This window comes from Aristolochia californica, unplaced genomic scaffold (genome assembly GCF_029961685.1).
Source record: "Aristolochia californica isolate CCGP_79_NKW_82.1479 unplaced genomic scaffold, dmAriCali1.0.hap1 SCAF_6, whole genome shotgun sequence".
Classification (NCBI taxonomy): domain Eukaryota; kingdom Viridiplantae; phylum Streptophyta; class Magnoliopsida; order Piperales; family Aristolochiaceae; genus Aristolochia; species Aristolochia californica.
The window spans coordinates 23,830,728-23,902,816 of NW_027182257.1; positions in this window are offsets into that span (position 1 = coordinate 23,830,728).

Genomic DNA, 72,089 nt, shown 5'->3' on the forward strand with positions numbered 1-72,089 from the left:
TGCATCTTAAACATGTTTCAGGCATACATATCCACATTTAAAACATGTTAGGATCAATTATAAATCTCTTTCTTATAAAATTCCACCAAGCTTTTAGGGGTTGTACTACTGAAATTTTCCGAACATGGATAACAAAACACTCGTGTTCATTTTTAGTCCGTGAAATAATTTTCATCACTCACATTTATTGTGGTTTCAATTTTTTGCATACATAAACTCATTCATTTTGTTCTGATCTATTTGGCTTATCTTTTTGTTGACGAGAAAAATGGAAGAGTGAAAACTCAATTTGGACTTGAAAAAAAATTGAACATCCAAAATGGAAATGCACAAATGCTGAGAGAGATAATTCCGAAAAGTATCTATGATTTTTAAGGATTGCAAACTCTTTTAATTTTTTATATATTAGGTTTTGCAATAAATAGAAAAGAGGGGGGGGAGGATGTGGTAACTCCCAAACCGTAAGTCATTTGTACCAAAAATTATAGCCTTTACACATCATTAATCAATCAAAACATTTAAGATGATTTGTGATTGTTAGGTTCGTTTTTTTTATAATAGGCAAAAAGTGGGTTGTTTTGCTTTGGTAAATATCCCTCCGCACGTTAACTTGAGAATTTAAATTTTTCTACTCCTTGAAATTTTTGGATCATTAGGTCATTTTCATGTTCAACATGTTTCAAGCATGCATATCCACCACATTTAAAATCTGTTAGGATCCATTAGAAATATCTTTCTTATAAAATTCAACCAAGCTATTAGGGGTTGTTCTAGTGGAATTTCCCCAAACATGGATAACAAAAATTTGGTGTTCATTTTTAGTGCGTGAAATAATTTTGTTCACTTATTTTCAATTTTAAGCAAATATAAACCCAAAAAAATTTCATTTTGTTGTGAGCTATTCACTTTTTCTTTTTGTTTACGAGAAAAATGGGATAGTGAAAACTCAAGTTTGGATTTGAAAAAAAAAATTGAGCATCCAAAATGGAATTGCACAAATGCTAAGAGAGATAATTTCAACAATTATGTGTCATTTTTAAGGACTATATACTCTTTTAGTTTTTTATATATTAGGTTTTGCAATCTTCTGAAAAAGGGGGGGGCGCAAGGCATTTTTAAATGAGTCTTGACTCCTAAACCATAAGTCATTTCTAAAAAAAATTATATGTGTTACACAACAATCAAAACATTTACCATGATCAATGATTTTTCGGTCTGCTTTTTGAAAAATAGGCAAAAAGTTGGATGTTTGGCTCTGGTAAATATCCCACCGCACATTAACTTCAGAATTTAATTTTTTCTACTCCTTGAAATTTTTGGATCATTAAGTCATTTGCATCTTCAACATGTTTCAGGCATGCAAATCCACATTTAAAACATGTTAGGATCAATTAGAAATCTCTTTCTTATAAACTTTCACCAAGCTATTAGGGGTTGTACTAGTGGAATTTCCCAAACATGGATAAAAAAACATTCGTGTTCATTTTTAGTTCGTGAAATAATTTTTTTCACTTACATGTATTATAGTTTTCAATTTTTTTCATACCTAAACTCTAACAATTTCATTTTGTTGTGATCTATTTGCCTTATCTTTTTGTTGACGAGAAAAATTGGAGAGTGAAAACTCAATTTTGGATTTGAAAAAAATTGAACATCAAAAATGAAAATGCACAAATACTGAGAGAGATAATTCCAAAAAGTATCTATGATTTTTAAGGATTGCAAACTTTTTTAGTTTTTTTATATTAGGTTTTGCAATCATCTGAAATGGGGCAAGGCATTTTTAACTGAGTGTTGACTCCCAAACCATAGGTCATTTCTAACCAAAATTATAGCCATTACACATCATTAATCGATCAAAACATTTACGATGATCTATGATTGTTAGGCCCACTTTTTGTAAAATAAGAAAAAAGTTGGTTGTTTGGTTCTTGTAAATATCCCACCGCACGTTAACTTAGAATTTAATTTTTTCTACTCCATGAAATTTTAGGATCATTAGGTCATTTGCATCTTTAACATGTTTCAGGCATGCATATCCACATTTAAAACATGTTAGGACCAAATAAACATCTCTTTCTTATAAAATTCCACCAAGCAATTAGGGGATGTACTAGTAGAATTTCCTCAAAAGAGAACGACAAAACTTTGGGGTTTATTTTTAGTGCCTGAAATAATTCTCTTCACTTACATTTATGATAGTTTTCAATTTTTTTGCATACATAAACTCTAAAATTTTCATTTTTTTGTGATCTATTTGCCTTATCTTTTTGTTTACGAGAAAAATGGAAAAGTGAAAACTCGAGTTTGGAATTGAAAAAAAATAGTGTTAACTCCCAAACTATAAGTCATTTGTACCAAAAATTATAGCCTATACACATCATTAATCAATCAAAACATTTAAGATGATTTGTGATTGTTAGGTTCGCTTTTTTTATAATAGGCAAAAAGTGGGTTGTTTTGCTTTGGTAAATATCCCTCCGCACATTAACTTGAGAATTAAAATTTTTCTACTCCTTGAAATTTTTGGATCATTAGGTCATTTGCATGTTCAACATGTTTCAAGCATGCATATCCACCACATTTAAAATCTATTAGGATCAATTAGAAATATCTTTCTTATAAAATTCAACCAAGCTATTAGGGGTTGTTCTAGTGGAATTTCCCCAAACATGGATAACAAAAATTTGGTGTTCATTTTTAGTGCGTGAAATAATTTTGTTCACTTATTTTCAATTTTAAGTAAATATAAACCCAAAAAAATTTCATTTTGTTGTGAGCTATTCACTTTTTCTTTTTGTTTACGAGAAAAATGGGATAGTGAAAACTCAAAGTTTGGATTTGAAAGAAAATTGAGCATCCAAAATGGAATTGCACAAATGCTAAGAGAGATCATTTCAACAATTATGTGTCATTTTTAAGGACTATATACTCTTTTAGTTTTTTATATATTAGGTTTTGCAATCTTCTGAGAAGGGGGGGGGGGGGGGGGGGGGGGGGGGGGGGAGGCGCTAGGCATTTTTAAATGAGTCTTGACTCCAAAACCATAAGTCATTTCTAAAAAAAATTATATGTGTTACACATAAATCAAAACATTTACCATGATCAATGATTTTTCGGTCTGCTTTATGAAAAATACGTAAAAAGTTGGATGTTTGGCTCTGGTAAATATCCCACTGCACATTTACTTCATAATTTAATTTTTTCTACTCCTTGAAATTTTTGGATCATTAGGTCATTTGCATCTTCAACATGTTTCAGGCATGCATATCCACATTTAAAACATGTTAGGATCAATTAGAAATCTCTTTCTTATAAACTTTCACCAAGCTATTCGGGGTTGTACTAGTGGAATTTCCCAAACATGGATAACAATACATTCGTGTTCATTTTAGTTCGTGAAATAATTTTCTTCACTTACATTTATTATAGTTTTCAATTTTTTTCATACCTAAACTCTAACAATTTCATTTTGTTGTGATCTATTTGCCTTATCTTTTTGTTGACGAGAAAAATTGGAGAGTGAAAACTCAATTTTGGATTTGAAAAAAATTGAACATCAAAAATGAAAATGCACAAATACTGAGAGAGATAATTCCAAAAAGTATCTATGAATTTTAAGGATTGAAAACTTTTTTAGTTTTTTTATATTAGGTTTTGCAATCATCTGAAATGGGGGGGCAAGGCATTTTTAACTGAGTGTTGACTCCCAAACCATAGGTCATTTCTAACCAAAATTATAGCCATTACACATCTTTAATCGATCAAAACATTTACGATGATCTATGATTGTTAGGTCCACTTTTTGTAAAATAAGAAAAATGTTGGTTGTTTGGTTCTTGTAAATATCCCACCGCACGTTAACTTAGAATTTAATTTTTTCTACTCAAAATTTTAGGATCATTAGGTCATTTGCATCTTTAACTTGTTTCAGGCATGCATATCCACATTTAAAACATGTTAGGGCCAAATAAACATCTCTTTCTTATAAAATTCCACCAAGCAATTAGGGGATGTTCTAGTAGAATTTCCTCAAAAGAGAACGACAAAACTTTGGGGTTTATTTTTAGTACCTGAAATAATTCTCTTCACTTACATTTATGATAGTTTTCAATTTTTTTGCATACATCAACTCTAAAATTTTCATTTTTTTGTGATCTATTTGCCTTATCTTTTTGTTTGCGAGAAAAATAGAAAAGTGAAAACTCGAGTTTGGAATTGAAAAAAAATAGTACATCCAAATTGGAAATGCACAAATGCAGAAACAGATAATTCCAAAAAGTATCTGTGATTTTTAAGGATTGTAAGCTTTTTTAGTTTTTTATATATTAGGTTTTGCAATCATTGGAAAAACGGGGGGCGAGACATTTTTAACTGAGAAAAAATATAGCTGTTACACCTCATTAATCAATCAAAATATTTACAATGATCTATGATTGTTAGGTCCTCTTTTTGTAAAATAGGCAAAAAGTGGGTTGTTTGGCTCTGTTAAATATCCCACTGCACGTTAACTTGAGAATTTAATTTTTTTTTCTCCATGAAATATTTGGATCATTAGGCCATTTGCATCTTCTTCATGTTTCAAGCATGCATATCCACCACATTTAAAACAAGTTAGGATCAATTATAAATCTCTTTCTTCCAAAATTCAACCAAGCTATTAGCTCCAAACATGGATAACAAAACTTTGGTGTTCATTTTTAGTGCGTGAAATAATTTTCTTCACTTAGTTATCAATTTTTAGGAAACACAAACTCACAAATTTTCATTTTGTTGTGATTGATTTGCCTGATTTTTTTTTGTTTACGAGAAAAATGGATAGCAAAAACTCAACTTTTGATTTGAAAAAAAATTGAACATTCAAATTGGAAACACAAATGTTGAGAGAGATAATTCCAAAAAGTATCTATGATTTTTAAGGATTCTAAACCCTTTTAGTTTTTTGTATACAAGGTTTTGCAATCATAAGAAAAGGGGAAGAGGGGGGAGGCATTTTTAAATGATTGTTGATTCCCAAACCATAAGTCATTTCTAACCAAAATTATAGGAGTTACACATCATTAATCGATCAAAACATTTACCACGATCTATGATTTTTAGGTTCGCTTTTTGTAAAATAGGTAAAAAATGGGTTGTTTGGCTCTGGTAAATATCCCACCGCATGTTAACTTGAGAATTTAATTTGCATCTTCAACATTTTTCAGGCATGCATATCCACATTTAAAACATGTTAGAATCAATTAGATACCTCTTTCTTAAAAAATTCCAGCAAGCTATTAGCGGTTGTACTAGTGGAATTTCCCAAATAGGGATAACAAAACTGTGGTATTCATTTTTAGTGTGTGAAATAATTTTTTCACTTACATTTATTATAGTTTTCAGTTTTTTTCATACATAAACTCTAACATTTCATTTTGTAGTGATCTATTTGCCTTATCTTTTTGTTTACAAGAAAAATGGGACAATAAAACTCAAGTTTGGATTTGAAAAAAAATTGAACCTCCAAAATGGAAAAGCACAAAGGCTGAGAGAGATAATTCCAAAAATTATATGTGATTTTTAAGGATTGTAAACTCTTTTAATTTTTTATATATTAGGTTTTACAATCATCGAAAAAGGGGGGCCGAGGCATTTTTAACTGAGTGTTGACTCCCAAACCATAAGTCATTTCTAACAAAAATTATAGCCGTTACACATAATTAATCAATCAAAACATTTATGATGATATATGATTGTTAGGTCCACTTTTTGTAAAAAAGTGGTTTGTTTGGCTCTGGTAAATATCCCACCGCACGTTAACTTGAGAATTTATTTTTTTGTACAATCAATAGGTCATTTGCATGTTCAATTTTTTCATGCATATATATCCACATTTAAAACATTATAGGATCAATTAGAAATATCTTTCTTATAAAATTCCACAAATCAATTAGTGGTAATACTACTGGAATTTCCAAAACATGGATACCAAAAATTTGGTGTTGATTTTTAGTGCGTGAAATAATTTTTTTCACTTAATTTCAATTTTTTTGCATACTTAAAATCTAAAATTTTCATTTTATTGTGATCTATTTTCCTTATATTTTTGTTTACGAGAAAAATGGGAGAGTTAAAACAAAAGTTTGGATTTAGAAAAAAAATAGAACATCCAAAATGGAAATGCACAAATGCTGAGAGAGATAATTCCAAAAAGTTTCTGTGATTTTTAAGGATTGAAAATTCTTTTAGTTATTTATATATTAGGTTTTGCAATCATCAGAATAGGAGGTGGGGGTGGGGCGAGGAGTTTTTAACTGAGTGTTGACTCCCAAAGCATAAGTCATTTCTAACAAAAATTATAGCCGTTACACATCATTAATCGATCAAAATATTTATGATGATCTATGATTGTGTTGTTCAGTTTTTATAAAATAGGCAAAATGTGGGTTGTTTAGCTCTTTTAAATATCCAACCAGACGTTAACTTGAGAATTTAATTTTTTCTACTCCTTGAAATTTTTAGATCATTAGGTCATTTTCATCTTCAACATGTTTCAGGCATGCATATCCACATTTAAAACATGTTACGATCAATTCAGAATCTCTTTGTTATAAATTTTCTCCAAGCTATTAGGGGTTGTACTACTGGAATTTCCCAAACATGGATATAGAAACTTTGGTGTTAATTTTAGTGCGTGAAATAATTTTCATCACATACATTTATTATAGTTTACAATTTTTTGCATACATAAACTCTAAAATTTTGTGATCTATAAGCCTTTTATTTTTGTTTACAAGAAAAATAGGAGAGTGAAAACACAAGTTTGGATTTGAAAAAAAATTGAACATCCAAAATGGAAATGCACAAATTCTGAGAGAGATAATTCCAAAAAGTTCTAGCCGTTATCAATAAAAACATTTACGATGATCTATGATTGTTAGGTCTGCTATTTTAAAAATAGGAAAAAAGTGGGTTATTTGGCTCTGGTAAATATCCCATTGCACGTTAACTTGAGAATTTAATTTTTTCTACTCCTTGAAATTTTTGGATCATTAGGTCATTTGCATCTTCAACATGTTTTAGGGATGCATATTCACATTTAAAACATGTTGGGATCAATTTGAAATATCTTTCTTATAAAATTCCTGAAAGCTATTAGGGGTTGTACTAGTGGAATTCCCCAAACATGGATAACAAAACTTTAGTGTTCATTTTCAGTGCGTGAAATAATTTTCTTCACTTAGTTGTTAATTCTTGCATATATAAACTCTAAAATTTTCATTTTTTTCTGATCTATTTGCCTTATCTTTTTGTTTAAGAGAAAAATGGGAGGGTGAAGACTCAAGTTTGCATTTGAAAAAAAATTGAACATCCAAAATGCAAACGCACAAATGCTGAGAGAGATAATTCCAAAAAGTATTTGTGATTTTTAAGGATTGTAAACTCTTTAGGTTTTTTATACATTAGGTTTTGAAATCATCAGAAAAGGGAGGGAGAGCGGGGAGGGGGGGGGGGAGGGGGGGGGGGAGAGATGGGGATGGGGGAGAGGCATTTTTTACTGAGTGTTGAGTCCCAAACCATTATTAGTCATTTCTAACAAAAATTATAGTCATTACACATCATTAATTGATCAAAACATTTATGATGATCTATGATTGTTAGGTTCGCTTTTCATAAAATAGCCAAAAAGTGGGTTGTTTGGCTTTGGTAAAAATCCCTCTGCACGTTTACTTCAGAATTTAATATTTTCAACACCTTGAAATTTTTGGATCATTAGGTCATTTGCATCTTCAACATGTTTCAGGCATGCATATCATCATTTAAAACATGTTAGGATGAATTAGAAATCTCTTTCTTTAAAATTCCACCAAGCTATTAGGGGTTGTACTATTGGAATTTCGCAAACATGGATAACAAAACTTTGGTGTTCATTTTTAGTGCATGAAATAATTTTCTTCACTTACATTTCTTATAGTTTTCAATTTTTTGCATACATAAACTTTAAAATTTTTATTTTCTTGTTATGTTTTTGCCATGTCTTTTTGTTTACGAGAAAAATGGGAGAGTGAAAACTCAAGTTTGGATATGAAAAAAAATTGAAGATCAAAAATGGAATTGTACAAATACTAAGAGAGATAATTCCAAAAAGTTTCTGTCATTTTTAAGGATTGTAAACTCTTTTAGTTTTTTATATATTAGGTTTTGCAATGAATGGAAAAGGCGGGGTAAGGCATTTTTAACTGAGTGTTGACACTCAAACCATAAGTCATTTCTAACAAAAATTATAGCCATTACACATCATTAATAGATCAAAACATTTACGATGATCTATGATTGTTAGGTCCACGTTTTGTAAAATATATAAAACGTGGGTTGCTTGGCTCTGGTAAATTTCCCACAACACGTCAACTTGAGAATTTAATTTTTTGTAATCCTTGAAATTTTAGGATCAATAGGTCATTTGCATCTGCAACATGTTCCAGGCATGCATATCCACATTTAAAACTTGTTAGGATCAATTCAGAAATCTCTTTCTTATAAAATTCCACCAAGCTATTAGGGGTTGTTCTTGTGGAATTTCCCAAACATGGAGAACAAATATTTGGAGTTAATTTTTATGTGCGTGAAATAATTTTCTTCACTTAGTTTTCAATTTTATGCTTACATAAACTCTAAACTTTCATTTCGTTGTGATCTATTTGCCTTATCTTTTTTTTTTATGGCAAAAATGGGAGAGTGAAAACTCAAGAATGGATTTGAAAAAAAATTGAACATCCAAAATGGCAACGCACAAATGCAGAGAGAGATAATTCTAAAAAGTATCACTGGTTTTTAAAGATTGTAAACTCTTTTAGTTATTTATACATTAGGTTTTGCAATCATCAAAAAAGGAGGGGGAAGGCATATTTAACTGAGTGTTGACTCCCAAACCATAAGTCATCTCTAACAAAAATTATAGCTGTTGCACATCATTAATCAATCAAAACATTTATGATGATCTATGACTGTTAGGTCCTCTTTTTGTAAAATAGTAAAAAAGTGGTTTACTTGCTTAGGTGAATATCGCACCGCAAGTTAACTTGAGAATTTAATTTTTTATACTCCTTGAAGTTCTTGGATCATTAGGTCATTCGCTTCTTCATCATGTTTCAAACATGCATATCCACATTTAAAACATGTTAGGATCAATTAGAAATCTCTTTCTTATAAAATTCCACCAAGCTATTAGGGGTTGTACTAGTGGATTTTCCCATACAAGGATAATAAAACTTTGGTGTTGATTTGTAGTGCGTGAAATAATTTTCTTCCCTTAGTTTTCAATTTTTTGCATACATCAACTCTAAAATTTTCATTTTGTTGTGATTTATTTGCCTTATCTTTTTGTTTATGAGAAAAAAGGGAGAGAGAAAACTGAACTTTGGATTTGAAAAAGAATTGAACATCCAAAATGGAAACGTACAAATGCTGAGAGAGATAATTCCAAAAGGTATCTGTGAATTTTAAGGATTGTAAACTCTTTCAGTTATTTATATATCAAGTGTTGCAATCATAAAAAAAGGGGGAGCAAGACATTTTTAACTGAGTGTTGACTCCCAAACCAAAAGTCATTTCTAACAAAAAATATAATCATTACTCATCATTCATCGATGAAAAAATTTAGGATGATCTATGATTGTTAGGTCCGCTTTTTGTAAAAATGGCAAAATTTTGGTTGTTTGGCTTTGGTATATCCCACCGCACATTAACTTGAGAATTTAATTTTTTACACTCCTTGAAATTTTTGGATCATTAGGTCATTTTCATCTTCAACATGTTTCAGGCATGCATATCCACATTTAAAACATGTGAGGATAAATAAGAAATTTGATTCTTAAAAACATCCAGCAAGATATTAGAGGTTGTACTAGTGCAATTTCCCAAACATGGATAACAAAACCTTGGTGTTCATTTTTAGTGCGTAAAATAATTTTCTTCACTTACATTTATTATAGTTTTCAATTTTTTGCATACATATAGTCTAAAATTTTCATTGTGTGTTGCTGTATTTGCCTTATCTTTTTGTTTACGAGAAAAATGGGAGAGTGAAAACTCAGGTTTAGATTTGAAAAAAAATTGTACATCCAAAATGGAAATGCACAAATGATGGGAGAGATAATTCCAAAAAGTATATGTAATTTTTAAAGATTGTAAACTCTTTTAGTTTTTTTATATATTAGATTTTTCAATCTTGGGAAAAGGATGGGTGAGGCATTTTTAACTGAGTGTTGACTCCCGAACCATAAGTCAATTCTAGAAAAACTTATAGCCGTTAAACATCATTAATCGATCAAAACATTTACGATGATCTATGATTGTTAGGTCCGCTTTTTGTAAAATAGGCAAAAAAGTGGGTTGTTTGGCGAGTGTAAATATCCCACCGCACGTTAACTTGAGAATTTAATTTTTTTCTACTCCTTGAAATTTTAGGATCATTAGGTCATTTCCATCTTCAACATATTTCAGGCATGCATATCCACATTTGAAACATGTTTGGATCAATTAGAAATTTCTTTCTGATAAAATTCCACCAAACTATTAGGGGTTGTACTACTGAAATTTCACAAACATGGATAACAAAACTTTGGAGTTCATTTTTAGTGCGTGAAATAATTTTATTCACTTACAATAATTATAGTTTTCAATTTTTTTTTGCATACATGAACTCTAAAATTTTTCATTTTATTGTGATATTTTTGTTTATGAGAAAAGTGGGAGAGTGAAAACTGAAGTTTGGATTTGAAAAAATATTAAGCATACAAAATAGAAATGCACAAATTCTAAGAGAGATAATTCCAAAAAGTATCTGTGATTTTTAAGGATTGTAAACTCTTTCAATTTTTTATATATTAGGTTTTGCAATCATCGAAAAAGGGTGGACGTGGCATTTTTAACTGAGTGTTGACTCCCTAACCATATGTCATTTCGAACAAAAACTATAGCCACTACACATCATTAATGGATCAAAACATTTACGATGATCTATGATTGTTCGGTCTGCTTTTTGTAAAAGATGCAAAAAGTGAGTTGTTTGGCTCTAGTAAATATCCCACCGCACGTTAACTTGCGAATTTAATTTTTTCCACACCTTGAAATTTTTGGATCATTAGGTCATTTGCATCTTCAACATGTTTCAGGCATGCATATCATCATTTCAAACATGTTAAGATCAATTAGAAATCGCTTTCTTATAAAATTCCACCAAGCTATTAGGGGTTGTACTAGTGGAATTTCTCAAACGTGGATAACAAAACTTTGGTGTTCATTTTTAGTGCGTGAAATAATTTTCTTCACTTACATTTATTATACATTTCAATTTTTGGCATACGTAAACTCTAAAATTTTCATTTTGTTATGATCTATTTCCCTTATCTTTTTCTTTAGGAGAAAAATGGGAAAGTGAGAACTCAAGATTGGATTTGAAAAAAAATTGAACATCCAAAATGGAAATGCACAAATTCTAAGAGAGATAATTCCAAAAAGTATCTATGATTTTTAAGGATTGTAAACTCTTTTGATTTTTTATATATTAGCTTTAGAAATCATCGAAAAAGGGTGGACGTGGCATTTTTAACTAAGTGTTGACTCCCAAACCATATGTCGTTTTGAACAAAAATTATAGCCGTTACACATCACTAATCGATCAAAAAATTTACGATGATCTATGATTGTTAGGTCCGCTTTTTTTATAATAGTCAAAAAGTGGGTTGTTTGGCTCTAGTAAAAATCCCACCGCACGTTAACTTGAGAATTTAATTTTTTCTACTCCTTGAAAATTTTGGATCATTAGGTGATTTGCATCTTCAACATGTTTCAGGCATGCATATCCAAATTTAAAACATGTTAGGATCAATTAGAAATCTATTTCTTATAAAATTTCACCAAGCTATTACGGGTTGTACTAGTGGAATTTCCCCAATCATGGATAACAAAACTTTGGTGTTCATTTTTAGTGAGTGAAATAATTTTCTTTTTCATAAATTTATTGCACACATAAATTCTAAAATTTTCATATTTGTTGTGATCTATTTGCCTTTTCTTTTTGTTTACGAGGAAAATGGGAGAGTGAAAACTCAAGTTTGGATTTGAAAAAAAATTGAACATCCAAAATGGAAATGGACAATGCTGAGGGAGATAATTCCAAAAATTTATTGGTGATTTTTAAGGATTGTAAACTCTTTTAGTTTTTTATATATTAGATTTTTCAATCATCGGAAAAAGGGGAGCGAGGGATTTTTAACTGAGTGTTGACTCCCAATTCATAAGTCATTTCTAACAAAAATTATTGACGTTAGACATCATTAATCGATAAAAACATTTACGATGATCTATGATTGTTAGGTCCGCTTTTTGTAAAATAGGCTAAAAATGGGTTGTTTGGGTCTAGTAAATATCCCACCGCAAGTTAACTTGAGAATTTAATATTTACTACTTCTTGAAAATTTTGGATCAGTACGTCAATTGCATCTTCAACATGTTTCAGGCATGCATATCCAAATTTAAAACTTGTTAGGATCAATTAGGGGTTGTACTATTGGAATTTCCCCAAACATGATAACAAGACTTCGGTGTTCATTTTTAGTGCGTGAAATAATTTTCTTCACTTAGTTTTCCATTTTTTGCATACAAACTCAAAAATTTTAATTTTTTTGTGATCTTTTTGCCTTATCTTTTTGTTTATGAGAAAAATAGGAGAGTGAAAACTCAAGTTTGGATTTGAAAAAAACTTGAACATCCAAAATGGAAATGCATAAATCCTGAGAGAGATAATTCCAATATGTGTCTATGATTTTTATGGATTATAAACTCTTTTAATTTTTTATATATTAAGTTTTGCAATCATCTAAAAAGGGGGGGCGAGGCATTTTTAAATGAGTGTTGACTCCCAAACCATAAGCATTTTCTAACAAAAATTGTGGGGGTTACACATCGTTAATCGATAAAAACATTTACCATGATCAATGATTTTTAAGACTTCGTTTTGTAAAAAAATCAAAAAGTGGGTTGTTTGGCTCTGGTAAATATCCCACCGCACATAAACTTGAGAATTTAATTTTTTCTACTCGAAATTTTGGATCGTTAGGTGATTTGCATCTTCAACATGTGTCAACCATGCATATCCACATTTAAATCATGTTAGGATCAATTAGACATCTCTTTCTTATAAATTCCACCTAGCTATTAAGGGTTGCACTAGTGGAATTTCCCAAACAAGGATAACAAAAATTTTGTGTTCATTTTTAGTGCATGAAATACTTTTCTTCACTTACATTTAATATGGTTTTCAATTTTTTGTATACATAAACTCTAACATTTTCATTTTGTTGTCATCTATTTGCCTTATCTTTTTGTTGACGAGAAAAATAGGAGAGTGAAAAGTCAAGTTTGGATTTGAAAAAAAAAATGTAACATCCAAAATGGAAATTCACAAATGTTGAGAGAGAAAATTCCAAAAAGTATCTATGATTTTTTAGGATCGTAAACTCTTTTCGATTTTTCAATATTAGGTTTTGCAATCATCGGAAAAGGGGGAGCGAGGTATTTTTACCTAAGTGTTGACTCCCAAACCATAAGTCATTTCTAAAAAAAATATAGTCATTACACATCATTAATCGATCAAAATATTTACGATCATCTATGATTGTTAGGTCCGCTTTTTGTAAAATAGGCAAAAAGTGGGTTGTTTGGTTCTTGTAAATATCCCCATGCACGTTAACTTGAGAATTTAATTTTTTCTACTCCTTGAAATTTTAGGATCATTAAGTCATTTGCATCTTCAACATATTTCAGGCATGCATATCCACATTTAAAATATGATAGGATAAATTAGAAATGTCATTCTTAAATAATTCCACCAAGCTATTATGGGTTGTACTAGTGGAATTTCCCCAAACTTGGATAACAAAACTTTTGTGTTCATTTTGAGTGCATGAAATAATTCTCTTCACTTAAATTTTTTATATTTTTCAATTTTTTGCATACATAAACTCTAAAATTTTCATCAGTAGTGGACGAGTTATGTCTCATGAGGGTTAGCATGGAATTTACCCACAAAATTCATCTAAATCAATAATATAAAAAGAAAAACTGAAGAAAATTTACTCCTCATTAGCATATGACTAACACTTAGTATCGTAAAATATCTGAAAATATATGAGATCTTGCGAAATTTGAAAACCTGTGTAAAATATAGCCTATTATCAATCCAAATACACTCATTGTTACTCCACCTGAACCAATGTGACCCATAAGCAATTACTTCAACAGAACAAAGAGGCAACAAATAACAATAAAATCCTGGTCACATCACAATTAAGAGAAAATAGTAGAGTAAGCCTGTTGTCTGACAATCTCACAAAAGAAATATACCAATTTCAATCTTGACTTGCAACTTCTTTCAAAGTACAATTCATCATCAAAGTTAAGAAACTCATTGCTTCCAGATTTAAAACCATTTTACGCTATTACCAACGCACTTTTGCTATTACCAGCGTAATTTTTGTTTCACTGAATACTTTTGGTATTACCACCATTTTGTATTCGTCTTCACTGCACATGCACTTATTTTTAAGTAACCGACTGTTCCGGTGCATGTCCCTGGGTTTGGCCAGGCTGTTTATGAAGTTATCTGTCTTTTGCAAGCAAGAGCATTTCCATTTGCATTCATACGTTACAACAAGGAATTTCACTGAGGTATAAAAAAGATTGAGTTCAAACAGGCATATAAGACTATTCAGACTAACATAGATCAACACTAGATTTACATGTTCTCTTTTGAAACTAAGTTCCAAGTCTAATGCAATAGTAAGCTATCCCACTGAATTCTCATGAATCACAACAAATGATATCAGATTTCTAATAGGCATATTCTACACAGTTTTACGAAAAGTTTTGAAACACATTTGAGCAACTTATTTTAACTCTACTAACATTAACCACATACTAAGAGGAGTAATTTGAAAACCATGAAAAAAAAATCAAAAGAAAATCATTGTTAAGTTATAAAAGAGTTGTGTTTGGTGGGGAAAAGTTAAAACACTAGAACAACTACAAAAAGAAAGGGTTAAGCTCCCTCAGGGCTCCTAAATCCATAGGTGGCACCATATGTGTTTGGTCATCAACAATAATACCAAAGAGTCAATAAAGACCCCCAGGAATGATACATAGTCTCCCTCGAAGAAGGTTTACTCGTATCAGCCGTACCCGTAGGTAATCATCCGTAGATGAAACCGCTATCCCACATCACAGTTTGAAGAAATCTCCGTGTGACTGGCCACTGAAGGCAGCAGGAATCACGCACTGAACACAAGTCCTTGAGTTACTCACCATAAGGTTTTCATTCAATACTTCAAGAACGAACTGGTCAATCCCAGAATGGTTGTTTGAGTACAGACCTCTCAAACTAGGGACCAAAAGTCTGGTCATCTACTACCGGAGCCATTTATGCTCTCAGCCGGCAAGAGAGTACCCTGAGTCCATGACGGGGCCGGCTTTGCCGGGGGACCTCCAATCAATCAAGACCAGAGTACACCAAAGGTTATCCCAATAAGAATGAATAAACAAAAAATAAAAACTGTAATGTAAAAAATGATAGAAACGTGGGGATTGCCCACAATGTGCTAAGTTTATAGTCGTAAGCAAGACTCTGATGCAGTCAAGATGAATGGACAGGTTCCTCTAGGAAAATCACCATCACCTCCTCCGGTGTGGGAACATTCTCAAGATACGATTTGAGCGTCTGACCGTTAACTTTGAAGGCCGACCCATCTCCGTGATTGCGGATCTCAACAGCGCCATGAGGAAACACCTGTGTAACCTCAAATGGACCGGACCACCTAGATCTCAGCTTCCCTGGAAACAAATGCAATCGTGAGTTATAAAGTAAAATATTCTGCCCAACAGTAAAAGACTTGCGAAAAATAGATTTATCATGTAAAACCTTTGTTCGCTCCTTGTACAATTTGGCATTCTCATAAGCATCATGACGTATCTCCTCCAACTCATTCAATTGCAATTTCCTCTCCTCACCCACTTGAGCCAAATCAATATGCAAAGCCTTAATGACCCAATAAGCTCTATGCTCAAGCTCAACAGGTAGATGACATGCTTTGCCGAACACTAGGCGAAATGGAGACATCCCAATAGGAGTCTTAAGCACGTTATTTATTTATTTATTTATTATTATTATTATTATTTTTTTATCTTAACCTAAGACCATGGAGAACAAAGAAATACACTTTTGATGTAGAATTTAATTACATCAGCTTTAATACCTCGCAAGCATACAAATCGTTCATGTAATCTAGCAATAAGCAAGGGTCATATCCATAGGGAGGAATGAATTTTGTGTATTCTTCAGTCAACTAGTCTAACCAAATATGATCAATTAATCTGAACTAAACACTAATTATATCCTAAATTATCAAGCAATAATGTAATTAACTACTTGCACAACAGGAACCGTCAACTCTGGATTTTATCGTGATTCGTGCCTCTCTCTCTCGAGCGCCACGTAACCACGAATCCGGATTCTCAATCCTTGCGTCTAGCCCCTCTCGGGCGCCTAGAGTTAATGACAAAGAGCGGATTACAATAGAATGCAGAGAATCAATTTCCTATTGTGATGATGCTAAAATTATCAACTCTGGATTTTACTGTGATTCATGCCTCTCTCGAGCGCCACGTAATCACGAATCCGATTTCTCAATCCTTGCGTCTAGCCCCTCTCGGGCGCATAGAGTGAAAGACAGAAATCGGATTAAAATACCAAAATCCAACCTAAATTATAATCCTACCCTAACTAGCCAATTTAATAAAATATCTGGAAAACAAATATTCAATAAACATTAATTATCAAATCACATTTAATAAACATTCAAAACCTAAGTTCAAACTATAGAAAAAATTAAATTCAAAAATGATGAATTACTCCCCTTCTCCTTCCTCTCGCTCGGGCAGCAACTCGTTCTCATGGGTGCTACAATTTCCCGAAATCAATGGCTTCGGGTTGGCAAGAGTGAGTGACCGGAGGTAGAAACAACGTCGGCGACGGACGGAGGTAACGTCCGGCGAAGAACGAAACAGAGCTTACGTTCTCTAACCGGCTCTCTCGAGTCTCGATCGGAGTCGGGATAGCTCAGGGAATGGTTGGAAATATGTGATAGACGCCGGAGGATGGTCGGAAATATGTGATAGACACCGGAGGATGGTCGGAAAGCGGAATTGGCACTGGAGAAGCCCTCTCAGATCCCCTTTGGGCCTGGCGAGCGACGACTGTTGAACTCACCTTGACAAGGACTCTCTTGAGCTCTCCTCGGGTTTGTTCTCGGTTTCTGGACGGCGGTGGACGACGGTGGCGTGACGAAAGGTAGTGGCCCGATGAACGATGGTGGGGAAATCCTCTCGGATCCTCCCCTTTTTCCGGTCCAAGGTCCTCTGTTTTGGTCTCTATTTTCTCTTGACGCTCCTCTCTCGGGTCTCCCCCCGTTTCCCGTTCGACGCTTCCCTCTCTCCTGTAATACCATCTTATTTATTTTAAAATGATTTGACCTAAAAATCACCTCCATTTCACTAAGGGCATTTTGGTAAATATCTCCTTCTCCACCAAAATTCTCCTAAAATTCCATAATTAAATCTATAAAAAACATTTCAGGAAGAAATAAACCTTAAAAACAATGAAATATAATTCAGGAGAGAAAAATATGCAATATCGACAGTGATTAATGCCAAATTCAATAAATGCTCATTTCATTTGAAAACCGATAAATAACCACCTATAACACAATTATAAAGGTTATTCTATTATAATTAAGTTAGTTCTCATGTCAGAATATGGCGTCTATCACCTTATCTTTTTGTTTACCAGAAAAAAGGGAGAGTGAAAACTCAAGTTTGGATTTGAAAAAAAAAAGTACATCCAAAATGGAAATGCACAAATGCTGAGAGAGATAATTCCGAAAAGTATCTGAGATTTTTAAGGATTGTAAACTGTTTTAGTTTTTTATATATTAGGTTTTGCAGTCATCGGAAAAGGGGGGGGGGGGGGGGGGGGGGGGGGGGGGGGGGGGGTGGGGGGGGGGGGTTTGAACTGAGTATTGACTCCCAAACCATAAGTCATTTCTAACAAAATTATAGCCGTTACAGATGATTAATTGATCAAAACATTTACAATGATCTATGATTGTTGGGTTCATTTTTTGTAAAATAGGCAAAAAGTGTGTTGTTTGGCTCAGGTAAATATCCCACCGCACGTTTACTTGAGAATTTAATTTTTCTACTCCATGAAATTTTAGAATCATTAGGTCATTTGCATCTTCTACTTGTTTCAGGCATACATATCCAACACATTTAAAACATGTTAGGATCAATTAGAAATTTCTTTCTTATCAAATTCAACAAAGCTATTAGAGGTAGTAGTAGTGGAATTTATCCAAACATGGATAACAAAATTTTGGTGTTCATTTTTAGTGCAAGAAATAATTTTCTTCACTTAGTTTCAATTTTTTGCAAACATAGAATCAAAAATTTTCATTTTGTTTTGATCTATTTACCATATCTTTATTTTTACAAGAAAAATAGGAGAGTGAAAACTCAAGTTTGGATTTGAAAAAAAAAAGTACATCCAAAATGGAAATGCACAAATGTTGAGAGAGATAATTCCAAAAAGTATCTGTGATTTTTAAGGATTGTAAACTCTTTTAGTTTTTTATATATTAGGTTTTGCAATCATCTGAAAAGGAGGGGCGAGGCATTTTAAACGAGTGTTGACTCCAAAACCATAAGCCAATTCTAACAAAAATTGTAGGGGTTACACATCGTTAATCGATAAAAACATTTACCATGATCTATGATTTTAAAGACTTCTTTTTGTAAAAAAGCAAAAAGTGGGTTGTTTGGCTCTCGAAAATATCCCACCGCATGTTAACTTGAGAATTTAGTCTTTTCTACACCTTGAAATTTTTGGATCATTAGGTCAGTTGCATCTTCAACATGTTTCATGCATGCATGTCCACATTTAAAACATGTTAGGTTCAATTAGAAATCTCTTTCCTATAAATTCCACCTAGCTATTAAGGGTTGCACTAGTGGAATTTCCCAAACATGGATAACAAAACTTTGGTGTTCATTTTTAGTGCATGAAATAATTTTCTGCACTTATATTTAATATCGTTTTTAATTTTTTGTACACATAAACTCTAACATTTTCATTTTGTTGTGATCTATTTGCCTTATCTCTTTGTTGACGAGAAAAATGGGAGAGTGAAAACTCAAGTTTGGATTTGAAAAAAAATGTAACATCCAAAATGGAAATTCACAAATGCTGCGAGAGAAAATTCCAAAAAGTATCTATGAATTTTTAGGATTGTAAACTTTTTTCGTTTTTTCAATATTAGGTTTTGCAATCATCGGAAAAGGGGCAGTGAGGCACTTTTAACTAAGTGTTGACTCCCAAACCATAAGTCATTTCTAAAAAAATTATAGCTATTAAACATCATTAATCGATCAAAACATTTACGATCATTTATGATTGTTAGGTCCGCGTTTTGTAAAATAGGCAAAAAGTGGGTTGTTTGGTTCTTGTAAATATCCCACCGCATGTTAACTTGAAAATTTAATTTTTTCTACTCCTTGAAATTTTGGGATCATTAAGTCATTTGCATCTTCAACATGTTTCAGGCATGCAAATCCACATTTAAAACATGTTCGGATAAATTAGAAATTTCTTTCTTATAGAATTCCACCGAGCTATTATGGGTTGTACTAGTGGAATTTCCCCAAACATGGATAAAAAAACTTTGGTGTTCATTTTTAGTGCATGAAATAATTCTCTTCACTTAAAGTTTTTCTATTTTTCAATTTTTTGCATACATAAACTCTAAAATTTTCATTTTTTTAATCTATTTGCCTTATCTTTTTGTTTACGAGAAAAAAGGGAGAGTGAAAACTCAAGTTTGGATTTGAAAAAAAAACAGTACATCCAAAATGGAAATGCACAAATACTGAGAGAGATAATTCCAAAAATTATCTGAGATTTTTAAGGATTGTAAACTCTTTTAGTTTTTTATGTATTAGGTTTTGCAGTCATCAGAAAAGGGAGGGGGGGGGGGAGTCTTTTTTAACTTAGTGTTGACTCCCAAACCATAAGTAATTCTAACAAAAATTACAGCCTTTACACTTGGTTAATCGATAAAAAAAATTATGATGATCTATGATTGTTAGTTCTGCTTTTTGTAAAAGAGGTAAATAGTGTATTGTTTGGCACAGGTAAATATCCCACCTCAAATTTACTTGAGAATTTAATTTTTTCTACTCCATGAAATTTTTGAATCAATAGGTCATTTGCATCTTCTACTTGTTTCAGGCATACATATCTACCACATTTAAAACATGTTAGGATCAATTAGAAATTTCTTTCTTATCAAATTCAACGAAGCTATTAGAGGTAGTAGTAGTGGAATTTATCCAAACATGGATAACAAAATTTTGGTGTTCATTTTTAGTGCGAGAAATAATTTTCTTCACTTAGTTTTCAATTTTTTACAAACATAGAATCAAAAATTTTCATTTTGTTGTGATCTATTTGCCTTATCTTTTTTTTACGAGAAAAATGGGAGAGTGAAAACTCAAGTTTGAATCTGAAAAAAAAATTGAACATCCAAAATGGAAATGCACAAATATTGAGAGAGATAATTCCAAAAAGTATCTGTGATTTTTAAGCATTGTAAACTCTTTGTTTTTTATATATTAGGTTTTGCAATCAACGGAAAAGGGGGAACGAGGCGTTTTTAACTGAGTGTTGACTAACAAACCGTAAGTCATTTCTAACAAAAATTATAGCCATTACACATTATTAATCGATCAAAAAATTTACGATGATCTATGATTGTTAGGTCCTCTTTTTGTCAAATAGGCAAAAAGTGGGTTGTTTGGCTCTGGTAAATATTTCACCGCACGTTTACTTGAGAATTTAATTTTTTCTACTCCTTGAAATTTTTGGATCATTAGGTCATTTGCATCTGCAACATGTTTCAGGCAAGCATATCCGCATTTAAACATGTTAGGATCAATTAGTAATCTCTTTCTTTTAAAATTCCACCAAGCTATTAGGGGTTGGACAAGTGGAATTTCCCAAACATGGATAACAAAACTTTGGTGTAAATTTTTAGTACATGAAATAATTTCTTCACTTAGTTTTCAAGTTTTTGCATACATAAACTAAAAAATTTTCATTTTGTTGAGATCGATTTGCCTTATATTTTTGTTTACGAGAAAAATGAGACTGCGAAAACTCAAGTTTGGATTTGAAAAAAAAATTGAACATCCAAAATTGAAACACACAATTGCTGAGAGAAATAATTCCAAAAAGGATCTGTGATGTTAAAGGATTCTAAACTCTTTTACTTTTTTATAAATTAGGTTTTGCAAACATCGGAAAAGGGGAGCGAGGAGTTTTTAACTAAGTGTTGTCTCCCAAACCATAAGTCATTTCTAATTAAAATTATAGCCATTACACATCATTAATCAATTAAAACATTAACGATGATCTATGATTGTTAGGTCCTCTTTTTGTAAAATAGGCAAAAAGTGGGTTGTTTGGCTCTGTTAAATATCCCACTACATGTTAACATGAGAATTTAATTTTTTTACTCTTAGAAATTTTGGTATCATTAGGTCATTCGCATCTTCAACATGTTTCAGGCATGCATATCCACATTTAAAACAGGTTAGGATCAATAAGAAATCTCTTTCTTATAAAATTGCACCAAGCTATTAGGGGTTGTACTTGTGGAATTACCCAAACATGGATAAAAAAACTTTGGAGTTCATTTTTAGTGCGTGAAATAATTTAGTTCACTTACATTTATAATAGTTTTCAAATTTTTTCATACATAAACTCTAACATTTTCATTTTGTTGTAATCTATTTGCCTTATGTTTTTGTTTATGTGAAAAATCACAGAGTGAAAACTCAAGTTTCGATTTGGAAAAAAATTGAACTTCCAAAATGGAAATGCACAAATGCTGAGAGAGATAATTCCAAAAAATATTTGGGATTTTTAAAGATTTTAAACTCTTTTAGTTTTTTATATATTAGGTTTTGCAATCATAGAAAAAGGGGGGACGAAGCATTTTTAACTGAGTGTTAACTCCCAAACCATAAGTCATTTCTAACAAAACTTATAGCAGTTACACATCATTAATCGATCAAAACATTTATGATGATCTATGATTGTTAGGTCCACTTTTGGTAAAATATACAAAAACTTAGTTGTTTCGCTCCTGTAAATATCCCACCGCACGTTAACTTGAGAATTTAATTTTTTCTACACCTTGAAATTTTAGGATCATTAGGTCCTTTACATCTTCAACATGTTTCATGCATGCATATCAACATATAAAACATGTTAGGATCAATTAGAAATCTCTTTCTTATAAAATTCCACCAAGCTATCAGGGTTTGTAATAGTGGAATTTCCGAAACAAAGATAACAAAACTTTGGAGTTGATTTTTAATGTGTGAAATAATTTTCTTCACTTAGTTTTCAAATTTTGTCATACATAAACTCTAAAATTTTCATTTTGTTGTGATCTATTTGCCTTATCTTTTTATTTATGAGAAAAATGGGAGAGTGAAAACTCAAGTTTGGATTTTAAAAAAAATTGAACATCAAAAATGGCGGACAAACGCTGAGAGAGATAATTCCAAAAAGTATCAATGATTTTTAAGGATTGTAAACTCTTTTAGTTATTTATATATTAAGTTTTGCAATCAACAGAAAAGGAGTAGACATTTTTAACTGAGTGTTGACTCCCATACCAGAAGTCATTTCTAACAAAAATTATAGCCGTTCTACATCATTAATAAATCTTAACATTTATGATGATCTATGATTGTTAGGTCCACTTTTTGTAAAATAGGCAAAAAGTGGGTTGTTTGGCTGTGGTAAATATCCAATGACACGTTAACATGAGAATTTAATTTTTTCTACTTCTTGAAATTTTTGGATCAATATGTCATTTGCTTCTTCAATATGTTTCAGCCATGCTTATCTACATTTAAAAGATGTAGGATCAATCAGAAATCTCTTTCTTATAAAATTCCACAAAGCTGTAAGGGGTTGTACTAGTGGAATTTCTCAAACATGGATAACAAAAATTTGGTGTTGATTTTTAGTGCATGAAATAATTTTCTTCACTTAGTTTTCATTGGAATAAAGGGGCGAGGCATTTTCAACTGTGTGTTGTCTCCCAAACCATATGTCTATTCTGATAAAAAGTATAGCCGTTACACATCATTAATAGATCAAAACATTTATGATGATCTACGATTGTTTGGTCCACGTTTTGTAAAATAGGCAAAAAGTGGGTTGTTTGGCTCTGGTAAGTATCGCACTGCATGTTAACTTGAGAATTTAATTTTGTTTACTCCTTGAAAATTTTGGATCATTAGGTCATTTGCATCTTGAACATGTTTTAGACACACATATCCACATCTAAAACATGTTACGATCAATTAGGAATCCCTTTATTATAAAATTCCTCCAATCTATTAGGGGTTGTACTAGTGGAATTTCCCAAACATGGATAACAAAACATTCGTGTTCATTTTAGTGAGTAAAATAATTTTCTTCACTTAGATTTATTATAGTTTCAATTTTTTGCATACATAAGCTCTAAAATTTTCCTTTTTGTGATCTATTTGCCTTATCTATTTGTTTACAAGAAAAATGGGAGAGTGAAAACACATGTTTGGATTTGAAAAAAAATTGAACATCCAAAATAGAAATGCACAAATGCTGTGAGAGATAATTCCAAAAAGTATCTATGATTTTTTAGGATTGTAAACTCTTTTAGTTTTTTATATATTAGGATTGGAAATCATTGGAAGAGGGGGGCCAAGCATTTTTAACTGAGTGTTCACTCCCAAACCATAAGTCATTTCTATCAAAAAGTTTAGCCGTTACACATCATTAATCAATAAAAACATTTACGATGATTTGTTGATATTAGTTCTGCTTTTTGTAAAATAGGAAAAAAGTGGGTTTTTTGGCTCTGGCAAATATCCCACAGCACATTAACTTGAGAATTTAATTTTTTCTACTCCTTGAAAATTTTGGATCATTAGGTCTTTTGCATCTTCAACATGCTTCAGGCATGCATATCCATATTTTAAACATGTGACGATCAATTTGAAATCTCTTTCTTATAAAATTCCGCCAAGCTATTAGGGGTTGTACTAGTGGAATTCCTCAAACATAGATAACAAAACTTTGGTGTTCATTTTCAGTGCGTGAAATAATTTTGCTTCACTTAGTTTTCAATTTTTTGCATACATAAACTCTAAAATTTTAATTTTGTTGTGATTTATTTGCCTTATATTTTTGTTTAAAAGAAAAATGGAAGAGTGAAAACCCAAGTTTGGATTTGAAAAAAAATTGACCATCCAAAATGGAAATGTACAAAAGCTGAGAGTGATAATTCCAAAAATATCTGTGATTTTTAAGGATTGTCGACTCCTTTTGTTTTTTATATATTAGGTTTTGCAATCAGCAGAAAAGGGGGGCGAGGCATTTTTAACTAAGTGTTGACTCCCAAACCAAATGTCATTTCTAACAAAAATTATATTTGTTACACGTCATTAATCGATCAAAACATTTACGATGATCTATGATTGTTAGGTCCACTTTTCGTAAAATTTGCAAAAAGTGGGTTGTTTGGCTTTGAAAAATATCCCTCCGCACGTTTACTTGAGAATTTAATTTTTTATACACCTTGAAATTTTTGGATCATTGGGTCATTTGCATCTTCAACATGTTTCAGGCATGCATATCATCATTTAAAACAGGTTAGGATCAATTAGAAATCTCTTTCTTTTAAAATTCCACCTAGCTCTTAGGGGTTGTACTATTGGAATTTCGCAAACATGGATAAAAAAACTTTTGCGTTCATTTTTAGTGCAAGAAATAATTTACTTCACTTACATTTCTTATAGTTTTCAATTTTTTGCATGCATAAACTCTAAAATTTTCATTTTGTTGAGATCTATTTTCGTTGTCTTTTTGTTTACAAGAAAAATGGGAAAGTGAAAACTCAATTTTGGATTTGAAAAAAAATTGAACATCCAAAATGGAATTGTACAAATACTGAGAGTGATAATTCCAAAAAGTATCTAGCATCTTTAAGGATTGTAAACTCCTTTAGTTTTTTTTATATTAGGTTTTGTAAACAACAGAAAAGGCGGGGCGAGGCATTTTTATCTGAGTTTTGACACTCAAACCATAAGTCATTTCTAACAAAAATTATAGATATTACACATCATTAATAGATCAAAACATTTACGATGATCTATGATTTTTAGGTCTACTTTTTGTAAAATAGATAAATCCTGGGTTGCTTGGCTCTGGTAAATATCACACAACACGTTAACTTAATAATTTAGTTTTTTCTACTCCTTGAAATTTTTGGATCATTAGGTCATTTGCATCTTCAACATGTTTCAGGCATGCATATCCACATTTAAAACATGTTAGGATCAATTAGAATTCTCTTTCTGATAAATTCCACCAAGCTATTAGGGGTTGTACCATTGGAATTTCCCAAACATGGATAACAAAACTTTGGTGTTCATTTATAGTGCTAGAAATAATTTTCTTTACTTACATTTATTATAGTTTTCAATATTTAGTATACATAAACTCTAAAGTTTTAATTTTGTTATGATCTATTTGCCGTACCTTTTTGTTTACGAGAAAAATGGAAGAGTGAAAACTCAAGTCTGGATTTGAAAAAAAATTGAACATAAAATATGGAAATGCACAAATGCTGAGAGAGATAATTCCAAAAAGTATCTGTGATTTTTAAGCATTGTAAACTCTTTTAGTTTTTTTATATATTAGGCTTTGCAATCATCGGAAGAGGGGGGACGAGGCATTTTTAGCTTAGTGTTGACTTCCAAACCATAAGTCATTTCTAACAACAATTATAGCTTCACAACATTAATCGATCAAAACATTTACGATGATCTATGTTTGTTAGGTCCGCTTTTTGTAAAATAGGCAAAAAGTGGGTTGTTTGGCTCAGGTAAATATCCCACCGCATGTTATCTTGAGAATTTAATTTTTTCTACTCGTTGAAATTTCTGTATCGTTAGGTCTTTTGCATCTTCAACATGTTAGGATCAATTAGAAATCTCTTTCTTGTAAAATTCCACCAAGCAATTAGGGGTTGTACTAGTGGAATTTCCCAATTCATGGACAACAAACCTTTGATGTTCATTTTTAGTGCGAGAAATAATTTTTTTCACATAAATTTATTATTGTTTTCAATTTTTTGCATACATAAACTCTAAAATTTTTATTTTGTTGTGATATTTTTGCCATTTCTTTTTGTTGACGAGAATAATGGGAGGGTGAAAACTCAAGTGTGGATTTGAAAAAAAATTGTACATCCAAAATAGAAATGCACAAATGCTGAGAAAGATAATTCCAAAAAGTATCTTTGATTTTTAAAGATTGTAAACTCTTTTAGTTTTTCTGTATATTAGGTTTTGCAATCTTGGTAATAGGGGGGTGAGGCATTTTTAAATGAGTGTTGACTCCCGAACCATCAGTAATTTCTAACAAAAATTGTAGCCATAAAACAACGTTAATCGATCAAAGCATTTACGATGACCTATGGTTGTTAGGTCAACATTTTGTAAAATAGGCAAAAAGTGGGCTGTTTGGCGCTTGTAAATATCCCACCGACATTAACTTGAGAATTTAATTTTTTCTACTCCATGAAATTTTAGGATCATTAGGACATTTCTATCTTCAACATATTTCAGGCATGCATATCAACATTTAAAACATGTTAGAATAAATTAGAAATCTCTTAGTTACAAAATTCCTCCAAGCTATATGGGGTTGTACTAGTGCAATTTCCACAAAAATGGATAAAAGAATTGGTGTTCAGTTTTAGAGCAAGAAATAATTCTCATCACTTACATTTATTATAGTTTTCAATTTTTTACATACATAAACTCTAAAATTTTCATTTTTTTGTGATCTATTTGCCTTATCTTTTTGTTTACAAGAAAAATGGGAGAGTGAAAACTCAATTTTGGAGTTTAAAAAATATTAAACATCCGAAATAGAAATTCACAAATGCTACGAGAGGTAATTCCAAAAGTATTTGAGTTTTTTATATATTAGGTTTTAAAATCATCGGAAAAGGGTGGACGTGGCATTTTTAACTTAGTGTTGACTCCCAAACCATATGTCATTTCGAACAAAAATTATAGCCTATGCACATCATTAATCGATCAAAACATTTACGATGATGTATTATTGTTCAGTCCGCTTTTTGTAAAAGATTCAAAAAGTGGGTTGTTTGGCTCTGCTAAATATCCCACTACACGTTAACTTGATAAATGAATTTTTTCTACTCCTTGAATTTTTTTTATCAATAGGTCATTTGCATCTTCAACATGTTTCAGGCACGCATATCATCATTTGAAACATGTTAGGAGCAATTAGAAATCTTTTTCTTATAAAATTCCACCGAGCTATTAGGGGTTGTACTAATGGAATTTCCCAAACATGGATAACTAAACTTTGGTGTTGATTTTTAGTGCGTGAAATCAATTTCTTCACTTAGTTTTCACTTTTTTGCATACATAAACTCTAAAATTTTCATTTTTTTGTGATCTATTTGCCTAATTTTTACGAGAAAAATGAGAGAGAGAAAACTCCAGTTTGGACTTGAAAAAAAATTAAACATCCAAAATGGCAATGCACAAATGCTGAGAGAGATAATTCCATAAAGTATATGTGATTTTTAAGGATTGTATACTCTTTTAGTTATTTATATATTTGGTTTTGCAATCATCAGAAAAGGAGGAGCAAGGCCTTTTTAACTGAGAGTTGACTTCCAAACCATAAGTCATTTCTAACAAAACTTAGAGCCGTTACACATCAATAATAGATCAAAATATTTATGATGATCTATGATTGTTAGGTCCACTTTTTCTAAAATAGGCAAAAAGAGGGTTGCTTGGCTGGTAAATATCCCACCGCACATTTACTTGAGAATTTAATTTTTTCTACTCCATGAAATTTTTGGATCAATAGGTAATTTGCATCTTCAACATGTTTCAGGCATGCTTATCCACATTTAAAACATGTTAGGATCAATTAGAAATCTCTTTCTTATAAAATTCCACCAAGCTATTAGGGGTTGTATTAGTGGAATTTCCCAAACATGGATAACAAAACTTTGGTGTTGATTTTTACTGTGTGAAATAATTTTCTTCACTTACTTTCAATTTTTTTGCTTACCTAAAATCTAAAATTTTCATCTTGTTGTGATCTATTTGCCTTATCTTTTTGTTTAAGAGAAAAATGGGAGAGTGAAAACAAAAGTTTGGATTTGAAAAAAAATTAAACATCCAAAATGAAAGTGCAAAAATGCTGAGAGAGATAATTGCAAAAACTATCTGTGATTTTTAAAGAATTTATAATCTTTTAGTTATTTATATATTAGGTTTTGCAATCATCAGAAAAGGGGGGACGAGGCGTTTTTAACTAAGTGTTGACACCCAAACCATAAGTCATTTCTAAAAAAAAATTATAGCCATTACACATCATTAATCGATCAAAACATGTACGATGATCTATGATTGGTAGGTCCTCTTTTTGTAAAATAGGCAAAAAGTGGGTTGTTAGGCTCTGGTAAATATTGCACCGCACGTCAACTTGAGAATTTAATTTTTTCTACTCCTTGAAATTTTTTGATCTTTAGGTCATTTGCACCTTTAACAGGTTACAGGCATGCATATCCACATTTAAAACAAGTTAGGATCATTTAGAAATCTTTTTCTAATAAAATTCCACCAAGATATCAGGGGTTGTACTAGTGAAATTTCCCAAATAAGGATAAGAAAACTTTGGAGTACATTTTTAGTGCGTGAAATAATTTTCTCCACTTACATTTATTAAAGTTTTCAATTTTTTGCATACATAAACTCTAAAATTTTTATTTTGTTGTGATCAGTTTGCCTTATCTTTTGCTTTACAAGAAAAATGGGAGTGTGAAAATTCAAGTTTGGATTTGAAAAAAATTGAACATCCAAAATGGAATTGTACAAATACTGAGAGAGATAATTCCAAAAAGTATCAGTGATTTTTAAGGATTTTAAACTCTTTTAGTTTTTTATATATTAGGTTTTGCAATCATTGGAAAAATGGGGCGAGGCATTTTCAACTGTGTTGACTCCAAAACCATAAATCGTTTCTAAAAAAAATTATAGTTGTTACAAATCATTAATAGATCAAAAAATTTATGATAATATATGATTGTTTGGTCCATGTTTTGTAAAATAGGCAAAAAGTGGGTTGTTTGGCTCTGGTAAATATCCCACCGCACGTTAACTTGAAAATTATTTTTTTTTACTCCTTGAAATTTTTGGATCATTAGGACATTTTGATCTTCAAAATGTTTCAGGAATGCAAATATCCACATTTAAAACATGTTACGATCAATTAGGAATCTCATTTTTATAAAATTCCTCCAAGCTATCAGGGATTGTACCAGTGGAATTTCCCAAACATGGATAACAAAACTTTGGTGTTCATTTTAGTGCGTGAAATAATTTTCTTCACTTACATTTTTTATAGTCTTCAATTTTTTGTATACATAAACTCTAAAATTTTCATTTTTTTGTCATCTATTTGCCATATTTTTTTGTTTACGAGAAAAATGGGAGAGTGAAAAAACAAGCTTGGATTTGAAAAAAAATTGAACATTCTAAATGGAAATGAAAAAATGCTGAGAGAGATAATTCCAAAAAGTATCTATGATTTTTAAGGATGGTAAACTCTTTTAGTTTTTTATATATTAGGTTAGGCAATCATTGGAAGAGGGGGGGCAAGGTATTTTTGGCTGAGTGTTGACTCCCAAACCTTAAGTCATTCCTAACAAAAATTCTAGCCATTACACATCATTAATCAATAAAAACATTTATGATGATCTATGACTGTTAGGTCCGCTTTTTGTAAAATAGGAAAAAAGTGGGTTGTGTGGCTACGGTAAATACCCACCGCATGTTAACTTGAGAATTTAATTTTTTCTTCTACTAGAAATTTTTGGATCATTAGGTCATTTGCATCTTTAACTTGTTTCAGGCATGCAGATCCACATTTAAAACATGATAGGATCAATTTAAAATCTCTTTCTTATAAAATTCCACCAAGCTATTAGGGGTTGTACTAGTGGAATTTCCCAAACATGGATAACAAAACTTTGGTGTTCATTTTCAGTGTGTGAAATAATTTTCTTCACTTAGATTTCAATTTTTTGCATACATAAACTCTAAAATTTTCATTTTGTGTGATCTATTTGCCTTATCTTTTTGTCTAAGAGAAAAATGGGATAGTGAAAACTCAATTTTCAATTTGAAAAAATTGAACATCCAAAATGGAAATGGACAAATGCTGAGAGAGATAATTCCAAAAAGTATCTTTGATTTTTAAGGATTGTAAACTCTTTAAATTTTTTATATATTAGGTTGTGCAATCATAAGAAAACGGGGGAGGGGAGGGGGGGGGGGGGGGGGGGGGGGTGGCTTTTTTAACTATGTGTTGACTCCCAAACCATAAGTCATTTCTAACAAAAATTATAGTCATGACATATCATTAATTGATCAAAACATTTATGATGATCTATGATTGTTAGGTCCACTTTTCATAATATAGGCAAAAAGTGGGTTGTTTCTTTCTGATAAATACCCCTCCACACTTTTACTTGAGAATTTAATTTTTTCTACACTTTGAAATTTTTGAATCTTTAGGTCATTTGCATCTTCAACATGTTTAAGGCATGCATATCATTATTTAAAACATTTTAGGATCAATTAGAAATCTCTTTCTTATAAAATTCCCCCAAGCTATTAGGGGTTGTACTATTGAAATTTTGCCAACATGGATAACAAAACTTTGGTGTTATTTTTTAGTGCATGAAATAATTTTCTTCACTTACATTTCATATAATTTTCAATTTTTTGCATCCATAAACTCTAAATTTTCATTTTGTTGTGATCTATTTGCCATATCTTTTTGTTTACGAGAAAAATGGGAGAGTGAAAACTCAAGTTTGAAATTGAAAAAAATTGAACATCCAAAATGGAATTGAACAAATACCGAGAAAGATAATTCCAAAAAGTATATGTCATTTTTAAGGATTGTAAAAAGCTTTAGTTTTTTATATATTAGGTTTTGCAAACAATGGAAAAGGCGGGCGTGGAATTTTTAACTGAGTGTTGACATTCAACATAAGTCATTTCTAACAAAAATTATAGCCATTACACATCATTAATAGATCAAAATATTTACGATGATCTATGATTGTTAGGTCTACATTTTGTAAAATAGATAAAACATGGGTTGCTTTGCCCTGCTAAATATCACCCAGCATGATAACTTGAGAATTAAATTTTTTCGACTCCTTCAAATTTTTTGGATCATTAGGTCATTTGCATCTTCAACATGTTCCGGGCATGCATATCCACATTTTAAACATGTTAGGATCAATTAGAAATCTCTTCCTTATAAAATTCCATCAAGCTATTAGAGGTTGTTCTCGTGGAATTTCCCAAACATGGATAACAAAACTTTGGTGTTAATTTTTAGTGCGTGAAATCATTTTCTTCACTTAGTTTTCAATTTTTTACTTACATAAACTCTAAAATTTACATTTTGTTGTGATCAGTTTGCCTTATCTTTTTGTTTACAAAAAAAATGGGAGAGCGAAAAGTCAAGTTTGGATATGAAAAAAAATTGAACATCCAAAATGGAAAAGCTGAATTGCTGAGTTAGATAATTCCAAAAAAGTATCTGTGATTTTTAAGGATTGTAAACTATTTTAGTTATTTATATATTAGGTTTTGCAATCATCAGAAAAGGGGGGGGGCGAGACATTTTTAAGTGAGTGTTCACTCCCAAACCATAGGTCATTTCTTACAAAAATTATAGCCGTTATACATCATTAATCAATCAAAATATTTACGAAGATCTATGACTGTTAGGTCCACTTTTTGTAAAATTGGCAAAAAGTGTGTTATTTGGATCTGGTAAATATCGCACCGCACGTTAACTTGAGAATTTAATTTTTTCTACTCTTTGAAAGTTTTGGATCATTAGGTCATTTGAATCTTCAACATGTTTTAGGCATGCATATCCACATTTAAAACATTTTAGGATCAATTAGAAATCTCTTTCTTATAAAATTTCACCAAGCTATTAGGGGTCGTAGTAGTGGAATTTCCTAAACATGGATAACAAAACTTTGGTGTTCATTTGTAGTGTGAGAAATACTTTTCTTTACTTACATTTATTATATTTTTCAATTTTTAGTATACATAAACTCTAAAATTTTAATTTTGTTGTGATCTATTTGCCTTACCTTTTTGTTTACGAGAAAAGTGGAAGAGTGAAAACTCAAGTTAGGATTTAAAAAAAGATTGAACATCATAAATGGAAATGCATAAATATTGAGAGAGATAATTCCAAAAAGTATCAGTGATTTTTAAGGATTGTAAACTCTTTTAGTTCTTTATATATTAAGTTTTGCAATCATCAGAAAAGTTGGGATGAGGCTATTTTAACTTAGTGTTGACTTCAAAACCATATGTCATTTCTAAAAAAAATTATAGCGATTACACATCATTAATCGATCAAAACATTTACGATGATCAATGTTTGTTTGGTCCGCTTTTTGTAAAATAGGCAAAAAGTGGGTTTGGCTCTGGTAAATATCCCACCACACGTTAACTTGATAATTTAATTTTTTCTTCTTGTTGAAATTTTTGTATCATTAGGTCTTTTTGATCTTCAACATGTTTCAACCAAGCATATCCAAATTTAAAACATCTTAGGATCAATTAGAAATCTCTTTCTTATAAAATTCCACAGAGCTATTAGGGGTTGTACTAGTGTAATTTCCCAAATCATGGATAACAAAACTTTAGTGTTCATTTTTAGTGCGTGAAATAATTTTCTTCACATAAACTTTTTGTAGTTTTCAATTTTTTGCATACATAAACTCTAAAATTTTCAATTTGTTGCGATCTTTTTGCCTTTTTTTTTGTTGACGAAAGAAATGGGAGAGTGAAAACACAAGTTTGGATTTGAAAAAAAGTTGAACATCCAAAATGAAAAATACACAATTGCAGAGAGAGATAATTCCAAAAAGCTTCTGCGATTTTTAAGGATTTTAGACTCTTTTAGTTTTTTATATATTAGGGTTTGCAATCATCGAAAAAGGGGGGACAAGGCATTTTACCTTAGTATTAACTCCCAAACCATACGTCATTTCCAAAAAAATTATAGCCGTTACACATCATTAATCGATCAAAACATTTATGATGATCTATGACTGTTAGGTCCGCTTTTTGTAAAATAGGCAAAAAGTGGGTGGTTTGGCTCTTGTAAATATCCCACGCACATTAACTTGAGAATTTAATTTTTTCCACTCCTTGAAATTTTAGGATCATAATGTCATTTTCATCTTCAACATGTTTCAGCCATGCATATACCAATTTAAAACATGTTAGGATAAATTATAAATCTCTTTCTTATAAAATTCCACCAAGCTATTAGGGGTTATTCTAGTGGAATTTCCCCAAACTTGGATAACAAAACTTTGGTGTTCATTTATAGTGCATGAAATAATTTTCTTCACTTAGATTTTTTGTATTTTTCAATTTTTTGCTTACATAAACTCTAAAATTTTTATTTTTGTGTGCTCTATTTGCTTTATCTTTTTGTTTACTAGAAAAATGGGAGAGTGAAAACTCAAGTTTTGATTTGAAAAAAAAAAGTACATCCAAAATGGAAATGCACTAATGCTGAGAGAGATAATTCCAAAAAGTATTTGTTATGTTTAAGGATTGTAAAATTTTTTAGTTTTTTATATATTTGGTTTTGCAATCATCGGAAAAGGGGGGACGAGGCAGTTTTAACTGAGTGTTGACTCCCAAACCATAAGTCATTTCTAACAAAAATTATAGCCATTACACATCATTAATCGATCAAAACATTTACGATGATCACACATCATTAATCGATCAAAAAAATTATGATGATCAATGTTTATTAGGTCCGCTTTTTGTAAAATAGGCAAAAAGTGGGTTGTTTGGCTCTAGTAAATATCCCACCACACGTTAACTTGAGAATTTAATTTTTTCTTCTTGTTGAAATTTTTGTATCATTAGGTCTTTTTGATCTTCAACATGTTTCAGCCATGCATATCCAAATTTAAAACATCTTAGGATCAATTAGAAATCTCTTTCTTATAAAATTCCACATAACTATTAGGGGTTGTACTAGTGTAATTTCCCCAATCATGGATAATAAAACTTTAGTGTTTATTTTTAGTGCGTGAAATAATTTTCTTCACATAAACATTTTTTAGTTTTCAATTTTTGGCATACATAAACTCTAAAATTTTCAATTTCTTGTGATCTTTTTGCCTTTTTTTTTTTTACTAGAAAAATGGGAGAGTGAAAACACAAGTTTGGATTTGAAAAAAAGTTGAACATCCAAAATGAAAAATACACAAATTCAGAGAGAGATAATTCTAAAAAGTTTCTGTGATTTTTAAGGATTGTAAACTCTTTAATTTTTTTTATATATTAGGGTTTGCAATCGGCATTTATACCTTAGTGCTGACTCCCAAAGCATACGTCATTTCCAAAAAAATATTATAGCCATTACCCATCATTAATCGATCAAAACATTTACGATGATCTATGATTGTTAGGTCGGCTTTTTGTAAAATAGGCAAAAAGTGGGTTGTTTGGCTCTAGTAAATATCCCACTGCACATTAACTTGAGAATTTAATTTTTTCTACTCCTTGAAATTTTAGGATCATAATGTCGTTTGCATCTTCAACATGTTTCAACCATGCATATCCACATTTAAAACATGTTAGGATAAATTATAAATCTCTTTCTTATAAAATTCCACCAAGCTATTAGGGGTTGTTCTAGTGGAATTTCCCCAAACATGGATAACAAAACTTTGGTGTTCATTTTTAGTGCATGAAATAATTCTTTTCACTTAGATTTTTTATAGTTTTTAATTTTTTGTATATATAAACTCTAAAATTTTTATTTTTGTGTGCTCTATTTGCTTTATCTTTTTGATTATGAGAAAAATGGGAGATTGAAAACTCAAGTTTTGATTTGAAAGAAAACAATACATCCATAATGGAAATGCATGATTGTTGTGAGAGATAATTCCAAAAAGTATCTGTGATGTTTAAGGATTGTAAACTCTTTTAGTTTGTTATATATTAGGTTTTGCAATCATCAGAAAAGGGGGGACGAGGCAGTTTTAATTAAGTGTTGACTCCCAAACCATAAGTCATTTCTAACAAAAATTATAGCTATTACACATCATTAATCGATCAAAACATTTACATATGATAGTTATGATTGTTATGTCTGCTTTTTGTAAAATAGGCAAAAAGTGGGTAGTTTTGCTCTGGTAAATATCCCACTGAACGTTTTCTTGACAATTTAATTTTTTCTACTCTTTGAAATTTTTGAATCTTTAGGTCACTTGCATCTTCTACTTGTTTCAGGCATACATATCCACCACATTTAAAACATGTTAGGATCATTTAGAAATCTCATTCTTATCAAATTCAACCAAGCTATTAGGGGGTGAACTAGTGGAATTTCCCCAAACATGGATAACAAAATTTTGGTGTTCATTTTTAGTGCGAGAAATAGTTTTCTTCACTTAGTTTTCACTTTTTAGCGAACATAAACTCAAAAACTTTCATTTTTTGTTATCTATTTGCCTTATTTTTTATTTTTTTACCAGAAAAATTAGATAGTGAAAACTCAAGTTTGGATTAAAAAAAATGAACATCCAAAATGGAAATGCACAAATGCTGAGAGAGTTAATTCTGAAAAGTATCTGTGATTTTTCTGGATTGTAAACACTTTTACTTTTTTATATATTACGTTTTGCAATCATCTGAAAAGGGGAGACGAGGCATTTTTAAATCAGTGTCGTCTCCCAAACCATAAGTCATTTCTAACAAAAATTATAGTCGTTACACAGCATTAATAGATCAAAACATTTACGAAGATCTATGATTATCAGGTCCACTTTTTGTAAAATAGCAAAAAGAGGGTTGTTTGGCTCTGGTAAATATCCCACCGCATGTTAACTTGAGAATTTAATTTTTTCTACACCTTGAAATTTTTGGATCATTAGGTCATTTGAATCTTCCACATATTTCAGGCATGCATATCCACATTTAAAACATGTTAGGATCAATTAGAAATCTCTTTCGGATAAAATTCCACCAAGCTATTAGGGGTTGTTCTAGTGGAATTTCCCAAACATGGATAACAAAATCAAGTGTTCATTTGTAGTGTGTGAAATAATTTTCTTCACTTAAATTTACAATAGTTTTCGATTTTTAGTATACATAAACTCTAAAATTTTAATTTTGTTGTGATCTATTTGCCTTACCTTTTTGTTTACGAGAAAAATGGAAGAGTGAAAACTCAAATTTGGATTTTAAAAAAAATTGAACATTCAAAAGGGAAATGCACAAATGTTGATTGAGATATTTCCAAAAGGTATCTATGATTTTTAAGGATTGTAAACTCTTTTATTTTTTTATATATTAGGTTTTACAATCATCAGAAAATGGGGGACGAGGCATTTTTAACTGAGTGTTGACTCCCAAACCATAAGTCGTTTCTAACAAAAATAATACCCATTACACATCATTGATCGTTCAAAACATTTACGATGATCTATGATTGTTAGGTCTGTTGTTTGTAAACTAAGCAAAAAGTGGGTTGTTTGGCTTTGGTAAATATTCCATAGCACGTTAACTTGAGAATTTAATTTTTTCTACTCCTTGAAAATTTTGGATCAGTAGGTCATCTGCATCTTCAACATGTTTCAGGCATGCATATCCAAATTTAAAACATGTTAGGATCAATTAGAAATTTCTTTCTAATAAAATTTCACCATGCTATTAGGGGTTGTATTAGTGGAATTTCTCCAATCATGGATAACAAAACTTTGGTGTTCAGTTTTAATGCATGAAATAATTTTCTTCAAAATTTTTTTTTTGCATACATAAACGCTAAAATTTTCATTTTGTTTTAATCTTTTTGTCTTTTCATTTTGTTTACGAGAGAAACGGGAGAGTGAAAACTCAAGTTTGGATTTGAAAAAAATTGAATGTCCAAAATGGAAATGGACAATGCAGAGTGAGATAATTCAAAAAATTATATGCAATTTTTATGGATTGTAAACTCTTTTAGTTTTTTATATATTTGATTTTGAAATCATCGGAAAAGGGGGAGAGAGGCATTTTTAACAGAGTGTTGACTCCCAAATCATAAGTCATTTCTTAAAAACATTATTGCCGTTACACATCATTAATGGATCAAAACATTTACGATGATCAATGATTGTTAGGTCCGCTTTTTGTAAAAAAGGCTAAAAGTGGGTTGTTTGGCTCTGGTAAATATCCCACCGCATGTTAACTTGAAAATTTAATTTTTTCTGCTTCTTAAAATTTTTTGATCATTAGGTCATTTGCATCTTCAATATATTTCAGGCATGCATATCCAAATTTAAAATTTGTTTGGATGAATTAGTAATCTCTTTAATATAAAATTCAACCAAGCTATTAGGGGTTGTACTAGTGGAATTTCCCCAAACATGGATAACAAGACTTTGGTTTTCATTTTTAGTGCAAGAAATAATTTACTTCACTTAGTTTTCAATTTTTAGCAAAGATAAACTCATAAAATTTTATTTTGTTGTGATTTATTTGCCATATCTTTTTTGTTTACGAGAAAAATGGGAGAGTGAAAACTCAAGTTTGGATTTGAAAAAACATTGAACATCAAAAATGGAAATGCACAAATGCTGAGAGAGATAATTCCAAAAAGTATCTATGATTTTTAAGGATTGTAAACTCGTTTAGTTTTTTATATATTAGGTTTTGCAATCATCAGAAAAGGTGGGGTGGGGGTGGATGCATTTTTAAATGAGTGTTGTCTCCCAAACCATAAGTCATTTCTAACAAAAATTATAGTCGTTACACAACATTAATAGATCAAAACATTTACGAAGATCTATGATTATCATGTCCACTTTTTGTAAAATAGGCAAAAAGATGGTTGTTTGGCTCTGGTAAATATCCCACCGCATGTTAACTTGAGAATTTAATTTTTTCTACACCTTGAAATTTTTGGATCGTTAGGTCATTTGAATCTTCCGCATATTTCAGGCATGCATATCCACATTTAAAACATGTTAGGATCAATTAGAAATCTCTTTCTGATAAAATTCCACCAAGCTATTAGGGGTTGTTCTAGTGGAATTTCCCAAACATGGATAACAAAATCAAGTGGTCATTTGTAGTGCGTGAAATAATTTTCTTCACTTACATTTACTATAGTTTTCAATTTTTAGTATACATAAACTCTAAAATTTTAATTTTGTTGTGATCTATTTGCCTTACCTTTTTGTTTACGAGAAAAATGGAAGAGTGAAAACTCAAGTTTGGATTTTAAAAAAGAATTGAACATTCAAAAGGGAAATGCACAAATGTTGATTGAGATATTTCCAAAAGGTATCTATGATTTTTAAGGATTGTAAACTCTTTTATTTTTTTATATATTAGGTATTACAATCATCAGAAAATGGGGACGAGGCATTTTTAACTGAGTGTTGACTCCCAAACCATAAGTCGTTTCTAACAAAAATAATACCCATTACACATCATTGATCGTTCAAAACATTTACGATGATCTGTGATTGTTAGGTCTGTTGTTTGTAAACTAAGCAAAAAATGGGTTGTTTGGCTTTGGTAAATATCCCACAGCACGTTAACTAGAGAATTTAATTTTTTCTACTCCTTGAAAATTTTGGATCAGTAGATCATCTGCATCTTCAACATGTTTCAGGCATGCATATCCAAATTTAAAACATGTTAGGATCAATTAGAAATTTCTTTCTAATAAAATTCCACCATGCTATTAGGGGTTGTATTAGTGGAATTTCTCCAATCATGGATAACAAAACTTTGGTGTTCAGTTTTAATGCATTAAATAATTTTCTTCAAAAATTTTTTTTTGCATACATAAACGCTAAAATTTTCATTTTGTTTTAATCTTTTTGTCTTTTCATTTTGTTTACGACAGAAACGGGAGAGTGAAAACTCGAGTTTGGATTTGAAAAAAATTGAATGTCCAAAATGGAAATGGACAATGCAGAGTGAGATAATTCAAAAAATTATATGCGATTTTTATGGATTGTAAACTCTTTTAGTTTTTTATATATTTGATTTTGAAATCATCGGAAAAGGGGGAGAGAGGCATTTTTAACTGAGTGTTGACTCCCAAATCATAAGTCATTTCTTAAAAACATTATTGCCGCTACACATCATTAATGGATCAAAACATTTACGATGATCAATGATTGTTAGGTCCACTTTTTGTAAAAAAGGCTAAAAGTGGGTTGTTTGGCTCTGGTAAATATCCCACCGCATGTTAACTTGAAAATTTAATTTTTTCTGCTTCTTGAAATTTTTTGATCATTAGGTCATTTGCATCTTCAATATATTTCAGGCATGCATATCCAAATTTAAAATTTGTTTGGATGAATTAGTAATCTCTTTAATATAAAATTCAACCAAGCTATTAGGGGTTGTACTAGTGGAATTTCCCCAAACATGGATAACAAGACTTTGGTTTTCATTTTTAGTGCAAGAAATAATTTACTTCACTTAGTTTTCAATTTTTAGCAAAGATAAACTCATAAAATTTTATTTTGTTGTGATTTATTTGCCATATCTTTTTTGTTTACGAGAAAAATGGGAGAGTGAAAACTCAAGTTTGGATTTGAAAAAACATTGAACATCAAAAATGGAAATGCACAAATGCTGAGAGAGATAATTCCAAAAAGTATCTATGATTTTTAAGGATTGTAAACTCATTTAGTTTTTTATATATTAGGTTTTGCAATCATCAGAAAAGGTGGGGTGGGGGTGGATGCATTTTTAAATGAGTGTTGTCTCCCAAACCATAAGTCATTTCTAACAAAAATTATAGACGTTACACAGAATTAATAGATCAAAACATTTACGAAGATCTATGATTATCATGTCCACTTTTTGTAAAATAGGCAAAAAGAGGGTTGTTTGGCTCTGGTAAATATCCCACCGCATGTTAACTTGAGAATTTAATTTTTTCTACACCTTGAAATTTTTGGATCATTAGGTCATTTGAATCTTCCGCATATTTCAGGCATGCATATCCACATTTAAAACATGTTAGGATCAATTAAAAATCTCTTTCTGATAAAATTCCACCAAGCTATTAGGGGTTGTTCTAGTGGAATTTCCCAAACATGGATAACAAAATCAAGTGTTCATTTGTAGTGCGTGAAATAATTTTCTTCACTTACATTTACTATAGTTTTCAATTTTTAGTATCCATAAACTCTAAAATTTTAATTTTGTTGTGATCTATTTGCTTTACCTTTTTTTTACGAGAAAAATGGAAGAGTGAACACTCAAGTTTGGATTTTAAAAAAGAATTGAACATTCAAAAGGGAAATGCACAAATGTTGATTGAGATATTTCCAAAAGGTATCTATGATTTTTAAGGATTGTAAACTCTTTTGTTTTTTTATATATTAGGTTTTACAATCATCAGAAAACGGGGGACGAGGCATTTTTAACTGAGTGTTGAGTCCCAAACCATAAGTCGTTTCTAACAAAAATAATACCCATTACACATCATTGATCGTTCAAAACATTTACGATGATCTATGATTGTTAGGTCTGTTGTTTGTAAACTAAGCAAAAAGTGGGTTGTTTGGCTTTGGTAAATATCCCACAGCACGTTAACTTGAGAATTTAATTTTTTCTACTCCTTGAAAATTTTGGATCAGTAGGTCATCTGCGTCTTCAACATGTTTCAGGCATGCATATCCAAATTTAAAACATGTTAGGATCAATTAGAAATTTCTTTCTAATAAAATTCCACCATGCTATTATGGGTTGTGTTAGTGGAATTTCTCCAATCATGGATAACAAAACTTTGGTGTTCAGTTTTAATGCATTAAATAATTTTCTTCAAAATTTTTTTTTTGCATACATAAACGCTAAAATTTTCATTTTGTTTTAATCTTTTTGTCGTTTCATTTTGTTTACGAGAGAAACGGGAGAGTGAAAACTCGAGTTTGGATTTGAAAAAAATTGAATGTCCAAAATGGAAATGGACAATTCAGAGTGAAATAATTCAAAAAATTATATGCGATTTTTATGGATTGTAAACTCTTTTAGTTTTTTATATATTTGATTTTGAAATCATCGGAAAAGGGGGAGAGAGGCATTTTTAACAGAGTGTTGACTCCCAAATCATAAGTCATTTCTTAAAAACATTATTGCCGTTACACATCATTAATGGATCAAAACATTTACGATGATCAATGATTGTTAGGTCCGCTTTTTGTAAAAAAGGCTAAAAGTGGGTTGTTTGGCTCTGGTAAATATCCCACCGCATGTTAACTTGAAAATTTAATTTTTTCTGCTTCTTGAAATTTTTTGATCATTAGGTCATTTGCATCTTCAATATATTTCAGGCATGCATATCCAAATTTAAAATTTGTTTGGATGAATTAGAAATCTCTTTAATATAAAATTCAACCAAGCTATTAGGGGTTGTACTAGTGGAATTTCCCCAAACATGGATAACAAGACTTTGGTTTTCATTTTTAGTGCAAGAAATAATTTACTTCACTTAGTTTTCAATTTTTAGCAAAGATAAACTCATAAAATTTTATTTTGTTGTGATTTATTTGCCATATCTTTTTTGTTTACGAGAAAAATGGGAGAGTGAAAACTCAAGTTTGGATTTGAAAAAACATTGAACATCAAAAATGGAAATGTACAAATGCTGAGAGAGATAATTCCAAAAAGTATCTATGATTTTTAAGGATTGTAAACTCGATTAGTTTTTTATATATTAGGTTTTGCAATCATCAGAAAAGGTGGGGTGGGGGTGGATGCATTTTTAAATGAGTGTTGTCTCCCAAACCATAAGTCATTTCTAACAAAAATTATAGACATTACACAGCATTAATAGATCAAAACATTTACGAAGATCTATGATTATCATGTCCACTTTTTGTAAAATAGGCAAAAAGAGGGTTGTTTGGCTCTGGTAAATATCCCACCGCATGTTAACTTGAGAATTTAATTTTTTCTACACCTTGAAATTTTTGGATCATTAGGTCATTTGAATCTTCCGCATATTTCAGGCATGCATATCCACATTTAAAACATGTTAGGATCAATTAGAAATCTCTTTCTGATAAAATTCCACCAAGCTATTAGGGGTTGTTCTAGTGGAATTTCCCAAACATGGATAACAAAATCAAGTGTTCATTTGTAGTGCGTGAAATAATTTTCTTCACTTACATTTACTATAGTTTTCAATTTTTAGTATACATAAACTCTAAAATTTTAATTTTGTTGTGATCTATTTGCTTTACCTTTTTGTTTACGAGAAAAATGGAAGAGTGAACACTCAAGTTTGGATTTTAAAAAAGAATTGAACATTCAAAAGGGAAATGCACAAATGTTGATTGAGATATTTCCAAAAGGTATCTATGATTTTTAAGGATTGTAAACTCTTTTATTTTTTTATATATTAGGTTTTACAATCATCAGAAAACGGGGGACGAGGCATTTTTAACTGAGTGTTGAGTCCCAAACCATAAGTCGTTTCTAACAAAAATAATACCCATTACACATCATTGATCGTTCAAAACATTTACGATGATCTATGATTGTTAGGTCTGTTGTTTGTAAACTAAGCAAAAAGTGGGTTGTTTGGCTTTGGTAAATATCCCACAGCACGTTAACTTGAGAATTTAATTTTTTCTACTCCTTGAAAATTTTGGATCAGTAGGTCTTCTGCATCTTCAACATGTTTCAGGCATGCATATCCAAATTTAAAACATGTTAGGATCAATTAGAAATTTTTTTCTAATAAAATTCCACCATGCTATTAGGGGTTGTGTTAGTGGAATTTCTCCAATCATGGATAACAAAACTTTGGTGTTCAGTTTTAATGCATGAAATAATTTTCTTCAAAATTTTTTTTTGCATACATAAACGCTAAAATTTTCATTTTGTTTTAATCTTTTTGTCTTTTCATTTTGTTTACGAGAGAAATGGGAGAGTGAAAACTCGAGTTTGGATTTGAAAAAAAATTGAACGTCCAAAATGGAAATGGACAATGCAGAGTGAGATAATTCAAAAACATTATATGCGATTTTTATGGATTGTAAACTCTTTTAGTTTTTTATATATTAGATTTTGAAATCATCGAAAAAGGGGGAGCGAGGCATATTTAACAGAGTGTTGACTCCCAAATCATAAGTCATTTCTTAAAAACATTATTGCCGTTACACATCATTAATGGATCAAAACATTTACGATGATCAATGATTGTTAGGTCCTCTTTTTGTAAAAAAGGCTAAAAGTGGGTTGTTTGGCTCTGGTAAATATCCCACCGCATGTTAACTTGAAAATTTAATTTTTTTTGCTTCTTGAAATTTTTTGATCATTAGGTCATTTGCATCTTCAATATATTTCAGGCATGCATATCCAAATTTAAAATTTGTTTGGATGAATTAGTAATCTCTTTAATATAAAATTCAACCAAGCTATTAGGGGTTGTACTAGTGGAATTTCCCCAAACATTGATAACAAGACTTTGGTTTTCATATTTAGTGCAAGAAATAATTTACTTCACTTAGTTTTCAATTTTTAGCAAAGATAAACTCAAAAAATTTTATTTTGTTGTGATTTATTTGCCATATCTTTTTTGTTTACGAGAAAAATGGGAGAGTGAAAACTCAAGTTTGGATTTGAAAAAACATTGAACATAAAAAATCGAAATGCACAAATGCTGAGAGAGATAATTCCCAAAAGTATCTATGATTTTTAAGAATTTTAAACTCGTTTAGTTTTTTATATATTAGGTTTTGCAATCATCAAAAAAGGTGTGTGTGGGGGGGGGGGGGGGGGGGGGGGGGGGGGGGGGGGGGGGGGGAGGGGGTGTGGGGGGGTGGTTGCATTTTTAAATGAGTGTTGACTCCCAAACCCTAAGTCATTTCTAATAAAAATTATAGTCGTTACACATCATTAATCGATCAAAATATTTACGATGGTCTATCATTGTTAGGTCCTCCTTTTGTAAAATAAGCAAAAAGTGGGTTGTTTGGCTCTGGTAAATATTCCACCGCACGTTAACTTGAGAATTAAATTTTTTCTACTCCTTGAAATTTTTGGATCATTAGGTCATATGCATCGTCAACATGTTTCAGGCAAGCATATCCGCACATAAAACTTGTTAGGATCAATTAGAAATCTCTTTCTTGTAAAATTCCACCAAGCTATTCGGGGTTGTACTAGTGGAATTTACCAAACATGGATAACAAAACTTTGGAGTTCATTTTTAGTGCGTGAAATAATTTTCTTCACTTAGATTTCTTATATTTTTCAATTTTTTACATACATAAACCCTAAAATTTTCATTTTGTTGTGATCTATTTGCCTTATCTTTTTGTTTACGAGAAAAATGGGAGACTGAAAACTGAAATTCAGATTTGACAAAAAATTAAACATTCAAAATGGAAATGCACAAATGCTGAGAGAGATAATTCCAAAAAGTATATGTGATTTTTAAGGATTGTAAACTATTCTTTTTTTTATATATTTGGATTTGCAATTATCGAAAGAGCCGTTTGTCTCTAGTAAATATCCCATCGCACATTAACTTGATAATTTAATTTTTTCTACTCATCAAAACTTTTGTATCATTAGGTGTTTTGCATCTTCAACATGTTTCTGGCATGCATATCCAAATTTAAAACATGTTAGGATCAATTAGAAATCTCTTTCTTTTAATATTCCACCTAGCTATTAGGGGTTGTACTAGTGGAATTTCCCCAATCATGGATTACAAAACTTTGATATTCATTTTTAGTGTGTGTAATAATTTTATTCACATAATTTTATTCTTTTTTTCGATATTTATCATACATAAACTTTAAAATTTTCATTTTGTTGTGATCTATTTGTCTTTTCTTTTTGTTGACGAGAAAAATGGGAGAGTGAAAACTCAAGTTTGGATTTGAAAAAAAATTGAACATCCAAAATGGAAATGCACAAATTCAGAGAGAGAAAATTCCAAAAAGTATATGTGATTTTTAAGGATTGTAAAATCTTTTAGTTTTTTATATATTAGGTTTAGCAATCGTCGAAAAAGGGGTCCCGAGGCATTTTTACCTGAGTGTTGACTCCCTAACCATAAGTAATTTCCAACAAAATTTATAGCTGTTACACATCATGAATTGATCAAAACATTTACGATGATCTATGATTGATAGGTCCGCTTTTTGTAAAATAAGAAAAATGTGGGTTGTTTGGCTCTGGTAAATTTCCCATCACACGTTAACTTGAGAATTTAATTTTTTCTACTCCTTGAAATTTTTGGATCATTAGGTCATTTGCATCTTCAACATATTTCAGGCATGCATATGCACATTTAAAACATGTTATGATCAATTAGTAATCTCTTTCTTTTAAAATTCCACCAAGCTATTAGGGGATAACAAAACTTTGGTGTTTATTTTTAGTGCATGGAATAATTTTCTTAGTTTTCAATTTTTTTCATACATAAACACAAAATTTTCATTTTTTTGTGATCTATTTGCTTTATCTCTTTGTTAACGAGAAAAACAGGAGAAGGAAAACTCAAGTTAGGATTTGATAAAAAAATTGAACACCCAGAATAAAATGCAGATTATTCCAAATTGTATCTGCGATTTTTAAGGTTTGTAAACTCTTTTAGTTTTTTAAATATTTGGTTTTATAATCATTGGAAAAGGGGGGGAGGGGGTGTGCAAGGCATTTGTACTGAGTGTTGACTCCCAAACCATAAGTCATTTCTAACAACAATTATAACCGTTACACACAATTTATGGATCAAAACATTTACGATGATCTATGATTGTTAGGTCCACTTTTTGTAAAATAGGCAAAAAGTGGGTGTTCTGGCTCTGGTAAATATCCCACTGCACATTAACTTGAGAATTTAATTTTTTCTACTTCCAGAAATTTTTGGATCATTAGGTCATTTGCATCTTCGACATGATTCAGGCATGCATATCCAAATTTAAAACTTGATAGGATCAATTAGAAATCTCTTTCTTATAAAATTCAACCAAGCTATTAGGGGTTGTACTAGTGGAATTTTCCCAAACATGGATAACAAGACTTTGTTGTTGATTTTTAGTGCGTGAAATAATTTTCTTCACTTAGTTTTCAATTTTTACCTACATAAACTCAATTTTTTTTTTTTTTTTGTGATCTATTTGCCTTATCTTTTTATTTACGAGAAAAAGGGAGACTGAAAACACAAGTTTGGATTTGAAAAAAAATTGAACATCCAAAATGGAAAAGCATTTTAATGAGTGTTGACTACCAAAACATAAGTCATTTCTAACAAAAATTATTGGCGTTACACATCATTAATCGATCAAAACATTTACCATGATCTATGATATTTATATCCACTTTTTATAAATAGGAAAAACTGGGTTGTTTGGCTCTCGTAAATATCCATCACACATTAACTTTAGAATTTAATTTTTTCTACACCTTGAAAGTTTTGTATCATTAGGTCATTTGCATCTTTAACATGTTTCAGGCATCCATATCATCATTTAAAATATTACAGGATGAATTAGAAATCTCTTTCTTATAAAATTCCACCAAGCTATTAGGGGTTGTATTAGTGGAATTTCCCAAACATGGATAACAAAACTTTGGTGTTCATTTTAAGTGCGTGAAATAATTTTCTTCACTAAGTTTTCAATTTTTAGCATACATAAACTCTAAAATTTTAATTTTGTTGAGATCTATTTGCCTTATCTTTTTGTTTATGAGAAAAATAGGAGAGTGAAAAATCAAGTTTGGATTTGAAAAAAAATTGAACATCGAAAATGGAAATGCCCAAATGTTGAGTGAGATAATTCAAAAAATTATCTGTGATTTTTAAGGATTGTAAACTCTTTTACTTTTTTATATATTAGGTTTTGCAATCATCGGAAGAGGGGGGGGGGAGGCATTTTTAACTGTGTGTTGACTTCAAAACCATTAGTCATTTCTAAAAAAATTATAGCCGTTACACATCATTAATCGATCAAAACATTTACGATGATCTATGATTATTAGGACCGCTTTTTGTAAAATAGGCAAAAAGTGGGTTGTTTGGCTCTTGTAAATATCCCACCGCACGTTAACTTGAGAATTTAATTTTTTGTACTTCTAGAAATTTTTGGATCATTAGGTCATTTGCATTATCAATATGATTCAGGCATGCATATCATAATTTAAAACTTGTTACGGTTTAGGTTAAATTTCCCACCACACGTTAACTTGAGAATTTAATTTTTTCTACTTCTAGAAAATTTTGGATCATTCAGTCATTTGCATCTTCAACATGATTCAGGCATGCATATCCAAATTTAAAACTTTTTAGGATCAATAGAAATCTCTTTCTTATAAAATTCAACAAAGGTATTTGGAGTTGTACTAGTGGAATTTCCCCAAACATGGATAACAAAACTTTATTGTTGATTTTTAGTGCGTGAAATAATTTTCTTCTCTTAGATTTCAATTATTTACCTACATAAACTCAAAAGATTTAAAATTGGTGTGATCTATTTGCCTTATCTTTTTTTACGAGAAAAATAGGAGAGTGAAAACTCAAGTTTGGATTTGAAACAAAATTGAACATCCAAAATGGAAATGCACAAATGCTAAGAGAGATAATTCCAAAAAGTATATGTGATTTTTATGGATTTTAAATTCTTCTAGTTTTTTATATATGAGGTTTTGCAATCATATGAAAATTGAGGGGGGGGGGGTGTTCGCAGGCAAAGTGGGGAGGAATTTTTAAATGAGTGTTGATTCCAAAAACATAAGTCATTTCTAACAAAAATTATTGGCATTACACATCATTAATCGATCAAAACATTTACCATGATCTATGTTTTTTAGGTCTGCTTTTTTTATGATAGGCAAAAGTGGATTGTTTGGCTCTGGTAAATATCCCTCCGCACGTTAACTTGAGAATTTAATTTTTTCTACACCTTGAAATTTTTGTATCATTAGGTCATTTGCATCTTTAACATATTTTAGGCATGCAAACCATAATTTAAAACATGTTAGGACCAATTGGAAATCTCTTTCTTTTAATATTCCACCAAACTATTAGGAGTTGTACAAGTGGAATTTCCCAAACATGGATAACAAAACTTTGGTGTTCTTTTTAAGTGCCTGAAATAATTTTCTTCACTTAGTTTTCCATTTTTAGCATACATACACTCTAAAATTTTAATTTTTTTGTCATCTATTTGCCTTATCTTTTTGTTTACGATAAAAATGGGAGAGTGAAAACTCAAATTTGGATTTGAAAAAAAATTGAAAATCCAAAATGGAAATGCACCACTGTTGAGTGAAATAATTCGAAAAAGTATCTGTGATTTTTAAGGATTGTAAACACTTTTAGTTTTTTATCTATTAGGTTTTGTAATCATCGGAAGAGGGAGGGGCGATGTATTTTTAACTGAGTGTTGACTCCCACACCATAAGTCATTTCTAACAAAAATTATAGCCATTACACATCATTAATCGATCAAAATAGTTAAGGTGACCGATGCTTGTTACGTCCGAGTTTTTTAAAATAGGCAAAAAGTGGGTTGTTTGGCTCTGGTAAATATCCCACCGCACATTAACTTGAGAAATTAATTTTTTCTATTTCTAGAAAATTTTGGATCATTAGGTCATTTGCATCTTCAACATCATTCAGGCATTCATATCATAATTTAAAACTTGTTAGGGTTTTTAGGGTAAATATCCCACCGGACGTTAACTTGAGAATTTAATTTTTTCTACATCTAGAAATTTTTGGATCATTGGGTCATTTGCATCTTCAACATGATTCAATTATGAATATCATAATTTAAGACTTTTTAGGGTTTAGGGTAAATATCCCACCGCACGTTTACTTGAGCATTTAATTTTTTCTACTTCTAGAAATTTTTGGATCATTAGGTCACTTCTATCTTCAACATAATTCATGCATGCATATCCAAATTTTAAACTTGTAAGGATCAATTAGAAATCACTTTTTTATAAAATTCAACAAAGCTATTAGGGGTTGTACTAGTGGAATTTCTCCAAACATGGATAACAAAACTTTGCTGTTAATTTTTAGTGCGTGAAATAATTTTCGTCACCTAGTTTTCAAGTTTATACCTAAATAAACTAAAAAAAATTAATTTTGTTGTGATCTATTTGCCTTATCTTTTTGTTTACGAGAAAAAAGGGAGAGTGAAAACTCAAGTTTGGATTTGAAAAAAAATTGAGCATCCAAAATGGAAATGCACAAATGCTAAGAGAGATAATTCCAAAAAGTATATGTGATTTTTAAGGATTGTAAACTCTTTTAGTTTTTTATATATTAGGTTTTGCAATCATCTAAAAATAAGGGGGGGGGGGGGGGGGGGGGGGGGGGGAAGAATTTTTATATGAGTGTTGACTCCCAAAACATAAGTCATTTCTAACAAAACTTATTGGCATTATACATCATTAATCGATCAAAACATTTACCAAGATCTATGATTTTTGTAAAATAGGCATAAATGGGTTGTTTGGCTCTGGTAAATATCCCTCCGCACGTTAACTTGGGAATTTAATTTTTTCTACACCTTTAAATTTTTGTGTCGTTAGGTCATTTGCATCTTTAACATGTTTCAGGAATGCATATCATCATTTAAAACATGTTAGGATCAATTAGAAATCTGTTTCTTTTAAAATTCCACCAGGCTATTAGGGGTTGTATTAGTGGAATTTCCCAAACATGGATAAAAAAACTTTGTTGTTCATTTTAAGAGCGTGAAATAGTTTTCTTCACTTAGTTTTACATTTTTAGCATACATAAACTCTAAAATTTTAATTTTGTTGTGAACTATTTGCCTTATCTTTTTGTTTACGAGAAAAATGGGAGAGTGAAAACTCAAATTTGGATTTGAAAAGAAATTAAACATCCAAAATGGAAATGCACAAATTCTAAGAGAGATAATTTGAAAAAGTATCTGTGATTTTTAAGGATTGTAAACTCTTTTAGTTTTTTATATATTAGGTTTCGCAATCATCAGAAGCTGCGGGGGGGGGGGGGGGGGGGGGGGGGGGGGGAGGGGAGGCATTTTTACCTGAGTGTTGACTCCCAAACCATATGTCATTTCTAACAAAAATTATAGCCGTTACACAACTTTAATCGATCAAAATATTTATGATGATCTATGACTGTTAGGTCCGCTTTTTGTAAAATTGGCAAAAAGTGGGTTGTTTGGCTCTGGTAAAATGTCCCACCTCACGTTAACTGGAGAATTTAATTTTTTCTACTTCTAGAAATTTTTGGATCATTAGGTCATTTTCATCTTCAACATGATTCAGGCATGCATATGATAGTTTTAAACTTGTTAGGATCAATTAGAAATCTCTTTCTTATAAAATTCAACCAAGCTATTATGGGTTGTATTAGTGGAATTTCCCCAAACATAGATAACAAAACTTTGGTGTTGATTTTTAGTGCTTGAGATTTTCTCCGCTTAGGTTTCAATTTTTTACATACATAAACTCAAAAAATTTAATTTTTTTATGATCTTTTTGCCATATTTTTTTGTTTACAAGAAAAATGGGAGGGTGAAAACTAAAGTTTTGATTTGAAAAAAAAATTGAACATCCAAAACGAAAATGCACAAATTCTGAGAGAGATAATTCCAAAAAGTATATGTGATTTTTAAGGATTGTAAACTCTTTTAGTTTTTTATATATAAGGTTTTGCAATCATATGAAAATAGGGGGTGGGGGGGGCTAGCGTTTTTAAATGAGTATTGACTCCCAAACCATAAGTCATTTCTAAAAAAAATTATTGGTGTTACACATCATTAATCGATCAAAACATTTACCAAGATCTATGATTTTTAGGTTCGCTTTTTTTAAAATTGGCAAAAGTGGGTTGTTTGGCTGTGGTAAATATCCCACCGCAAGTTAACTTGAGAATTTAATTTTTTAAAAACCTAGAAATTTTTGTATCATTAGGTCATTTGCAAGTTTAACATGTTTCAGGCATGCATATCATCATTTAAAACATGTTAAGATCAATTAGAAATCTCATTCTTATCAAATTCCCCAAGGCTATTAGGGGTGGTACTAGTGGAATTTCTGGAACATGGATAACAAAACTTTGGTGTCCATTTTAAGTGCGTGAAATAATTTTCTTCACTTAGTTTTCAATTTTTATCATACATAAACTCTAAAATTTTAATTTTGTTGTGATCTATTTGCCTTATCTTTTTGTTTACGAGAAAAATGGGAGACTGAAAAATCAAGTTTAGATTTGAAAAAAAATTGAACATCCAAAGTGGAAATGCACAAATACTAAGAGAGATAATTCGAAAAAGTATCTATGATTTTTAAGGATTGTAAACTCTTTTAGTTTATTATATATTAGGTTTTGCAATCTTCGGATGAGCGGGGGCGATGCATTTTACCTGAGTGTTGACTCCCAAACCATAAGTCATTTCTAACAAAAATTATAGCTGTTGTACATCATTAATCAAACAAAATATTTACGATGATCTATGATTGTTAGGTCTGATTTTTGTAAAATTGGAAAAAAGTGGGTTGTTTGGCTCTCGTAAATATCCCACCACACGTTAAATTGAGAATTTAATTTTTTCTACTCCTTGAAATTTTTGGGTCATTAGATCATTTGCTTGTTCAACATTTTTAAGGCATGCATATCCAAATTTAAAACATGTTAGGATCAATTAGAAATCTCTTTCTTATAAAATCCCACCAAGCTATTAGGGGTTGTACTAGTGGAATTTTCCGAATCATGGATAATAAAACTTTGGTGTTCATTTTTAGTGCGTGAAATAATTTTCTTCACATGAATTTATTGCATGCATAAACTCTAAAATTTTCATTTTTTTGTGATCTATTTGCCTTTTCTTTTTGTTTACGAGAAAAATAGGAGAGTGAAAACTCATGTTTGGATTTGAAAAAAAATTTAACATCCAAAATGGAAATGGATAATGCTGAGAGAGATAATTCCAAAAATTATTTGTGATTTTTAAGGATTGTAAACTCTTTTAGTTTTTTATATATTAGATTTTGCAATGATCGGAAAAGAGGGAGCGAGGCATTTTTAACTAAGTGTTGACTCCCAAATCATAAGTCATTTCTTACAAAAATTATAGCCGTTACACATCATTAACTGATCAAAACATTTACGATCATCAAAGAATGTTAGCTCCGCTTTTTGTAAAATAGGCTCAAAGTGGGTTGTTTGGCTCTGGTAAATATCCCACCGCACGTTAACTTGAGAATTTAATTTTTTTTACTTCTTGAAATTTTTGGATCATTAGGTCATTTGCATTTTCAACATGTTTCAGGCATGCATATCCAAATTTAAAACATTTTAGGGTCAATTAGAAATCTTTCTTATAAAATTACACCAAGCTATTAGAGGTTGTACTAGTGGAATTTCCCAAAACCTGGATAACAAAACTATAGTGTTCATTTTTAGTGCGTGAAATAATTTTCTTCACTTAGTTTTCAATTTTTTTCATTCATAAACTCAAAGATTTTAATTTTGGTGCGATCTATTTGCCTTATCTTTTTGTCTATGAGAAAAATGGGAGAGTGAAAATTCAAGTTTGGATTTGAAAAAAATTGAACATCCAAAATGGAAAAGCACAAATTCTGAGAGAGATAATTCCAAAAAGTATTTGTGATTTTTAAGGATTATAAACTCGTTTAGTTTTTTATATATTAGGTTTTGGAATCATCTGGAAAGGGGGGCGAGGCATTTTTAAATGGGTGTTGACTCCCAAACCATTAAGTCTATTCAAACAAAAATTATAGGCGTTACACATCATTAATTGATCAAAACATGTACTATGATCTATGATTTTTAGGTCTACTTTTTTGAAAATAGGCAAAAAGTGGGTTGTTTGGCTCTGGTAATTATCCCACCGCACGTTAACTTGAGAATTTAATTTTTTCTACTCCTTCAAATTTTTGGATCATTAGGTCATTTACATCTTCAACATGTTTCAAGCATGCATATCCAAAATTAAAACATGTTAGTGTCAAATAGAGATTTCTTTCTTATAAAATTACACCAAGCTATAAGGGGTTGTACTAGTGGAATTTCCCCAAACATGGAGAACAAAAATTTGGGGTTCTTTTTTTGTGCATGAAATAATTATCTTCACTTAAATTTATTATAGTTTTCAATTTTTTGCATACATAAACTCTAAAATTATCATTTTGTTGTGATCTATTTGCCTTATCTATTTGTTTACGAGAAAAATGGGAGAGTGACAATGCAAGTTTGGATTTGAAAAAAAATTGAACATCCAAAATTGAAATGGAAAAATGCTGAGAGAGATAATTCCAAAAAGTATCAGTAATTTTTAAGGATTGTAAACTCTTTTAGTTTTTTATATATTAGGTTATGAATTCATCGGAAAAGGGGCAGTGAGGCATTTTTAACTTAGTGTTGACTCCCAAACCATAAGTCATTTCTAACAAAAATTATAGCCGTTACACATCATTAATCGATGATTGTTAGGTCAGCTTTTTGTAAAATAAGAAAAAAGTGGGTTGTTTGGTTTTGCTAAATTTCCCACTGCACGTTAACTTGAGAATTTAATTTTTTCTACACCTTAAAAATTTTGGATCATTAGGTCATTTGCATCTTCAACAAGTTTCAGGCATCCTTATCCATATTTAAAACATGATAGGATATTAGAAATCTTTTTCTTATAAAAATCCACCATGCTATTAAGGGTTGTAGAAGTGTAATTTCCAAAACATGGATAACAAAACTTTCGTGTTCATTTTTAGTGCATGAAATAATTTTATTCACTTACATTTATTAAATTTTTCAATTTTTTGCAAATAAAAACTCTACAATTTTCATTTTTTGTGATTTATTTGCTTTATTATTTTTTTTTACGAGAAAATTAGGAGAGTGAAAACTCAAGTTTGGATTTGAAAAAAAATTGAACATCCAAAATGGAAATGCACAAATGCTGAGAGAGATAATTCTAAAAAGTATCTATGATTTTTAAGGATTTTAAACTCTTCTAGTTTTTTATATATTAAGTTTTGCAATCATCGTAAAAGGGTGGGTGAAGTATTTTTAACTGAGTGTTGATTCCCAAACCATAAGTCATTTCTAACAAAAATTATAGCCGTTACACATCATTAATTGATCAAAACATTTACAATGATCTATGATTGTTAGGTATGCTTTTTATAACATAGGCAAAAAGTGGGTTGTTTGGCTCAGGTAAATATCCTACTACTTGAATTTTTGGATCATTAGGTCAATTGTATCTTCAACATGTTTCAGGCATGCATATCCACATTTAAAACATGTTTGGATCAATAAGAAATCTCTTTTTTATAAAATTCTACCAAGCTATTAGGGGTTGTACTAGTGGAATTTCCCCAAACATGGATAACAAAACTTTGGTGTTAATTTTTAGTGCGTGAAATAATTCTCTTCACTTGAATTCATTGTAGTTTTCAATTTTTTTCATGCATAAACTCTAAAATTTTCATTTTTTTGTGCTCTATTTGCCCTATCTTTTTGTTCAAAGGAAAAATGGGAGAGTGAAAACTCATGTTTGGATTTGAAAAAAAATTGAACATCCAACATGGAAATGCACAAATGCTGAGAGAGATAATTCCAAAAAGTATCAGTGATTTTTAAGCATTGTAAACTCTTTTACTTCTTTATATATTAGGTTTTGCAATCATTGGAAAAGGGGGAGTGAGGCATTTTTAACTGAGTGTTGATGCCAAACCATAAGTAATTTCTAACAAAAATTATTGACGTTACACATCATTAATTGATCAAAAAATTTACGATGATCTATGATTGTTAGGTCCTCATTTTGTAAAATAGGCAAAAAGTGGGTTGTTTGGCTCTAGTAAATATCCCACCGCATGTTAACTTGAGAAATTATTTTTTTCAAGTCCTTGAAATTTTTGGATCATTAGGTCATTTGTGTCTTCAACATGTTTCAGGCATGCATAACCACATTTTAAACTTGTTAGGATCATTTAGAAATCTCTTTCTTATAAAATTCCTTCAAGCTATTAGGGGTTGTACTTGTGGAATTTTTCAAACATGGATAACAAAACTTTGGTGTTCATTTATAGTGCGTGAGATATTGTTCTTCACTTACATTTATTATATTTTTCAATTTTTTGCATACATAAACTCTAAAATTTTTATTTTGTTGTGATTTATTTGCCTTATCTTTTTGTTTACAAGAAAAATGGAAGTGTGAAAACCCGAGTTTGTATTTGAAAAAAAATTGAACATCAATAATGGAATTTTACATATACTGAGAGAGATAATTCTAAAAAGTATCAGTGATTGTTAACTCTTTTAAATTTTTATATATTAGGTTTTCCAATCATCGGAAAAGGGGGGCGAGGCATTTTTAACTGACTGTTGACTCCCAAACCAAAAAGTCATTTCTAACATATAGCCATTACACATCATTAATAGATCAAAACATTTAAGATGATCTATGATTGTTGGGTCCGCTTTTTGTAAAATAGGCAAAAAGTGGGTTGTTTGGCTCTGGTAAATATCCCACCACACATTAACTTGAGATTTTAATTTTTTTCTACTACTTAAAAATTTTGGAGGTCCTTTGCATCTTCAACATGTTTCAAGCATGCATATCGACATTTAAAACATGTTAGGATCAATTACAAATCTCTTTCTTATAAAATTCCACCAAGCAATTACGGGTTGTACTAGTGGAATTTCCCCACGCAGATAACAAAACTTTTTTGTTCATTTTTAGTGCATGAAATAATTCTCTTCACTTACATTTTTAATAGTTTTAATTTTTTGCATACATAAACTCTAAAATTTTCATTTTTTTGTGATCTATTTGCCTTGTCTTTTTGTTTATGAGAAAACTGGGAGAGTGAAAACACAAGTTTGGATTTAAAAAAGTATTGAATATTCAAAATGGAAATGCACCAATGCTGAGAAAGATAATTCCCAAAAGTATCTTTCTTTTTTAAGGATTGTAAACTTTTTAATTTTTTATATATTCGATTTTGCAATCATCAAAAAAGGGTGGAATATGCATTTTTAACTGAGTGTTGACTCCCAAACCATAAGTCATTTCAACCAAAAATTATAGCCATTACACATCATTAATCAATAAAAACATTTATGATCATCTATGATTGTTAGGTCTGCTTTTTGTAAAATAGGCAAAAAGTGGGTTGATTGGTTCCTGTAAATATCCCACCGCATGTTAACTTCAGAATTTAATTTTCTCTACTCCTGGAAATTTTAGGATCAATAGGTCATTTGCCTCTTCAACATGTTTCAGGCACGCATATCAACATTCAAAACATGTTAGGATCAATTAGAAATCTCTTTCTTATAAAATTCCACAAGGCCATTAGGGTTTGTACTTGTGGAATTTCCCCACACGTGGATAACAAAACTTTGGTGTTCATTTTAAGTGTATGAAATAATTCTCTTCACTTACATTTATTATAGTTTTCAATTTTTTCATACATAAACTCTAAAATTTTCATTTTGTTGTGATCAATTTGCCATATCTTTTTGTTTTCGAGAAAAATGGGAGAGTGAAAACTCAAGTTTGGGTTTGAAAAAATATTGATCATCCAAAATGGAAATGCAAGAATGCTAAAAGAGATAATTCCAAAAAGTATTTGTGATTTTTAGGGATTGTAAACTTTTTTAGTTTTTTATATATTAGGTTTTGCAATCATCGGAAAAGGGTGGACAAGGCTTTTTTCACTGAGTGTTGGCTCCCAAACCATATGTCATCGCTAACAAAAATTATAGCCGTTACACATCATTAATCAATCAAAACATTTGCGATGATCTATGATGGTTAGGTCCGATTTTTGTAAATTGGGTAAAAAGTGGGTTTTGGCTCTGGTAAAATATCTCACCACACGTTAACTTGAGAATTTAATTTTTTCTACACCTTGAAATTTTTAGATAATTAGGTCATTTGCATCTTCAACATGTTTCAGGTATGCATATCATCTTTTAAAACTTGTTAGGATCAATTAGAAATCTCTTTCTTATACAATTCCACCAAGCTATTAGGGGTTGTACTAGTGGAATATCTCAAACATGGATAACAAAACTTTGGTGTTCATTTTTAGTGCGTGAAATAATTTTATTCACTTACATTTATTATAGTTTTCAATTTTTTTCATACATAAACTCTAAAATTTTCACTTTGTTGTGATCTATTTGCTTTATCTTTTTGTTTACGGGAAAAATGAGAGAGAGAAAACTCAAGTTTGGATTTGAAAAAAATATAACATCCAAAATGGAATTGTATAAATACAGAGTAAGATAATTCGAAAAAGTATCTGTGATTTTTAAGGATAGTAAACTCTTTTATTTTTTTATAAATTAGTTTTTGCAATCATCGGTGAAGGGGGGGTGAAGAATAATTTTTAGTGCGTGAAATAATTTTCTTCACTTGCATTTATTTGATTTTTGAATTTTTTGCATACATAAACTCTAAAATTTTTATTTTGTTGCGATCTATTCGCCTTATCTTTTTGTTTACGAGAAAAAAGGGAGAGTGAAAACTCGAGTTTGGATTTGAAAAAAATTTGAACATCCTAAATGAAAATTCACAAATGTTGGGTGAGACAATTCCAAAAATTTCTTTCATTTTTAAGGATTGTAAACTCTTTTAGCTTTTTATATATTAGGTTTTGCAATCATCGAAAAAGGGGGGGGGGGGGGGGGGGGGGGGGCATTTTTAACTAAGTGTTGACTCCCAAACCATAAGTCATTTGTAACAAAAATTATAGCTGTTACACAACATTAATCAATAGAAACATTTACGTTGATCTATGATTGTTAGGTTCGTTTTTTGTAAAATTGGCAAAAAGTGGGTTGCTTGGCTCTGGTAAATATCCCACCAATTGTTAACTTGAGAATTTAATTTTTTCTACTCGACATTTTTGGATTATTAGGTCATTTGCATTTTCAAGATGTTATAGGCATGCATATCCATGACATTTAAAACATCTTAAGATCAATTAGAAATCTCTTTCTTATAAAATTCCACCAAGCTATTTGGCGTTGTTCTAGTGGAATTTCTCACACAAGGATAACAAAACTTTGATGTTCATTTTTAGTGCATGAAATAATTTCCTTCACGTACATTTATTATAGTTGTGACTTTTTTGCATACATAAAATCTAAAATTTTCATTTTGTTGTGATCTATTTGCCTGGTTTATTTGTTTATGAGAAAATTGAGAGAGTGAAAACTCATATTTTGATTTGAAAAAAAATTCAACATCCAAAATGCAAAAGCACAAATTATGAGAGAGATAATTCCAAAAAGTATCTGTGATTTTTAAGAATTGTAAACTCTTATATTTTTTTATATATGAGGTTTTGCAATCATCAGAAAAGCGGAGTGGGGGGGGGGGAGGCATTTTCGACTGAGTGTTGACTCCCAAACCATAAATCATTTCTAACAAAAAATATAGCCATTACACAACATTATTCGATGAAAACATTTACGATGATCTATGATTGTTAGGTCCGCTTTTTGAAAAGTAGGCAAAAAGTGGGTTGTTTGGGTGTGGTAAATATCCCACTGCACGTTAACAAGAGAATTTAATTGTTTCTACTCGATATTTTTTGATCATTCGGTCATTTGCATCTTCTACATGTTTAAGGCATGCATATCCACATTTAAAAGATGTTAGGATCAATTAGAAATCTCTTTTTTATAAAAGTTCACCAAGTTACTAGGGGTTGTACTAGTGGAATTTCCCAAATATGGATAACAAAACTTTGGTGTTTATTTTTAGTGCATGAAATTATTTTCTTCATTTAAATTTTTTATAGTTGTCAATTTATTACATACATAAACTCTAAAATTTTCATTTTGTTGTGATCTATTTGCCTTGGCTTTTTGCTTACGAGAAATATGGGAGATTGAAAACTCAAGTTTGGATTTGAAAAAAAATTGAACATCCAAAATGGAAATACACAAATGTGGAGAGAGATAATTCCAAAAAGTGTCTGCGATTTTTAAGGATTGTAAACTCTTTTAGTTTTTTATATATAAGGTTTTGCAATAATCGGAAAAGTTGAGGGGAGGGGAGGGGGGGGGGGGGGGGGGGGTGTTTAACTTAGTGTTGAATCCCAAAACATAAATCTTTTCTAACAAAAATTATACCCGTTGCACATCATTAATCGATCAAAAAATTTAAGATGATCAATGATTTTTAGCTTGAGAATAGGCAAAATGTGGGTAGCTTGGCTTTGGTAAATATCCCACCGCTTGTTAACTAGAGAATTTACTTTTTTCTACTCTTTGAAATTTTTCGATCATTAGGTCATTTGCATCTTCAACATGATATAGGCATGCATATCCACCACATTTAAAATATTTTAGGATCAATTAGAAATCTCTTTCTTATAAAATTCCACCAAGCTATTAGGCGTTGCACTAGTGGAATTTCCCAAACATGGATAACAAAACTTTGGAGTTCATTTTTAGTCCGTGACATAATTTTTTTCACTTACATTTAGTACAGTTTTCAATATTTTACAAACATAAACTCTAAAATTTTCATTTTGGTGTGATGCATTTGCCTGTTCTTTTTGTTTCCACCAAAATGGGAGAGTAAAAACTCAAGTTTCGATTTGAAAAGAAATTGAACATAAAAAATGGAAATGCACAAATGTTGAGAGTGATAATTCCAAAAAGTATATGTGATTTTTAAGGATTGTAAACTGTTTTAGTTTTTTATCTATTAGGTTTTGCAATCATTTTAAAAATGGGGGGTGATGCCTTTTTAGTTTAGTGTTGACTCCCAAACGATAAATTATTTATAAAAAAAGTTATAGCCATTACGCATCATTAATCAATCAAACCATTTACGACGATATATGATTGTTAGGTCCGCTTTTTGTAAAATAGGTTAAAAGTGGGTTGTTTGGCTCTGGTAAATATCCCATTGCACGTTAACTTGAGTTTAATTTTTTCTACTCCTTGAAAATTTTGGGTCATTAGGTCATTTGCTTCTTCAACATATTTCAAGCATGCATATCCACATTTAAAACATGTTAGGATTAATTAGAAATATCTTTCTTATAAAAGTTCACCAAGTTATTAGGGGTTGCACTAGTGGAATTTTCCAAACATGGATACCAACACTTTGGTGTTCATTTTGAGGGCATGAAATAATTTTATTTACTTACATTTATTATAGTTGTCAATTTTTTGCATACATAAACTCTAAAATTTTCATTTTGTTGTGATCTATTTGCCTTGGCTTTTTGTTTATGAGAAAAATGGAAGATTGAAAACTCAAGTTTGGATTTGAAAAGAAATTGAACATCCAAAATGGAAGATTTTTGTGATCAATGATTGTTAGGTCCGCTTTTAAGTGGGTTGCCTGGCTCTGGTAAATATCCCACAGCTTGTTAACTTGAGAATTTAATTTTTTCTACTCTTTGAAATTTTTTGATCATTAGGTCATTTGCATCTTCAACATATTATAGGCATGCATATCCGCCACATTTAAAACATTTTATGATCAATTAGAAATCTCTTTCTTATAAAATTCCACCAAGCAATTAGGGGTTCTACTAGTGAAATTTCCCAAACATGGATAACAAAACCTTGGTGTTCATTTTTTAGTGTGAAAAATATTTTTCTTAACTTACATTTATTATAGTTTTCAATTTTTGGCATACATAAACTCTAATTTTTTCCATTTTTTTTTTATCTAATTGCCATATCTTTTTGTTTATGAGAAAAATGAGAGAGTGAAAACTCAAGTTTGGATTTGAAAAAAAAAATTAACATCCAAAATGGAAATGCACAAATGCTGAGAGAGATAATTCCAAAAAGTATCTGTGATTTTTATGGATAGTAAAATCATTTAGTTTTTTATATATTAGGTTTTGCAATCATCGAAAAGGGGGGGCGTGGCATTTTTAACTGAGTGTTTACTCCCAAAACCATAAGTCATTTGTAACAAAAATTATAGCCATTACACATCATTAATCGATAAAAACATTTACGCTGATCAATGTTTGTTAGGTCTGCTTTTTGTAAAATAGGCAAAAAGTGGGTTGTTTGGCTCTGGTAAATATCCCACCACACGTTAACTTGAGATTTTAATTTTGTCTACTCCAATAATTTTTTTTATAAATAGGTCATTTGATTCTTCAACATGTCTTAGGCATCCATATCCACCACATTTAAAACATGTTAGGATCAATTATAAATCTCTTTCTTATTATATTCAACCAAACTATTAGGGGTTGTACTAGTGGAATTTCCCAAACATTGATAACAAAACTTTGGTGTTCATTTTTAGTGAGTGAAATAATTTTATTTTCTTACATTTATTATAGTTTTGAATTTTTTGCATAAATAAACACTAATATTTTCATTTTGTCCGATCTATTTGCCTTTTCTTTTTGTTTACGAGAAAAATGGGAGAGTGAAAACTCAAGTTTGGATTTGAAAAAAATTTGAACATCCAAAATAGAAATGCACAAATTCTGAGTGAGATAATTCCAAAAAGTATATGTGATTTTTAAGTATTGTAAACTCTTTTATTTTTTATATATTAGGTTTTGCAATCATCGAAAAGTGGGGGGGGGGGGGGGGAGGGTGAATTTTTAACTAAGTGTTGACTCCCTAACCATAAGTCATTTCTAACAAAAATTATAGCCGTTACACAACATTAATGAATCAACACATTTACGATGATCTATAATTGTTAGGTCCTTTTTTTTGTAAAATTGGCAAAAACTAGGTTGCTTGGCTTTGGTAAGTATCCCACCACTTGTTAACTTGAAAATTTAATTTTTTCTACACGAAATTTTTGGATCATTGGGTCATTTGCATCTTCAACATGTTATAGGCATGCATATCCACCACATTTAAAACATGTTAGGATCAATTAGAAATCTCTTTCTTATAAAATTCCTTCAAGCTATTAGAGGTTGTACTAGTGGAATTTCCCAAACATGGATAACGAAACTTTGGAGTTCATTTTTAGTGCGTGAAAAAAATTTCTTCACTTACATTTATTATAGTTTTCAAATTTTTGCATACATAAAATCTAAAATTTTCATTTTTTTGTGATCTATTTGCCTTTTCTTTTTGTTTACGAGAAAAATGGGAGAGTGAAAACTCAAGTTTGGATTTGAAAAAAAATTGAACATCCAAAATGGAAAGGTACAAATTCTGATAGATATAATTCAGAAAAGTATTTGTGATTTTTAAGGATTGTAAACTCTTATAGTTTTTTATATATTAGGTTTTGCAATCATCAAAATAGTGTGTGTGTGTGTGTGTGTGGGGGGGGGGGGGGGTGGGGGGAGGACTCCCGAACCTTAAATCATTTCTAACAAAAATTATAGCCGTTACACATCATTAATCGATCAATACATTTATGATGATCTATGATTGTTAGGTCCGCTTTTTTTAAAATAGGAAAAAATTGGGTTGTTTGTCTCTAGTAAATGTCCCACTGCACGTTAACTAGAGAATTTAATTTTTGCTATTCCATGAAATTTTTTGATCATTAGGTCATTTGCATCTTCTACATGTTTCAGGCTTGCATCTCCACATTTTAAACATGTTAGGATCAATTAAAAATCTCTTTCCTATAAAATTCCACCAATCTATTAGGGGTTGTACTAGGGGAATTTCCCAAAAAAAGATAACAAAGGCTTGGTGTTCATTTTTTGTGCTTGACATAATTTTCTTCATTTACATTTATTGTAGTTTTCAATTTTTTGCATACATAAACTCTAAAATTTTCATCTTGTTGTGATCTTTTTGCCTTATATTTTTGCTTACGAGAAAATGGGAGAGTGAAAACTCAAGTTTGGATTTGAAAAGAAATTGAACATCCAAAATTGAAATGCACAAATTGTGACTGAGATACTTCCAAAAAGTATCAGTGATTTTTAAGGATTGTAAACTCTTTTAGTTTTTTATATATTAGGTTTTTCAATCATTGGAAAAGGGGGCCGAGGCATTTTTAACCGAGTGTTGACTCCCAAACCATAAGTCATTTCAAACAAAAATTCTAGCCATTACACATCATTAATCGATCAAAATATTTACGATGATCAATGATTGTTTGGTCCGCTTATTGTAAAATAGGCAAAAAGTGGGCTGTTTGGCTCAGGTAAATATCCCACCGCACGTTAACTTGAGAATTTAATTTTTTCTACACCTAGAAATTTTTGTATCATTAGGTCATTTGCATCTTCAACATGTTTCAGGCATGCATATCCACACTTTAAACATGGTAGGATCAAGTAGAAATCTCTTTCTTATAAAATTCCACATAGATATTAGGGGTTGTACTAGTGGAATTTCCCAAACATGGACAACAAAACTTTGGTGTTCATTTTTAGTGTGTGAAATAATTTGCTTCACTTACATTTATTTTAGATTTCCATTTTTTTAATACATAAACTCTAAAATTGTCATTTTTTGTGATCTATTTGCCTTATCTTTTGATTTACAAGAAAAGTGGGAGAGTGAGAACTCAAGTTTGGATTTGAAAAAAAATTGAACATCCAAAATGGAAATGCACAAATGCTGAGAGAGATAATTCCAAAAAGTATCTGTGATTTTGAAGGATTGTAAACTTTTGTAGTTTTTTATATATTAGGTATTGCAATCATCGGAAAAGAGGGGGCAAGGCATTTTTAACTAAGTGTTGACTCCAAAACCATAAGTCAATTCTAACGAAAATTATAGCCATTGCACATCATTTATCGATCAAAACATTTATGCTAATCTATGATTGTTAGGTCCAATTTTTGTAAAATAGGCAAAAAGTGGGTTGTTTAGCTCTTCTAAATATCCCTCCGCACGTTAATTTGCGAATTTAATTTTTCTACTCCTAGAAATTTCGGGATCATTTGGTCATTTGCATCTTAAACATATTTCAGGCATGCATATCCATGTTTAAAACATGTTAGGATCAATTAGAAATCTCTTTCTTATAAAATTCCACCAAGCTATTAGGGGTTGTACAAGTGGAATTTCCCAAAAAGTATCTGTGATTTTTAAGGAAAGTAAACTCTTCTAGTTTTTTATATTTTAGGTTTTGCAATCATCGGAAAAGGGGGGGCGAAGAATTTTTAACTGAGTATTGACTCCCGAACCATAAGTCATTTCTAATAAAAATTATAGCCGTTAAACATGATTAATTGACCAAAACATTTACAATGATTTCTGATTGTTAGGTCCATTTTTTTTAAAAAAAGGCAAAACATGGGTTGTTTGGCTATGGTAAATATCCTACCACACGTTAGCTTTAGAATTTAATTTTTCTACTCAAAATTTTTGGATCATTAGGTCATTTGCATCTTCAACAAGTTTCGGGCATGCGTATCCACCACATTTAAAATATGTTAGGACTAATTGGAAATCTCTTTCTTATAAAATTCCACCAAGCTATTAGGCATTGTACTAGTGGAATTTCCCAAACATGGATAACAAAACTTTGGTGTTCCTTTTGAGTGCGTGAAATAATTTTTTTCACTTACATTTATTATAGGTTTCAATTTTTTGGATACATAAACTCTAAAATTTTCATTTTTTTTGTGATCTATTTGACTTTTCTTTTTGTTTACAAGAAAAATGGGAGAGTGAAAACTCAAGTAAGGATTTGAAAAAAAATGAATATCCAAAATGGAAAGACACAAATTCTGAGAGAGATAATTCCAAAAAGTATCTGTGATTTATAAGGATTGTAAACTCGTTTAGTTTTATATATATTTGGTTTTGCAACCATCGAAAAAGGGGGGGTGGGAGAGGCTTTTTTAACTGAGTTTTTACTGTGAAACCATAAATCATTTCTAACAAAAATCATAGCAGTTACATATCATTAAATGATCAAAACATTTACGATGATCTATGATAGTTAGGTCCCTTTTTTGTAAAATAGGAAAAAATTGGGTTGTTTGGCACAATTATATACCCCACCGCATGTTAACTTGGGAATTTAATTATTTTTACTCTTTGAAATTTTTGGATCATTAGGTCATTTACATCTTCAACATGTTTCATGCATGCATATCCACTACACTTAAAATATTTTAGGATCAATTAGAAATCTCTTTCTTATAAAACTCCACCAAGTTATTAGGGGTTGTACTAGTGAAATTTTCCAAACATGGATAACAAAACATTGGTGTTCATTTTTAGTGAGTGAAAACTTTTCTTCACTGACATTTATTATAGATTTAATTTTTTTGCATACATTAACTCTAAAATTTTCATTTTGTTGTGATCTTTGCCTTATCTTTTTGTTTACAAGAAAAATTGGAGAGTGAAAATTCAAGTTTGGATTTGAAAAAAAATTGAACATCCAAAATGGAAAAGCACAAATGCCAAGAGAGATAATTCCAAAAAGTATCTATGATTTTTAAGGATTGTAAACTCTTTTAGTTTTTTATATATTAGGTTTTTCAATCATAGAAAAACGGGGGCGAGGCATTTTGAACTAAGTGTTGATTCCCGAACCATAAGTCATTTCTAACAAAAATTATAGCCGTTACACATCATTAATTGATCAAAACATTTACGATGATCTCTGATTGTTAGGTCCACTTTTTGTGGAATTGGAAAAACGTGGGTTGTTTGGCATCGGTAACTATCCCACTGCCCGTTAACTTGAGAATTTGATTTTTTCTACTCCTTGAAATTTTTGGATCATTAGGTCATTTGCATCTTAAACATGTTTCAGGCATGCATATCTACATTTAAAACATGTTAGGTTTAATTATAAATCTCTTTCTTATAAAATTCCACCAGGCTATTAGGGGTTGTACAAGTGGAATTTCCCAAACTTGGATAACAAATTTGGTGTTCATTTTTAGTGCATGAAATAATTTTCTTCACTCACATTTATTATAGTTTTTAATTTTTTCCATACACAAAATCTTAAATTTTCATTTTTTTGTAATCTATTTGCCTTATCTTTTAGTTTACGAGAAAAATGGGAGAGTGAAAACTCAAGTTTGGATTTGAAAAATCATTAAAAATCCAAAATGGAAATGCACAAATGCTCAGAGAGATATTTCCAAAAAGTATCTTTGAGTTTTAAGGATTTTAAACTCTTTATGTTTCTTATATATTAGGGTTTGCAATCATCAGAAGAGAGGGTTGGGGCATTTTTAACTGAGTGTTGACTCCCAAACAATAAGTCATTTCTAAAAAAAATTATAGCCATTACACGTGATTAATCGATCAAAATATTTATGATGATCTATGATTGTTATGTCCACTTTTTGTAAAATAGGCAAAAAGTTGGTTGTTTGGGTCTGGTAAATATCCCACCGCAGGTTAGCTTAAGGGTTTAATTTTTTCAACTCGTTGAAATTTTTGGATCATTAGGTCATTTGCATCTTCAACATGCTTCAGGCATGCATATCCACATTTAAAACATGTTATGATCAATTAGAAATCTCTTTCTTATAAAATTCCACTAAGCTATTAGGGGTTGTACAAGTAGAATTTCCCAAACATGGAAAAAAAACTTTGGTGTTCATTTTTATTGCTTGAAATAATTTTCGTCACTTACATTTATTATAGTTTTCAATTTTTTGCATACATAAACTCTAAAATTTTCATTTTGTTGTGATTTTTTGCATTATCTTTTTTTTTATGAGAAAATTGGGAGAGTGAAAACTCAAGTTTAGATTTGAAAAGAAATTGAACACCCAAAATAGAAATACACAACTACAAAGAGAGACAATTCCAAAAAGTATCTTTGATTTTTGTGGATAGTAAACTCTTTTAGTTTTTTATTTATTAGGTTTTGCAATCATCGAAAAACCAAACCATAAGTCATTTCTAATAAAAATTATAGTCGATACACATCATTAATCGATCAAATCATTTACGATGATCTATGATTGTTAAGTCCAGTTTTTGTAAAATAGGCAAAAAGTGGGTTGTTTGGCTCTAGAAAATATCCCACCGCACGTTAACTTGAGAATTTAATTTTTTCTACTCCTTGTAATTTTTGGATCATTAGGTTATTTGCATCTTCATCATGTTTGAGGCATGCATATCCACCACATTTACAACATGTTTGAATAAATTAGAACTATCTTTCTTATAAAATTCCACTAAGCTATTAGGGGTTGTACTAGCGGAATTTCCCAAACATGAATAACCAAACTTTGTTGTTCATTTGTAGTGTGTGAAATAATTTCCTTCACTTACATTTATTATAGTTTTCAATTTTTTGCATACATAAACTCTAAAATTTTCATTTTGTTGTGATCTATTTGCCTTACCTTTTTGTTTATGAGAAAAATGGGAGAGTGAAAACTCAAGTTTAGATTTTAAAAAAAATTGAACATCCAAAATGGAAGAAATGCTGAGAGAGATAATTCCAAAAAGTATCTATGATTTTTAAGGATAATAAATTTTTTTTGTTTTTTTATATTAGATTTTGTAATCATCGGAAAAGGGGGGGGGCGGGGGAGGAATTTTTAACTGAGTGTTGACTCCCAAAGCATAAGTAATTTCTAACAAAAATTATAGCCGTTACACATGATTAATAGACCAAAACATATTCGATTATCTATGATTGTTAAATCCACTTTTTAAAAAATATTCAAAAATTGGGTTTTTTGGCTATGGTAAATATCCCACCGCTTGTTAACTTTAAAATTTAATTTTTTCTAAAACTTGAAATTTTTGGATCATTAGGTCATTTGCATCTTCTACATGTTTTGGGCATGCATCTCCACCACATTTAAAATATGTTAGGACTAAATAGAAATCTCTTTCTTATAAAATTCCACCATGCAATTAGGGGTTGTACTAGTGGAATTTCCCAAACATGGATAACAAAACTTTGGTGTTCCTTTTTAGTGCGTGAAATAATTTTCTTCACTTAAATTTAATATAGTTTTCAATTTTTTGTGTACATAAACTCTAAACTTTTCATTTTGTTGTGATCTATTTGCCTAATCTTTTTGTTTACGACAAAAAAGGTAGAGTGAAAACTCAAGTTTAGATTTGAAAAAAAATTGAACAACCAAAATAGAAATGCACAAATGCTGGGAGATATAATTCCAAAAAGCATCTATGATTTTTAAGGATAGTAAAATTTTTTAGGTTTTTATATATTAGGTTTTGCAATCATCGAAAAAGGGGGGCGAGGAATTTTTAGCTGAGTGTCGACTCTGGAAGCATAAGTCATTTCTAACAAAAATTATGGCTTTTACACAAGATTAATCGACCAAAACATATTCGATCATCTATGATTGTTAGGTCCGCTTTTTTTAAAAGAGGCAAAAATTGAGTTGTTGGCTATGGTAAATATCTCACCGCTTGTTAACTTTAGAATTTAATTTTTTCTACAACTTGAAATTTTTAGATCATTACGTCATTTGCATCTTCAAATTAGGGGTTGTACTAGTGGAAATTTCCCAAACATGGATAACAAAACTTTGTGTTCATTTTTAGTGCATGAAATAATTTTCTTCTCTTACATTTATTATAGATTTCAATTTTTTGCATACATAAAATCTAAAATTTTCATTTTTTTGTGATCTATTTGCCTTATCTTTTTGTTTACAAGAAAAAAGGGAGAGTGAAAACTCAAGATTGGATTTGAAAAAAAATTGAACATCCAAATTTAAATGCGGAAATGCTTAGAGAGATAATTCCAAAAAGTATCAATGATATTTAAGGATTGTAAACTCTTTTAGTTTTTTATATATTAGATTTTGCAATCATAGAAAAAGAGGGGGGGGGGGGGGGGGGGGGGGGGGGGTGAGGCATTTTTAACTAAGTGTTGATTCCCAAACCATAAATCATTTTTTAAAAAAAATTGTAGCCGTTACACATCATTAATCGATCTATGTGCGTTAGGTCTGGTTTTTGTAAAATAGGCAAAAAGTGGTTGTTTGGCTCTGGTAAATATCCCATCGGACGCTAACTTCAGAATTTAATTTTTTCCAGTCCTTGAAATTTTTGGACAATTAGGTCATTTGCATCTTAAACATGTTTCAGGTATGCATATCCACATTTAAAACATGCTAGGATCTATTAGAAATCTTTCTTATAAAATTCCACCAAGCTATTAGGGGTTGTATAAGTGGAATTTCCCAAACATGGATAACAAAACTTTGGTGTTCATTTTTAGTGTGAAATAATTTTCTTCACTCAAATTTATTATAGTTTTATATTTTTTGCATACATAAACTCTTAAATTTTCATTTTTTTGTGATCTATTTGCCTTATCTTTTAGTTTTCGAGAAAAATGGGAAAGCGAAAACTCTACTTAGGATTTGAAAAAAAATTGAACATCCAAAATGGAAATGCACAAATGCTGAGAGAGATAATTCCAAAAAGTTTCTGTGATTTTTAAGGATTGTAAACTATTTTAGTTTTTTATATATTAGGTTTTGCAATCATCGAAAAAGAGTGGGCGAGGCATTTTTAATTGAGTGTTGACTCCCAAACCATAAGTCATTTCTAACAAAAATTATAGCTGTTGAACATCATTAATCGATCAAAAAATTTACGATGATCTATAATTGTTAGGTTTGCTTTTTGTAAAATAGGCAAAAGGTTGGTTGTATGGGTCTGGTAAATATCCCACTGCAGATTAGCTTAAGAGTTTAATTTTTTCAACTTCTGAAAATTTTCAGATCATTAGGTCATTTGCATCTTCAACATGTTTCAGGCATGCATATCTACATTTAAAACATGTTAGGATCAATTAAAAACTTCTTTCATATAAAATTCCACCATGCTATTAGGGGTTGTACTAGTGGAATTTCCCAAACATAGATAACAAAACTTTGGTGTTCATTTTGAGTGCGTGAAATAATTTTCTTCACTTAGATATATTATCCTATTCAATTTTTTGCGTACATAAACTCTAAAGTTTTGACTTTGTTGTGGTCTATTTGCCTTATCTTTTTGTTAATGAGAAAAATGGGAGAGTGAAAACTCAAGTTTGAATTTGAAAAAAAATTGAACATCCAAAATGGAAACGGAAAAATGCTGAGGGGGATAATTCCAAATAGTATTTGTGATTTTTAAGGATTGCAAACTCATTTAGTTATTTTTATATTAGGTTTTGTAATCATTAGAAAAGGGGGGACGAGGCATTTTTAAGTGAGTGTTGCCACGCAAACCATAAGTAATTTCTAAAAAAAATTATCGTCGTTACACTTCATTAATCGATTAAAATATTTACGATGATATATGATTGTTAGGTCCGCTTTTATAAAAATAGGTAAAAAATGGGTTGTCTGGCTCTGGTAAATATCCAACCGCACGTTTACTTGAGAATTAAAAATTTTCTACAACTTGAAAATTTTGGATCATTAGATCATTTGCATCTTTAACATGTTTTAGGCATGCATATCCACATTTAAAACATGTTAGGATCAATTAGAAATCCCTTATAAAATTTCACCAAGTTATTAGGGGTTGTACTAGTGGAATTTCCCAAACATGGATAACAAAACTTTGGTGTTGATTTTAAGTGCATGAAATAATTTTCTTCGCATAGATTTCAATTTTGTGCGTACATAAAGTATAAAATTTTCATTTTTTGTGATATGTTTGCGTTATCTTTTTGTTTACCAGAAAAATGGGGGAGTGAAAACTCAAGTTTGGATTTGAAAAAAATTGAACATCCAAAATGGAAACGCACAAATGTGGAGAGATATAATTCCAAAAAGTATTTGTAATTTTTAAGGATTGTAAAATCTTTTAGTTATTTATATATTAGGTTTGGCAATCATCAGAAAAGGGGGGGCGAGGCATTTTTAACTGAGTGTTGTCTCCCAAACCACAAGTCAGTTGTGACAAAAATTAAAGTCATTATACTTCATTAATCTATCAAAACATTTATGATAATCTATGTTTGTTTTGTCCTCTTTATGTAAAATAGGGAAAAAGTATGTTGTTTGGCTTTGGTAAATATTCCACCGCTCTTTAATTTGAGAATTTAATTTTTTGTACTCCTTAAAATTTTTGGACCATTATTCATTTGCATCTTCAACATGTTTCATCCATGCATATCAGCATTTAAAACATCTTAGGATCAATTATAAGTCTCTTTCTTAAAAAATTCCACCAAGCTATTAGGGTTGTACTTGTGGAATTTCCCAAACATGGATAACAAAACTTTGGTGTTCATTTTTAGTGCGTGAAATAATTTTCTTCCCTGACATTTAATATAGTTTTAAAATTTTTGAATGCATAAAATCTAAAATTTTAATTTTGTTGTGATCTATTTGCCTTATCCTTTTCTTTACGAGGAAAATGGGAGAGTGAAAACTCAAGTTTGGATTTGAAAAAAAATTCAACATCCAAAATGGAAACGCACAAATGCTGAGAGAGATAATTCAAAAAAGTATATGTGATTTTTAAGGATTGTAAGCTCTTTTAGTTATTTATATAATAGGTTTTTCAATCTTCAGAGAAAGGGGGTGAGGCATTTTTAACTGAGTGTTGAATCCCAAACCATAAGTCATTTCTAAAAAACATTATAGACGTTACACATCATTAATCGATCAAATCATTTACGATGATGTATGATTGTTAGGTCCTCTTTTTGTAAAATAGGCAAAAAGTAGGTTGTTTGGCTCTGGTAAATATCGCACCACATGTTAACTTGAGAATTTAATTTTTTCTACTCCGTGAAATTTTTGGATCATTAGGTCGTTTGCATTTTCAACATGTTTCAGGCATTCATATCCACATTTAAAACATGTTAGGATCAATT